The sequence below is a fragment of the Palaemon carinicauda genome, chromosome 11, assembly GCF_036898095.1.
Source record: "Palaemon carinicauda isolate YSFRI2023 chromosome 11, ASM3689809v2, whole genome shotgun sequence".
NCBI lineage: Eukaryota > Metazoa > Arthropoda > Malacostraca > Decapoda > Palaemonidae > Palaemon > Palaemon carinicauda.
In genome coordinates, this window is record NC_090735.1 from 102595827 (window position 1) to 102658326 (window position 62500).

The following is a 62500-nucleotide window of genomic DNA, read 5'->3' on the forward strand; positions in this document are numbered from 1 at the left end:
AGCAAGTATCAGTGTGAATGTTGAATTTTTATTTATTTATATCTTTTGACCATCTTTAGAAGTGATTATCTATCTTATCAGTAAGTACATTTTGTTTATCTTTGCTTGGAATGGTTAGAGTGAAAGAATCCATTTATTATTTATATTTAATTCTAATTCGATACTTTAGCTAGCTAGGAGTGTCTGAAAGTAGTATTTTTTCTCTTATATTTGCAGGCCATAATTCCTCCTTTGGAGATAACATTTTTGAATGCGGACTAATTATTGCTGTCCAAGCTTGTAATAGAAGATTTTGATTAGACTGCTCTTAAGGACTTTATAACTGTTTATGACGCGGCCTGCATAATTATGTTCTGTTTGCTGTTGATGATGAATGATGGTTTTGATATCCACGACCCCGATCAATTAAGGCAGTTCATGCAGATTGCCAGTGTACTGTTGTGCTGTTGTGCCTTGAAAGACAATTCGGCTTGTGTGGACGACCGTATTCATGTCAACACACACATACAGTTTATATATATATATATATATATATATATATATATATATATATATATATAGTGTATATATATATATTTATATATATATATATATATATATATATATATATATATATGTATATATATATATATATATATATATATATATATATATATATATATACATATATTGGTTGTATTGTTGGTTTATTTTAAGTTTTGTTAATGTTTTTCTTCTGGTATATGTGAATGTCATTTTTTCTGTATTTTGTATGTTAAGTTTAGAGTTTTTTGTGTTGTCTGTTGCAGTTTTAATATAAAGAGTTATATTTTAAGGAGAGTTGTGGGGTCTTTTGACTGACCTGACAGTACTACATAGGATCCTTCTCTCTGGTTACGATTCATCTTCCCTTTGCCTGCATACACACTGAATAGTCTGTCCTGTTCTTTACATATTCTCCTCTGTCCTCATACACCTGACAACATTGTGATTACCAAACAATTTTTCTACACTGAACTGTAATTTTTCAGAAGCCACTTTCCTCTAGGAGAAAGATCAATCAAACCATTGCTTTCTAGTCTTGAGAAGTGCCATAGCCTCTATACCATGGTCTTCCACTTTCTTGGGTTAGAGTTCTCTTTCTTGAGGGTACACTCGGGCACACTATTCTATCTTATTTCTCCTCTTGCTTTTTAAAGTTTTTATAGTTTAAATAGGAGATATTTATTTCAATGTTGTTACACTTTTTAAGATAGTTTATTTTTCCTTGTTTCCTTTCCTTGCTGGGATATTTTCCCTGTTGGAGCACCTAGGCGTATCTGCTTTTCGATCTAGGGTTGTAGCCTAGCAAGTAATAATAATGATAATCTTGAACTTAATTTGAATGCGATTCGTTTTTATATCAAGTGTTTTAGTTTGTAAGAAATATAGTTATCAAGTTTTATTATTCCTTCTGTCCAAAGGCCTTGTTTGTGATAAAGGGGAAAGTTTGTGTTGTAGAGATATTTGTCAGAAAAAGTTATTCAAGAGTGAGATGTTTTGTTCCATCCCACCACATTATTTTGGCGCCTAAACAGGGACTGCCGAGTTGGGACTGGAAGCTGGACTGTTGGAAGAAGGACTAAAATAGGATTACAATTAGTTTTAAGATGAATAAAAAAATGGAGGAACAATTAAAGCTTTTAAAGGAGGAATTGCAGTCGAGTATGTAACGCGGGGAAAAGCAGACAATTGAGAATGAGAAGTTATTGTTAGAGGATTAGAGGTTCTGTTTTGAGAATGGGGAGATACGAAAGGAACTGAAAGCGCTAAAGGGAACTGTAGCAAGAGTGATATGTAAGGATGCGAGAAAATGAGGAAGGAATGAAAGCTATGATGGGTCAGGTGACAGATATGGTGAAAACGTTCAAGGGTGAGGTGCAGTCGCGTGAGTGGCCTTGGCTTCGATAAAAGAGTTGAGCGTGGAAGAAAAGACTAAGGTAAGTGATAATGAAGAAGGAAGTATTAGTGATAAAGAGGGTAAAGGGACTAGGCATAATAAGGATGAACAGAAAGGTGAAAGGAAAGCAATGTGAAGAGAAAAAAGAAAAAAAAGGTCAGGACGAGAGTGAGGATGACCATGAATGGATGAAAGTTGTAAGTAAGAAAAAAGTTAAGAATAGTATGATTAGGTATAGGAATTTAAGTGTAGAATTAGATTCATTGTATTCGAATCAGCAAGAAGGAAGCGAGAAGTTATTAAGCAGTGAAGATACTATTGAGAATGAACTTGAAGTGTTTGAGATAGTGATTATGAGAGCGGTACCTTGGTGTGAAAGATTTAATCAAAGAACATAGCCGTAAGAATGTGTTATGACTTTTTAGGGAGTATGAAAAGTTTTGTCAGGCCAAAGCACGTCATACATGCTCAGTTTTAACTGGCAAGCCGCGGAACTGACAGTCCTGATGGACATCGAGTGTGCCCACATACTATTCAGTTCAGCCATCCGTCTACCCTTAGTTAACACCAAGCAGCTTCATCGCAATACCTCTTCCTTCCTAACTTTTACCTACCCGGGGTGCTGAGCTGACGTGCAAGAAAAAAACACCAAAGTAAATGGTGTAAACAATGGTTCTGTGGGAAAAGAACTCGATCAAATAAATTCTAGCATAAAATGAGGTAGTGCTAGCATAAGGAGTACGTGTAAAAGTTAATATATATATATATATATATATATATATATATATATATACATATATATATATATATATATATATATATATATATATATATATATATATATATATAGCCTATATATATATATATATATATATATATATATATATATATATATACATATATATATATATGTATATATATATATATATATATATATATATATATATGTATATATATATATATGTATATATATAAGTTAGTATACTAGTGTATATATATACATATATATATATATATATATGCATAAAAATCACAGAAAAACGTGATCCTCAGATGCAGAAGAAGCACAGGGAAAATGAAAATACGAAATATAAGATTAAGTCCTGACTAGTTTCGTGATACTTCTTCAGAGGACTGATAGAAGTATTACAAAACTAGTCAGGACTTAATCTTATATTTCGTATTTTCATTTTCCCTATGGTTCTCCTGCATATATATATATATATATATATATATATATATATATATATATATATATATATATATATATATATATATATATATATACTGTATATATATATATATATATATATATATATATATATATATATATATGTATATATATATATATATATATATATATATATATATATATATATATATATACATATACATATATATATATATATATATATATATATATATATATATATATATATATATATATATATATATATATATATACAGTATATATATATACATATATATATGTAATATATTTATATATATATATATATATATATATATATATATATATTATATATATATGTATATATATATTTATATATATATATATATATATATATATATATATATATATGTACATATATATATATATATATGTATATATATATATATATATATATATAATTTATATATATATATATATATATATAGATGTATATATATATATTTATATATATACAGTATATATATATATATATATATATATATATATATATATATATACATATATATATATATATATATATATATGTATATATATATATGTATATAATTTGGTTGTGGTGTGGGTTTGTTTTAAGTTTTGTTAGTATTTTTCTTCTGGTATATGTGAATGTGGGTTTTTTTCATGTTAAGTTTAGGGTTTTTTGTGTTGTTAGAAGTAGTTTTAATCTAAGGAGTTATAGTTTAATCAGAGTTATGAGGTCTTTTGACTGGCCAGACACTGTGCCTACACACACACTGAATAGCCTGGCATATTCTTTAGATATTCTCCTCTGTCCTCATACACTTGACAACACTGAGATTACCAAACAATTTTTTTTCACCCAAATATATTTGGTGCCTCCAAACGATAATGAGTGTGTTTCATAACCGTGGGTGGGTATCGCAGATCCGTTGGCAGCTACCAGGCGGATGTCAGCAGACTTAGAGAGACTATGTCATGTTCTGGAGTGTGGCCTTGGTAGAAGAGAACGGCAAACACCCGTGTCTACCAAAAATTGCACGCCCGTACCTGCGGCATGTAAAAAGAAAAGATTAGTGACAGGGGAAGCCACCACCACAACTGATGGCCTACTTACACGTTTTTTTCGCCACTGACAATCATTCGCACATTTCCTTGCAGCAGCTCTGAATTTGGAGTGGTAGTAGCATGACTGGGGCCGATGGGCGTCAGGAAGAGGCTGGAGAGGTCATTGGTTGGGGCGTAAGCGAGGGGTGGTATATATGAGTAATTGGCGGCTTTGTCGCCGTTCCGGCACGTCACAGGGTGAGCATCTGTGTCCTACTGCCTTCATGTCAGCTTTGGTCGATGTTGAGGGTCCCCTACCCCCATCACAAGGACATCGTTACCTGTTTATCCTTGACCGCTCCACTTGTTGGCCTGAAGCCATTCCCATGAAAACTGTAATATCCTTCTCTTGTACATCTGCCCTACTCTCAGGATGGATAACGAGATTTGTTATCCCTAAACATATTACTCTCAATTGGGGTACCACTTTCACCTCTCAATTGTGGACATCATTAACAAATCTCCTGGGTATCATCCTTCATCAGACAACCGCACACAACCCTGCTGACAACGGTATGGTTGAAAATTTTCACCGTACCCTCAAAGCAGCTTCGATGTCCCACTGCAAGGACTCCAACTGGTTTACCCATCTTCCCTGATCCTCGGTTGACTAAAAACCACTCCTAAAGACACCCTGGATGTCTCGGCAGCCGCTAAATGGTATATGGCTACCCGTTGGTCTTCAACATCATCCAACAATCTCCAGCACCAACGTCACGTAGTGGGAAAATTTACTCCATGCCGCCAGACCTACAAGCCCACAGCTAAGTAACAAATATCAACAGATCTGCAATCAGCATCACACATTTTCCTGCGCGACAACACAAGCAAGCCACAGTTAACGCCCCCTTACACGGGTAGTAGGTTGGTCAGGGCACCAGCCACCCGTTGAGATACTACCGCTAAACAGTTATGCGGTCCTTTGACTAGCCTGGCAGTACTACACTGGATCCTTCTCTCTGGTTACAGTTCCTCTTCCCTTTGCCTACACATGCACCAAATAGTCAAGATTATTCTTTACATATTCTCCTCTGTCCTCATACACCTGACAACACTGTGATTACCAAAAAATTATTCTTCACTCAAGGGGTTAACTACTGCACAGTAATTATTCAGTGGACCCTTTCCCCTTGGTAAGGGTAGAAGAGACTGTAGCTATGGTAAGCAGCTCTTCTAGGAGAAGGACACTCCAAATCAAACAATTGTTCTCCATTCTTGGGTGGTGTCATAGCCTCTGTACCATAGTCTTCTACTGTCTTGGATTAGAGTTCTCTTGCTAGAGGATATACACTCGGCCATGATATTCTACCTTGTTTCTCCTCTTATTTTTTTTTTGGGGGGGGGAAGTTTTTATAGTTTATATAGAAGATATTTATTCTAATGTTTTTACTATTCTTAAAATATTTTATTTTTCCTTGTTTCCTTTCCTCACTGGGTTATTTTCCCTGTTGCAGCCCCTGGGCTTATAGCATCAGGCTTTTCCAGCTAGGGTTGTAGCTTAGCAAGTAATAATAATAAATAGTAATAATAATGATAATAATAATTATAATAATAATAATCTGTCGTATGCCGAAAGCATTCCTCCTCAACATGCGTGGCAAAGAGGACTGGGTCACCATTGTTGCCTAAAACCTGCATATCTCCAGCCCCAATACCCGCCTACAGTACACCTTTCAAGAGCAGGGCACCCTATTTCACAAGTATGTCTTTTCTAGGGGGAACCATGTATCGCACGTGTATCACACACGCTCGTACACTGACGGTATTTCTGTTTTTCATGTATTATCGTTAGCGCTCACCCCACACTGATAACCTGTTATTTCATGTATGTGCTTGTATCGATCTGTTTGAGTTTTTGTGACCTTCTTTCAATGAAATTGTTATAAAAGATCACTGTCTGATGAAATAAAGTTAGTTGCATCTATGCCTTCTCTCAGTTATCAGATTAATGCTCGCTCGCTCAAAACGTACATTTCTATGTAAATAGATGATTATTTTGATATCCTTATCTTCATTTTCATATCTGTTAGAATAATCATTACTTTTATTTTCCAAAGTGCTGGCTATCACCTGTAAATAATGATAATTACAGGACAAAATCGCTTATCCTCTCAGGACACGGCTATTGCATCAGCGGCGGAGGGCTTTTGATTATATGTGGAGAGTAAAATGGTTGGTGTTGTACTGGCGGCAGGACGGCAGGCACCCCCATACACGTCCAAACTGGCTGTCAGTCCAAGAGAACGGATGGCTAGATTTTCGACATTTGCTTCAGTTCATCCGATCGCCTTTCCGGACTGCCTTCATTTCAAAATACCTCCATGCACGTTCAAACTGGCCTGAACAATCCGGTTAAATCCGGTTTCCTCAGTAAGATGGTAGAACTGAATAGCGTGTTGGCACTCTCTATGTCCGGCAGGACTGTCAGTTAAAACTTTGTGTGTATTGCGGGCTTTGGGTATAAGCGTAAAAAGTATTTTTATGAGGAATGCATGGATGGGGGTGAAGTGATATCATGGTCGGCTTATCAGATGCAAACGTTAGCTAGGCGGAAGTATGGGGACGAAGGCATCAATGAGAGTAAAGAACTTATGAAGTGTTTAGGTATGGTACCAGAGAATGTGTCTGGGCTTATTAATTTGAAAAAGAAGACGAGAGAGATTGACATGGGATGATATTTTAGAGATAGCTGAGAATGACGAGTTGTATAGATGTATGAAAGAAAGTAAATCTGTGTGTGTAAGAACTTGAAACGAGGAAAGTGTGTTGGAATTTATTAGTTTAAGAAATGCTGTTATGAAAGGGGCAATAACAGTAACTATTAGTGTAGTAGATAGGAGTGTAGGGTGAGTAATGTAGGAATACCTATAAAGACAAATGAAGGGTTTAGGCATGGGAATCATATTTTGAGATATAGGAGTGTTAGTGCACAGCGATTTTAGGTAGTTGTATCCGTGAGGAGAATTTTTATAGGTCTGGGAAAGTACATCATAAAAAGACCGAATGTAGTTGGACATTAGGAGCATGGTTTGGGTCTGGTGAGATAGGGCATCGTATTAGTGAGTGTAAAAAAGAAAAAGTTGTTAAGTGTTATCAGTGTAGTATGACTGGGATATAGAAAGTGAATGTAGGAGTAATCGTACAAATTTGATTTGCAGCAAGTGTGGTAAGGATGGGCATCATGCGAGGATATACAACGAGCAGCATGCTAAGTGTACTGAGTATGCTGTTGATGGGTATATAGTTAGGGTTTGTAGGAAGAAGGGATTAACCCAGCTAGGATGTTCGGAAAACTAGATAGTAAGATAGTTCAGCTGGGTGAATTCTCCTTTGTGTGTGGAGGGAATAGGATGAATATTTGTGAAAATAGGATGAATAAATGGTTAAAAGTGAATAACTACGAACCTAGTATATGTGAAAAGTTATGACTGGAAGATAAGCAATTGATGCTAGTTGAGTATAAGAAAAAGAAGTGTATGAACAATTTTGGTGGGAATTTGGAACAGGGAAAAATTACCTGTTTAGGTGGGAATAGGCATGACAAGGGTGTGAATGTACAAGTGAGTATAGAAGATAAATGTATTAATACATACGAAACGTGGCTGAGTATGAATGATACTTATAGTGTGTGGTTTTTTGTTAGATGATGTAAAAGAAAGTATGACAAACACCAGACTGAGAGATATGAGAAGTGCCCTGTCTATGTCCTTTTCTATTTCTTATATCATGTTAGAGGATCCTTTACTTTAGTTTGCTCTCGTATCCATGTTGTTATTTTCTTTTCTTTTAGCGTTATTCACATCATCATTCTTTCCATAGCTTTTTGAGTTGTAGGCTAACTAACTTATGTTCTAAGGTTTTAGTAAGGCTCCAAGTTTCTGAGGAATAAGTTGATATATATATACATACACATTATATATATATATATATATATATATATATATATATATATATATATATATATATATATATATATATATATATATATACATACATATATATGTATATATATATATATATATATATATATATATATATATATATATATATATATATATATATATATATATATATATATATATATAAATATATATATGTAAGGACAGTGAGACAAGCGTCACCAAGATCAACTGATACTTTATTCAAATGTGCGTGGGAGTATATTTCAAGGTGCGGACGGAAAGGTAGGAGGGTGCTGGCGCCTAATCAGATTGAATTGCCCACCAAAATATATGTGTTTTCTTACACTTACAAATATACGAATTATGAGTTAACAGAAACATGTAATGAAATAATACATATGTCAAAATGTAGCCTTGATTGAGCGGAATACATATACATGGGAAACCACGGTGTGGCGAAAGGAGAATTCAAATAAATAAACAGTTTGTTGATTTTCTGGACGACGAATGAAGCGGTGTCCTTACAAGTACTCCCCCCCCCCCAAGACATCGGGCGGCGTAGAGGGCTGATGATCAATCTTCGTATCTTTTCGGGCGTCGGAGGGTTCCTCTTGTTTTTGAACGGAGGGGCGCGCCGGCGGTCGGCGTAAGGATCTCTTCCTCTTGTCGTCGTTTGATGATTTTTCTTTCATTGGGCGCCTTGTTTTGAGGTGGCACTCTGGATCTGCCAGGTCCGGCGGACGCGGTGTCGCTTCCTTCGAGAAACGCTGGTTTCACGCAGTCTATTGAGACCCAGTCCTCTTGGCCATGGACGTCGAGAAGGGAGGCTTTCGTTGTCTTCTTAATCACCCGGTAGGGGACTCGATAAGGTCTAGTTAGTGGTTGTCGATGAGCGTCGACACGGACGAAAACATACCCGCAGTCATCCAGGTTTTTTGGCTTGAAGTGCTTGGTTCTGTCCTGGTAAGTTTTGAGACATGGCCTGAACTTCCTGGCGATGTCCCCTAGGTGATCCAGCTGCGTGCCGTCAGTTGATGAGGGAAAGAATTCGCCAGGAACTGCGAGCGCCTCCCCGTAAACCTTTTCGGCGGGCGAAGGTTCGCCGTCTGCGCGAGGGGCGGTGCGAAGGCCGAGGAGTATCCAAGGAAGTCATGATTTCCAGTCCCCGTCGGTGAAGCTCGCCATCCAGGACGCCTTGAGGGCGCGGTGAGTTCTTTCGACCATGCCGTTTGCCGCGGGGTTGTATGCCGTGGTCCTGTGGAGCGTCGTCCCCATCAGGTTCGCCAAAGCGAGCCATATTTCTGAGATAAAAGCGGGGCCTCTGTCTGTCGTGATGTCGTCAGGAACGCCAAACCTGCTCACCCAGCTTGACAGGAGGGCTTCGGCGCATGCTTGAGTCGTAGCTTCGGTCATCGGCCCATGCTTGAGTCGTAGCTTTGGTCATCGGCGATGCCTCCAACCACCTCGTGGAGCGATCGATGATCGAAAGCAGGTAGCGAGCAGATCAAGAAGGGGGCAATGGTCCCACGACGTCAATGTGTATGTGACCGAAACGTCTTTTTGGCTGGGGGAAATTGCCTACCCCCGATTCGGTGTGACGGCTGACTTTGCTTGACTGGCAGTTGATGCATGACTTCGCCCATTCCCGGGCGTCCTTTTTTATCCCTGGCTGGCCAGACGAACTTTTCAGACAGATGGCGAGCGGTGGTGCGTCCTGAGGGGTGTGAAAGTCCATGGATGATATCGAATATTTTCCTTCTGCAGGAGGCTGGTATCCAGGGACGTGGGCGGCCGGTGCTGGTGTCGCAAAGAATAGTTACTCCTGCTGGTCCGAGGGGAATCGCACTTATCTTGAGCGCGGATGGCCCCGTCAGGTGATCCTGTGCTTCTCGGTCGGTGTGTTGTTCGGTTGTGAGATAGGCGTAGTCGATTCCCTGGTGGATAGCGTCAATTTCAATCCTTGAAAGGGCACCCGCGACTGGGTTTTTCTTTCCTGGGACGTAACGTATGGTGCACCCGAATTCGGCGATTGTTGCGAGATGACGTTGTTGTCGGGAGGACCATGCGTCTGTCGATTTCGTGAAAGCGTGTACGAGGGGTTGATGGTCCGTCACGATTGTGAAGGGAGTGCCTTCCAAGATGTGCCTGAAGTGGCGGACGGCGAGGTAGACGGCGAGGAGTTCCCTATCGAAGGTGCTGTATCTTGTTTCGGCGGGTTTCAATTTCTTGCTGAAGAATGCCAGCGGTCGAGGAGAACCATCGACGAGTTGCTCCAGCACAGCCCCACAGGCGACGTTGCTGGCGTCGGTCGTTAGTCGCAGAGGCGCGTTGTCGTCGAAATGAGCCAGGGTGGTGGCATTCGCGAGGGCATCCTTCGTCCGGGCAAATGCCTGTTGCTGGGGCAAACCCCACTCGAGTTTTTTCGCTTTTCCTTTCAGGAGGTTGTCGAGGGGTGACAGGGTTTGTGCGATGTTGGGGATGAAGCGCCTGTAGTAATTGACCATCCCCAGGAACTCCTGAAGTTGGCGGATGGTCGTAGGTATCGGGAACTTTCTGATGGCGTCGACCTTGGTTGTCATGGGTTTTACCCCGCACGAGGATACGTGGTGACCAAAGAAATCCACTCCTTCCGCGCAGAACGTGCACTTGTCGAAACGTACGACCAGGCCGTTCTCCTGTAGGCGTTTGAGGACGGTGCGGACGTGCCTCCGGTGTTCCTCCTTAGTTTTCGAGAATATCAGCATGTCGTCGACGTAGCAGACGCAGAAAGGTAGGTCACCCATAATGCTATCCATTAGTCGTTGGAAGGTCGCCCCGCCGTTACGTAGACCCAAGGTTGAGTATGCGAAGGTGTAGGATCCAAACGGCGTTACAATGGCAGTTTTCGGGATGTCTTCCAGAAATACGGGGACCTCGAAGTAAGACTTGAGGAGGTCCATCTTGGTAAAATACTTCGCGCCGTGCAACGCGTTCGTTAGGTCCTGCATGTTGGGCAGCGGGTAGTGATCAGGCGTTGTGATGAGGTTGAGGCGCCTGTAGTCGCCGCAAGGTCTCCAGGACCCATCCGGCTTTTTTACCATGTGTAGGGGCGATGCCCAGGGGCTCGATGCTTTCTTACAGATACCCATGCGTTCCATGTCCTCGAAGGCGCGTTTGGCATCCTTCAGTTTCTGGGGCGGGAGGCGGCGGAATTTGGCGTGAGTAGGAGGTCCTGTCGTTGTGATGTGGTGGTAGATCCCATGGATGGACAGGGAACCTGGCGAGTGTCGGAGCTCGGGCTTGAAAACCTCGGGAAATTATTGTAGGAGGTCGGCGTAGGGGTGCATCGTTGCGGCGGATACGGACATTGTTGCAAGGCCGTATTCTAGGGCGCGGGACTGGCAGGTTCCCGTGTCGATGAGACGTTTGTTAGCGACATCGACGAGGAGTCCGTGGTGGGCGAGGAAATCCGCAGCGAGGAGGGGGCGATTGACGTCAGCGATGGCGAAGGGCCAAGAATACAAACGGCCCATGATAGATATCTTGAGGGTCCTAATCCCATAGCACCGTATGGGAGATCCGTTGGCGGCGATGAGTGAGGGAGCGTTTTTGTCGGGGCCACGGTCTAGGTCGGACTTGGAAGGTGGGAACGTTGACTGCATTGCGTCGGTGTCTACCATGAGTCTAGGGTTGGAAATGGTATCGAGGATATAGAAACCATTCTTGTTTTGGTTACCTGCGGCTGCGATGGTAGCAGGTGGATGCTTCTGGCGTCATCTTCTAGGGAAACTGCATGGTGCTCTACATTTCTTGGCATCGCTGCCGAACTGTTGATGGTAGAAGCACCATGCTGGGTTAGTCCTAGGGTTCGGTCGTGTTGGTTGCGGCGGTTTCAGAACGTTGATCTCGTCGTCCTCATGGGCCGTTGCCGAGGAGTCTATGGAAGAGCAGCTGCTGAAGGAGGAGAACGAAGGCGGTGTTGACGATGATGCTCAGAGGCGAGATGCTTTTGCTTTGGAGGCCTCGTGGAGCTTCTGAGCCCTCGACAGGAGTTCGTTCATTGGGAGCGTGTCGGCGTCTGTCAATTGGGCCCTTACGTCCTGTGGTAGGCGTCGAAGAAAGATCTCGCGAGATAAGCTAATCTCACGTCGTCGGCCGTTGCTGTCTGTTTCGGGGAGCATAAGCAGGCCGGATAACTCGTCCCACGCCTCGACAGGAGAGGTGTCACCCATGGGCTTGCCGGCGAGGTCCAGGACTTTCTGTGCCCTTGCTGAGACGGAGAGGGAGTAGATACCGATGAGTTTCGTTCTCAGGTTGTCGTATGAAACTTGGCCAGCCTGGGCGTCGAGCCATGGGGAAATATTGTCGAATACCTCTTCAGGTATGGAGGTGAGAACGATGTCAGCCTTGGCGCAGGAGTCGCTGAGTCTAGCGACGCGGAAGAGTACGTCTGCTCTCAGGAACCAGGAAGCAGTGTTGTGTTGAGAAAAGGCCGGCAGTTTGACTTTGGGCATGGAGGCGAGGCCGTTGGGTGCGATGGGCATGTTGCTTCCTGCATCGTGGCCAGATGATGAGTCGGCAAAGAGGTGAGAAGTTGATATGTCGGTTAAGCTCATCCTACTGCCTTACATGCACCGAAGTGTGGGAGAACCAAAGGCCGGCTCACGCCTAAGGTAACGGAGTATAGAGAAGGTAGCACGGCCGTAATAAGTCCGTTAATGGCAAAGCCAAAACCACTGATGCTACTTTCAACTCCGGGGTCACCAGTTGTAAGGACAGTGAGACAAGCATCACCGAGATCAACTGATATTTTATTCAAATGTGCGTGGGAGTATATTACAAGGTGCGGACGGAAAGGTAGGATGGCGCTGGCACCAAATCAGATTGAATTGCCCGCCAAAATATATGTGTTTTCTTACACTTACAAATATACGAAATTATGAGTTAACAGAAGCATGTAATGAAATAATACATATGTCAAAATGTAGATCTGATAGAGCGGAATACATATACATGGGAAACCACGGTGTGGCGAAAGGAGAATTCAAATAAATAAACAGTTTGTTAATTTTCTGGACGACGAAGGGAGCGGTGTCCTTACAATATATATATATATATATATATATATATATATATATATATACATATATATATATATATATATACATATATATATATATATATATATATATATATATATATATATATATATATATATATATATATATATATATATATATATATATATATATAGGAATTTCGCGTGCGTGGATACAATTAATGTCATAACTAAAATAGTTGGGTTTTTAAACATCAATATAATGAGCTTAGTGTAATTCAACAAGCATTCTTCATGACAAAAAAAAATTAGACACTGAAATGCATATTCAGGTTTTTTTTTTTTTTTTTCCTTTTGCACTACTTCTATAATAGTTATCCTTTTAACGCTGAGAGAGGACGTAATATATTTCGTTTTCTGTCAAAACGACGAGGTAACCTAAAATATTATAATTTCACATCAATGTAAGCTGCTATTATTATTATTATTATTATTATTATTATTATTATTATTATTATTATTATTATTATTATTATCAGCTAAGTTATAACCCTAATTTTAAAACCAGGATGCTATAAGCCCAAGAGCTCCTACAGGGATAAATATCCTAATGAAGAAAGGAAATAAATAGGTTAATGGGAAGTAATGAATAATGAATACAGAATACCTTGAGATCAGCAAAATTTCAGTAATAATTAATAATCCTCATGTTTGCTGGTAATTTTCTCAACATCTTCACTTCCGATTACGATGACTTCACTAACCTGTCACGAAATGACGCAACCATTGCAGCGGGCGCTATTCCGCATAACTCTGCAGCTTCTTCCATATCTAACTTGCCCAGCGATGTAAGCAGCGGTGCCATTGAACTCTGATACTGGAACAATATATCAGTGGCAGTATTTCTTTGATCTGCCACATACTTCAATGAGAATTTACATTTAAAGTTCTTCTTTTTTCCTTTCAAATTAAAAAGCCTGGGATTATCAATGTCTTTTAGCACTCGATAGACAAACAATCGAGACAATCTTTTTCAGACATTGGACCTGTGTTGCCACTCCCACCTCCCTCTTTTGGAAGGAGCCTGCTGCCACACGGGGCTAGCACCCATCCTCTACTATAACAGAAAGGTACATGATGACCTATGCACGAACAATACTGCTGTAATACCAGAAAGCCCATCCCTTCTTTACTCCAGTAAGTCATAACAATGGTTGGTCTTATAATAACAATGCAGACCCTCATATATTAAACTACACAGCTCATATTTAGCATATTCAAATTTAGAAATCAAAACATCATCCGAATACACTTGCTTGCTGGCCCTCTTTTTTTAATAATTACCAAAATGATGGCATGACAGGGGCCATTGTAATGAAGGAAGTCAATTGATTGATCAGCACTAACTATGATCAAATATTGGATATGGTGGTCTGATGAAGCATAAGGAACCAGTTTATTCTCTGAAGACAGATATTTATTCTGCCCAATGTTGTAGCGCACAAAACTCACAGCCTTCTGACGAAACTGAAATTTATTTGGGTTTGGAGAACACCCAATCCTCTTTCATGCAACCATTAAATCAAAAATATGCCTATAAGTTTCTTTTATGCTAGACTTATGCATCAATAATGTTAAATTTCCCCAGGGTATCCGCAATTACGTCATTAAATCTTTTTGTGTATGCGTCCGGGGCAGACCAGTGCCTCGTGTGTGCGACAATATTCAAGCACCTCACTCCTAAAGGTTATGGATATCATGAGCTTTCGACTTTCTTTATCCAACACTAATTGAGGAATCCCCAGAGTGCATTAACCGTTGTCTTAATAGTATGTGCCGGAAAACATGAAACTATACTGAACAATGCAAACGTAAGATGTGCTACCCTATCACAGAATGCATTAATTTCTAAAAAATCTACAGCCTACCACGACCTTGCGTGCAGTCTCCAGACCAGTAGGCAAGGGTTGCAAGATGCCTGCTAGAAAATAATCAGATATCTGCTTCTAACCTCTTCCTCCCAATGCTTAGGGATAGCAATTGGTGTATGGTAAGCAGGTGGCACCGCACCTGGCAACAGGTGTGGGAGTATTTGGTGCGGTTAGCAACTCATTATAGGAAAAGAACTTCTATTCACATTAAATGTTGTAACTAGGAAATGTTCCAGCAGCCATTTTTTCAACAGGGGACCGTTATAATTTGTATAAGTGTGTGGCGGCTCACTGGATGTCTCATTCCTTCACCTATTGCCAAAGTTTAACTTCCATGGATATTAAGCACTGTATGATTAGGAAAATTGAGTTCCACCAACCCTAATGATTTTCATGTATCACCCATACCTCGTGTCCAACCTTTGAATTTGATCTATTCTCTCAATCCTTTTGATTTCTTGTTTTTTCTATTTGTCTGCTTGATACTCAACTTTTTTTTTTTTCCTTTCTACCATTTTTGTCCTTGCTATTTCGAATACTTTCATCTCGTCACAATTTTCTTTGGCTATATTGACTATTTTCAAACTTCGTGGACTTTCCATTTATAGTTGTCTTTTTTTCCTTTCTTCTTTTATACAACCCAAGTCACCTCACGTACGATTGCACAGTGATGGGATTATACACTCTTCTTTGATAGACATCCTACATCTCAACGTTCATTCATAAAGTGAGGCAATGGCTACAGAGCCAAAACTTATAAATATTGTGAACAAATCAATATCTTTTAGAAAAACCCATAGGCTGAAAAGGACATGGTTTTAGAGTGGTCAGTTGCTTTGTATTCAGCATTACCATTGTACACACATATGATTATTAACGTGCATATAAACATACATACATAATATACATACATACATACATACTGTACATATGAATATGTATATCTTAGCCAACTATGTTTGCCAACGGTTGTACGAGAACAAGCAGAAGAGCAACTTGATGGAGTAACGATAACTTTGGTTGTGGAGGAAATGCCCACTAAATCTCGATGAAATCACTAGCAGCAGGGTGACGAATTGTGTTTAAGGCGATAGACAAGAAGTTTTTTGGCTTCTACTCACGACACCTGGCGGTTGATCTTACTCGAATCAGTATGGACCAGCAGGGGTCAGTTGCCTTAGTTAGATAGGCAGTGTGCATCACAAGGAACTGGCTATCCTTTGATAAATTTAGCCAATGAATCCTCTATGGATTTATTCAATCTATGGAAAGTGAAAATGACAGAACGGCCCACAGTCCCGGGCGTAGCAGAGTGCTAAGAATCTCCCGGTTTATAATTACTAAAGAAAAATTAAAAATTGGTAATTACAGTGTTAGAACCATGAATGAGATTGGAAAGTTACAACAAGTGGAGAATGAATTTATTAAATATAGTTTGGATATCTTACCCCTAAGTAAAACACGTTGAAAGGGGATTGGTAAGGAAACCTTAAATCAAAGCAATATATATATTTATTCGGGAAGAACAGATGGAGTTGGAATAGAAGGCGTAGGAATGATAATGACACCGAGAGCAGAAAAGGCATCAATAAATGGAGAGCTGTAAATAGTAGATTGTTACTTGCAAAGTTTAAATCAAAGCATTGCAGTAAGAATATTATGGTTTGCGATGCACCAACAAATGATTCCCCTGAAGAAATGAAAGAAGAATACTATGAAGAACTGCAGAGTGTAATAGATGATAACCCAGAGACAGATATGAAAATTGTAATTGGTGACTTAAATAGTGAAGTTGGAATGAATAATCAAGGTATAAAGAATATGATGGGTGCATTTGCGAAGTTGCAAATGAATATGGAGCACATTTTATAAGTTTTTGTTCAACAAACAATCTTATTATTGGAGGTACTGTTTTCCAGCACAAGGACAACCTCAAATACACATGGACTTCACAATATAACAATTGCATAAACGAAATAGATCCCATAGCCATTAATAAAGAGAGAAGGAGGAGTCTGAGAAATGTAAGAAGCTATAGAGGTGCAGATAATGGTAGTGATCACCAGCTCCTCATTGCCACAGTGAAATTAATACTGAAAACACCCAACAGAAAGGAAGATAGAATACCTAGGTTTGATACAACTAAGCCTCTAGAAGATGAGCACAGAGAACCATTTGCTATCAAATGTAGGAATCAATTTGAGGTCTCAGAGACTTAAGAGACAAAGAGCAGACAAATAACGAAGAATGGTGTAAAATTAAGAACGTATATCACTCAGTTGGTAGTAAGGTTTTGGGACACACCGTTACAAGGAGAAAACCATGGATATCAAATGATACTTGGGGTAATATAAAAAGGAGAAAAAGACAAAAATTTATTTTTGAAAGTTACCGAGAATGTAATGATAACCACAAGGTAGAGCATGATAAGTATTCCAGTATAGACAACGAGGTCAAAAAAAAAGCCAAGAATGACTGGAGAAAATATTTAGGCAGAAAAGCAGATGAGGGTAACAAAGCTATGAATTCAGGGAGTGGCTATGGTGTAAGAGTTGCTCATAGTAATATTAATGAAATCTCTATTGGGGCAAAAAATAAAAGAAGCCTATACCCATCAAAAAGAGAGATGGGTCTGTTGAATGGAACCCTTTAATGAGGTCATGAATAGAAAATATGAAGGAAATAACTTGATTGAGATACCTGAAGCTGAGGAAGACCTCGATGCGCCCTGGAATGAACTCTGTGTTTTTGAAGTCGAAGCTATTATTAAAAGGAAAAAACTCAGGAGATGGAATGCTCCTGGTCGAAAATGAAGTGACTCCCAGACTACTTAAAAGATTACTTTGTAGAATGAGGCATGACGAGGCAAAACCTGATGAATGGGAGTTGGTAGGGTTTGTGAAAATGCCCAAAAAAATGACTGATTGCAATAATTACAGAGGCATAACACCTACGATCAGTATGCTCATCCTAAAGAGACTGGAGAGAAAGATTGATGAAAAGCTAAGAGATGAACAAGCAGGATTTTGAAAAGGTAAAAGTTGTACTGCCCCAATTTTTATTTAAATAAATGCTGTACAGCAAAGTGTAGAATACAGAAATCCACTTTTGATGGTATCTGTGGACTATGAAAAAACTTTTGATAGTGTGCACCAGTCAATTTTTTGGAGATTTATGGGTTATTATAGAGTTCCTTTTAAACACGTAAATTTGATTAAGTCTGTACATGAGCATAGCAAGTGCAAATTTAATATTAATGGAGTCCTATCAAATGAATTTCCAGTGAACAGTGGGGTATTTAAAGGGGATGTGTTGTCATCTATGTTGTTTATCCTCATCATGGATATTGTAATGTGTTGAACAGTGGGGAATGGCAGAAAAGGGTTGGATTGGATTGGTAACAGGAAATTAGCAAAGCTGGAGTATGCAGATCACGCTGTCCTTATCAGCAAAAGGCCACAGGACTTGCAAAATCTGCCTACCAGAATGCATAAATATCACGAGGTGGGGCTCAAGATGAATAGAAGAAAGACAGAGATGATGAGATCGGGATATGCAATGGAAGATGAAAAATCATTGGGAGGAGGAAGGATTAATAATGTGGAATCATTTAAATATTTAGGAATTATGATCACTAGTATAGGGTCTTTAGAATTTGAGTTTAATGAAAGATTGAGAAAAGCAAATCAGACAATGGGTAGGTTAAGTAAAATTTGGAAATCAAATCGCCTGAAATTATATATAGATATCAGGCTATATATCAATTTAGTGAGATCGGTGTTATTGTATGGACATGAGTCGTGGTATGACAATGAAACAATATCCAACAGATCTTGTAGATTTGAGAATAAACCCTCCGAAGAATATTGGGAGTTAAATGGAGGACAAGATTAGAAATGAAACTATAAGAGAGATTACTCGAGTGCCGTATGTGGATGAGATTATGGTGAGGTGTAGATAGAGATTGGTTGTGCATGCTCTTCGCACTCCTCAAGAGATTAGTTCACTGAACTTTCAACTGGGCTCCACAAGGCACTAGGAGAGTACGAAGACACATGCTTACATAGCTGTGGACTATGAAGCGTGAAGTAAGAGTTGAACAATGGCATAGGAGATGATGATGATATATATATATATATATATATACACACATATATATATATATATATATATATACACATATATATATATATATATATATATTCTTACAAAGCTGGTCTTCATGAGAGGAAAATATTTGATTTATGAATTTTATTTGTGTATTGAAGAGATGTATAGCCAGATTGTAAAGTGAGTTCCACTCAAGTAGAATTAAGTAATGTATGTAAATTACATAAGACTTTCGTCATTCATTTATTCGTATTTTCATTCAGTTCAGTATATGTAAATTTACTTTAGCTTTTATGAATTAACTTTTTATTTCACGTAGTTTTGTTTCGAAGTCTTACGTAGTCTTTTTAAGGTATGCTGTATGACATACCTCACGTAGCACGAGGGATTGCATCATGTTTCCACGTGGTTGGAAGGCCCAGAAAAGTTCTTGACTAAATTTACTTCTTTTTACTTAATGTTATGAAAGGTGGTGATTGAAGTTAGCTAAGAGGTTGCCCTCGCAACGTGACCTTGGTACCTGTCTTCAACTTGACAAGTTGGCAACTCTAGCGCTGTAAAGCCCTGGCCCCAAGTTTCCAGATGATGAACTGGAAGGTTTTGGAATGAATTAGGATGCATATATAAGAGGACTAGCAAGGCATGACAGACAGAGAATGCCAGCCTCATTACGAAAGCCATCATTCCACCAACCCTCTCTCAAGCGCCTCTCCAGCAAATGTCTCTTCTCATACGTGAACAGTGTTTTTACTCAAAAGTGTATAGTGTTCGTGAAACATTGATATATTTTTGGATCTGTTCAGAAGAAAATTGATATGAGTATTATATGTAAATTACATTGTAGATTATTTTGTAACTGGCTCTGAGTAATTGAAGTGAAATGCATTAAAATTTTTGCTTGACTGTTCTGTAACCTTGTGTGAACCAAAGGACGCAAGTGTAATAGTTATGTATATGTAAATTTCATTATGGTTTATTCCTTAGTGTGTTGAAGTGTTAACTCTTTTCATTAATTGTCAAAATTAAATATTTTTATAGAATTAATTTCTAGTGAAACAAGTGTTTGTACTATTTTCTGAAGGAATTTGTCATAAGTCTCAGGTCTAGTTCTGATTTAAATTCTGATTGATTTACTTTTGGTGTTAATACTTTTGAATTGTTGTTAGTTTTTTATAGAATATTTTTGTAAAAGTGTGTATTATTTCGGTCACCAATATTTGTTTCAGCACTTTGCTTGTCTCACCTGACTAAGACCCGAAGTAAGAGGTTGTTTTTAGAATAGGTCACGTTAAAGTAAAATAATCACCCAGATTTGTTTGTAAAGTGTTCATATATATTACCGTCTGGGAGTTGTGTAATATTCTCAGAACTCGGTGTATTTCTAGTATGTATCAGACTTATGTAAAATATAACAGGTTAGTTTTGAAGCTAAAAATCTACATAATTTGCTAGTCGTAATATATACTTTTTGTTACCCAGACCTAGGGATCGAGCGAGACTGTTTTAAATATTGGTGATAACAGGGCCGTGCTTTTGATTAAAGGTTGATCAGTTTAGTGCTGATGGGATTCTGTGCATTGTTAGGTTATATTTTCGGAGAGGTATATTTTTTTGTAAAGTAGAAGATGGCAGAGTTGAATGTACAGGAGTTTTTGGAAAACCCAATTGTTCAGGAATTGTCAGAATCTATGTAACTAAAGCTCAGTGGCTCTCTATTTGAATGGCATGTGGTGGCCATACAACGAGTGGAATGATTAAAGCCCAAATCAAGTGTCTAGCCTTAGAAGCATTTATAAACTCAGGAAAGATGCCGGAAGAAGATATTGTAGCAGCTTGCAAACTTTTGTAGAAGGCCGAACCAGAATTTGTAGAGAAGCAAGTATCAGTTGACCTAACAACTGAAGGAAGGAGAGCAGGAAGGAATGTAGAGGCTGTGATTCAACGAATTGCAGCAGAAGAGAATTTTATTAGGTTGAAGATGATGGCAGAACAGGAAGAAAGAGAGAGAGAAGAGGCAAGAGAAATTGCAAGACGAGAAGAAAAAGAGAGAGAAAGGAAGAAAAGAGTGAGAAGAGGCAAGAGAAATTGCAAGACATACGAGGGAAATGGAAGCAAGACAGGAAGGAAAAGAGAGAGAAGACATGAGAGGGAATTGGAACTATTGAATGCTCATGCAATTCAGACAGAGATGACCCCTGCTATGCACGATCCCATGTTTAATGTAACGAATGCACTGAGGTTAATTGCAAAATTCGCAGATCACAACGAGTTCTTCGGTCATTTGGAAACAGTTGTGTCGTCAATGGAATGGCCAGAAGATAAATGGTATGTGTTAGTGCAAAGTGTTCTTATTAGAAAAAGACGCAGTGCGTATCTTGCCTTTTCTCAGGACCAGAGGAATGAGTATCAAGAAGTTGAGAGGAGCGTACTGTGAGTGTATCAGATGACCCCTGAATATTACAATGAAAGTCTCAAAAGTTTGCAGAAGGACAAGAAAATAACTTTGCTGGATTGCGCTTATCAGGTACCATGATGTTTTAAGAGATGGATAGAGGCTGCCAAAGTGAGAGATGACTGATTTAGGTGAATTGATAGTGCTGGAACAATATTTACGAGGAATACCTGAATATATTTGAACATGCTTGGGAGAGAGAGAGAGGTGAAGAAAGTTGATAGAGCCACTTCGCTGAGTGAAAATTATAATATTATCAGTCGTAAATCCTCCTCGGGTATGAAGTTTCAACCGTCGTTCCAACCAAGTGTCAAGTATTCGCCGAACCATGGAAACCAGTTCAGTAATAACTATGGGAACAAGTTCCATAGTTACAACGGAAGTACTACCGGTACTATTCCAAAGCAGAATGTGCAGAATGGGACAGTACCACAACAGCAATTGTCGAATCGTCCTCCTTCAGATGCTGTGAAGGACGTGTAGAAGATTAATATCGCCTGTTATGAGTACGACAAGAAAGGCCATATCAGTAAGGAATGTTGGCCAAACAAACCGAAAGCAATTGCCCAAGTGGTTAAGGATAATTCAACTTCACAAAATGCAAAGACGAAGAATCAAACGTGGCAGGTTTACGAGGAAAATAACCCAGCTAACATTTACACGATGAACAGCCTGGATGCCTTTAAATCATAAATTTTTTAAGGTATGTCAGCCGCTCTGGATGGGAGCGAGCAGATCCCAGTCAAGATATTGCGCAACACAGCATGTAATCACAGTGTGGTAACATGAGGCTAACACTCATTGGTGGAACAGTCTCTCACAAGAAATTTGGTCATTTTGAAGGGAATAGGAGGTGAGAAAGTTACTCCTATTTGCTGTTTGAAACTGTCATGCGAGTTGGTGACAGGTCATTTTGATTTAGCAGTAAAGAATTCATTGGCTGTCAAATGAGTAGAAGTCCTGCTGGGAAATAAGATTGGTGGAGCGCCGTTTGTGCCTTGTCCCATTGTAACGGAGAAACCATTGAAGTATAGCCTTAGGACTGAGCTCAAGAAGGATTACCCATATCTGTTTTTTTTTTTTTTTTTGTGTTTATTATCAACTTGAATTGATGAATACTGCACTTAAACATACCTGGAAGAATAATAATTCATAAGTTGAGAACTTTTCTATCCCAGCATCTTTGCTGACTTGTCTTCTGTGTGGATGGAATATAGTCAGAGACTTCTTATTATAATACGTTTAATTTCGCTAAGGATTACATCTCTGATCTTCTCTAACAGACTTGTGACTCTCGAGTGAGACTATATATACAAAACTCATACAAAACAATACAAAAATAACAAATGAGCATTACTCTTTAAAAGACTGGATCCTATTGCAATACAAAAGTAAGAAGAATCACATCCTAACTTTAGGACAATTAACTAATGATTAAATCTTTCATAACAAACGCTGCTACACTTGTAAACTATGCTAAAACATTTTTATTAATGCAATACTATGCAACATTACTCCTAATACCCGTAGCGCATACAGTATTACAGTACAAAATACAGATCAGTCTCCTCCCCCTTAACTTGACATTGTACAAAACTTTACAAATCTAATCTCTCAGGGGGCTTCCCTCTATTCATCCTATTGGGAAGTACTCTAACTTCATACTGTACTGGTACATGAATAGATTCTGAATTTACATCTGAGTTTTTGAGCATATTGGTTAATATTTGACTTAACTACATCTGAAAATTTTTCATCTCTAACATTCACATGATCAACACCATTTTTATTTAACGGCTGTAATTGATCAACATGACGTTTTACAATATTTCCACCACCTTGAATATCATAACGTAAATTTACTATCTCTTTTACAATTTCTCCTGGTACCAACTTTTCTGGAGTATTGTATGATCTTACCATGACATTAGAATAAGGGGAAAAATTTCTTATTTTGGGGAGACCTTCTGATTGCTTATAACCTTTTTCTTCTATGTCACTTTGCAAACTTGGATACAACACATCCAACTTACACCTAATCCTCCTCCCAATCAACAAATTTGATGGTGTCACACCTGCAAAATCTATGTGCACTCTTTGCCATGGATACCTGGGTAATTCCCATGGGTACAAATTGAGGATTGTTCTGTTGCGTAACACTATTCATACAATTTCTTACAAATAATTCAACATATCCATCTACACCTGGCCACCCGACAAAAGTCCTTGCAATAGACTTTGATATAACAATAATACCTTGGTGATCAGCATGTATTTCAGATAAAACCTTATTCTTTAGTGAACTAGAATAATTACTCTTCACCCTTTCATTATACAACCTTGTGCTATGCTCAAGTCACTCCATATATCTTTATAGGGTTTACAATTTGCCTCATTTCCACATAAGTCCCTACCTGTCATTAAACTCTCTAAGACCTTACTAAGTAATGGGTCTTTCTTAGTATTGTGTGCAATATCCTTGGCTGTAATGGGTACATCATATACTGAAACTAGTAATATACTGTCATCATACTCTTCTAGTGCTTTGTCTACTGGAAACCTAGATCAAGCATCTGCATTACTCATCTTCAATATAGGACGATATTCTATATCAGAATGATATGAGGCTGACGTATTTGCCCAACGTTGTAGTCTTGCAGCTACCAATGTAGGTAAATTGTTTAAGGACCCAATATTGCTAATAGAGGTTTATGATCTGTAACAAGTGTGAACTTTTTCCTTCCATAAATATACATATGAAATTTCTTAACTCCATACCCTAATGCTAAACCTTCTTTCTGGAAGCGAAAGCAGTTGGTATTTCTGTTCCATCTGGTATTATATGAGATAATACTGCACCTAAACCTATGTTCGATGCATCACAAACAAATGTAACTGGTAAATCCATTTGATAATGTACTGAAAATGTAGGTGATATTATTTCCTGCTTGATTCTTTCAAAAGATTCTGTCCAATTCCCCTCTACACTCTTATTCAATAAGTTGTATAATGGATGTGCGATTGTAGATAAATTCTGAATTAAATTTCAATAAAATGTTACTAAACCTAGAAATGATTATAATTCCTTAACATTTTATGGTATTTTCATTGATTTCACGTCATTAATTTTCTCCTTAGTCTTGTGAATACCTTTGGTATTGATTACAAAACCTAAGTATTTCACTGAATCAACTTCTAAAATACGTTTGTTCTTATTTACTCAAATATTATGTTCCTTCAACTTCTTCAGAACTGTTCTCTTTTATCTTTACCATAAACTAAGATATCATCTATGAAAATAAATACTCCTTGTATTCCTGAAAAAGTCTTATTCATAGTTTGTTGCCATATAGCTGGACTACTTGCTACTCCTTAAGGCAATCTCTTTGGCCTATAAAAACCTAAGGATGTATATACTGTACATGGTTCTTGTGAATTTTCATCCATGGGAAGCTGTTGAAATGCTTGTCTAAAATCTAACTTACAAAATATAGTACATCCTGACAATTGCAAACATGTCTTGTGGATTTGGTAATGGATGTTGAGCTATCTGAAGCTGTGGATTTAATGTTAGATTGTGATCACAACGGATTTTGAGCAAAGCGAAAAATCTATTTTTGGGTGATATGGCCATGTTGTCCAGATGGAAGGTTCCTTTAGGCACCTTTCTAAGGGATATTTAGCTACAGTGATACTCCCAGAGAATTAACCACAGGTTTCCAGAATTCTAACTCCTGGAGCGAGTATCCTTAATATAACTTTTAAGGATATCGCATAATATCAGGGGACGTATTTCTTGATATGACATATGGCAATCTTCACCCCCGAATAAAGTTTACGCTTTGAGGGGGAAGAGTGGCGAATTTGAAGGGGAGCCGTTATCAAGGTTACCCGGTGGATCCCCTCCCAGTACTACTACGGCGTACTATTCCTTGTTGCAATTAAGCATGGATAGCCGCAGATAGAGTAGTTTCGGGTGGGGACTTTTGTTACATAGTTGTATACTCCTTTTCAAAAGGAGGGAGGGTCCATCAGGACGACATGGCCATATCACCCAAAAATAGATTTTTCGCTTTGCTCAAAATCCGTTTTTTGGGCTCAGCCATGTCGTCCTGATGGAAGTTTACCAGAGAATTATTTGAAAGTACTAAATATGTGGGTTTGTATAAGTGCCTTTACTTTGATTGAGTTCCTTATATGGTCTCCCAGACCTAATATATAGGACATTACCGTTGTTTGTCATATCCACTAAATTTGGAACTAACTTAGGGCTTCCTGCCACTTGCAGGGAAATTGTCGATATCGACTATAAGGCGTCAAAGTTTGTATTTCGTAGGAACAAAGTGGAACTTTTTAGAGATTACCAGGTTGTTCTTACAGAGGTTATACTGTCAAGTATGTTAATTTTAGGAAAAATAAAAGGCTCTATATTATCTATTCGATTTCATGCAGGGCGAATAAGATGCAGATACATTTTTATGTATTTTGTTTGTATAGACAAATATAAAAATACAACAACAAATGTATCATAAATAGAATCCTTGTGACATTTCAACATCTTCGGGTATATATATATATATATATATATATATATATATATATATATATATATATATATATATATATATATATATATATATATATATTAACCTGTAAGGGAAGAAATACATATATTATGAATTAGTCATAGGTGCCACTCATTATTGTGGAATTATTTGATTGATTTCAATTAGATGTTGGATATGTTTCAACACTGTACGAATGTTCACATGGCACTGGTGTTATTGGTTAGATTCTACACCTATATAGAACAGTCCAAGAACCAACATAGTGATTTTCATTAAAAGGTATTACACTCAAGATGCTAATACCTGTTCACCCAGTCCACTGTTAAGTCCCAAACAGTCCACTGTTCATCGCAGCACTAGACGACAGGTTTTATAACACTACCTGCCGCCACCACAAAGTGTTTTATTTCATGAACTTGCTTCGCGAAATGTTTATCGAAGACTCTAGAAGATTTCCACCCAGTATATGAGCGGAGTCTATCAAAGTCCATGTGTTGAAAGAAGTTCAACGAGGAAGCAACTTTTCTAGGATCGTGACCTGCGGGTGTACTGTCAGGATCCACTCTGCGAATAAAGTAGGTGAGTTTAGCCCTCAGCTGTTTTAGGGATAAGTTTGATCCTGAGGTTTCGCCTAGGAAGAGCTGTCCCTCCTTAAAGTATGAAGTTCTTCGAAGATAGACCTTAAGACACTCTACTGGACATAGAGAGACATCTTCCTTCAGAGGGCAGATTCTCCAAGGACACCACCTTTTGGTGGGCAGCTAGATTTTGGCGAGAAAGGTAGGATCGGGAAAAAAATTCAGTTCTCCCTCTTCTGTGAGCTGAATATGACCCTCATTTCTAGATAGGGCCACTATTTCACTAACTCTAGCCCCTGAGGCTATAGCAAACAAGAATATCACTTTCTGTGTTAGATCCTTTAGGGTACAATCTTCGTTGTTCAAGTTCGAAGCATAGTGCAAGACTTTGTCCAAGGACCATGATATGGGCTTTGGAGGGGTTGCTGGTTTGAGTCTAGCGCATGCTTTTGGAATCTTATTGAAGATTTCGTTTGACAGGTACACCTGGAAGGCGTAAAGAAGAGGTCGTGTCAAAAGTGACTTACAAGTAGTTATTGTGCTGGAAACCAGGCCTTGTTCATGAAGGTGGATGAAGAAGGAAAGGCAAAAGTCTTTCAAGATTTTTGTCGGCCTGTTTGCTTTGACAAAGGAGACCCACTTTTATCAAGACGATTCATATTGTCTTCTGGTTGACTTTGACTTGTATTCTTCTATAAAGTTGATGTTGTCTTTTGAGATCCCAAACCTTTTCTTGACTGCTAAGGCGAGAAAATCATGAGATGTAGGTTTTGGGTTCTCAATAATGAATCGTAGACAGTCGACTTCTGAACCAGTTGGGATAGAACTGGATTCGATAGAGGAAACAGCTTCAGCTTCAGTTCTATCACTAGGCGGAACCAATTGCTCCTGGGCCATTTGGGGCCCACTATTGCTGCTGTTCCCCTCGAGGATCTCAGCTTGTTGAGGACCTTCAGCAGGAGATTTGTTGGTGGGAACAGATAGATATAATTCCATCTGTTCCAATCGAGGGACATGGCGTCCGCCGCTTCTGCCCGAGGGTCCTCGTATGGGGCCACATATCGAGGTAGTTTCTTGTTGTTGCTTGTTGCGAAGAGGTCGATCTGCAGTTCTGGGACTTTTTCCAAGATTAAGGAGAATGAGTCTGCGTCCAAGGACCATTCTGTCTCTATCGGTTTTTGCCTGGATAGAGCGTCTGCCGTCACATTGCGGAACCCTTGCAGGTGAACTGCTGATAAGTGCCATATTTTCTTCCTTGCTAAGTGAAAGATGGCTAACATCACGTGATTGATGTAGGGCGATCTCGAGCCTTGTCGGTTCAGACACTTCACTATTACTTCGCTGTCCAAGACCAGCCTGATGTGGGCTGATCTCTGAGGGGATAGTTTCTTCAACGTTAGGAAGACTGTCATGACTTCCAGAATGTTGATGTGAAAGGTCTTGAACTGGTGTGACCAGTTCCCTTGTACTTTTCTTTGATGGGAATGGCCTCCCCATCCTTCCGGTGAGGCCTCTGTGTGGATGACCACTGAAGGTTGAGGTGGTTGTAAGGGAATTGTCCTTGTTAGGCTCTTGACCTTTGACCACGGCCTTAGAAGCGATCGCAGTAAGGTCGGTGTCGATCTCTGTTGATCTCTTTGAGCGTTTGATGCATATCTTCTCCAGACTCCTGACGCATCCTTCAGTTGTGCTTTCAGCACTGGGTCTGTCACTGCTGTGAACTGGAGAAAGCCCAGTACTCTTTCCTGTTGGCGACTTGAAATCTTGTTGGATTTCAGTAGTCTCTTGACAGAACCCGCAATCTCTCTCTTCTTCTTCGGTGGGATGGAGAGGCGGTGTGACTGCAAGTTCCAATGGATTCCTAACCATTGAAACTCTTGAGCTGGAGAGAGGCGAAACTTCTTGTAGTTGATCTTGAAGCCCAGATGATCCAGAAACTGGATCACCTTCGTGGCTGCCTGCAGACAAGCTGTCTTGGATGCTGCCCACACCAGCCAGTCGTCCAGGTATGCTGCTACCTGAATGCCTTCTAAGCGTAGCTGTTGGACGACTGTGTCCGCAAGTTTTGTGAATATCCTTGGGGCTATGTTTAGTCCAAAGGGCATGGCTGTGAAGACCTATTTTGTCTTCTGTAATTTGAATCCTAGGTAAGAGGAGAGGGGCAGCTGACTGGTAGGTGCCAATAAGCAGCTGCTAGGTCTATTGAGACCGTGCACGGCCCTTTTGATAACAGGGTCCTTATGTGTTGTAGGGCTAGCATCCAGAACTTGTTGTTCTCGATGAACTTGTTGAGTGTAGACAAGTCTAGAATGACTCTGGAATTTGATAGACTTTGTTTTCCTTATTACCTTTTTGTTTAAGAGTTCTAAGGTATATTCTTACAATAAGGGGGTGGAGTGTTGGAAGAATTGAGGAAAAGGGGGTGGAGTTTTGTTCCATTTCCACCCGACTCCATTTTTGATTAGGCTGTGGGCCCAAGGATCGAAGGTTCAACGATCCCGAAAGTGGAAGTGTCTTCCTCCTACCTGGAGCATCTCATTGTTGAGATGATCCGGAGGATTTGTTACCCTGACCACGTCCTCCTCTACCACTTGAGGGGTTTCTTGAGGAGCCTCTTCTAGATCCTCTACCTTTAGCACGAAAGGTAGTGGTGTGTCTCTCAAAGCCTGGATTAAAGGCTGGCGACTGAGCTACCAACTGCTGGGGCACCATTTGGAAGGTGGTTTGCAGTTGGGCAACCATTTGGGGCACTGTGGTCATGGTAACCGTAGGATGCTGTGCAGGTCTATGAGGCATGCGTGGCTTCTTTGTCTTCCTGTTCTTGGGTTGGGGACCAGCGTCAGAGGATGATTTCCTCTTGGAAGACATGCCCCACTTCTGGAGAAGGTTCCTATTCTCTGGGGTGGCTTTAGCAACTACCTCTTGGACTACTTCTTTTGGGGAGAGGTCCTTGTCCCAGATACATGAAATAATCAACTTCCTGGGCTCGTGTTTGACCGTTGCATTGACAAACACATGCTCTCTACAGCCCCTCCTGGCCTTTACAAAAGCGTACATGTCCTTCACAAGGGTAGCCATGTGCATCTTGGCTAGGACCGTGTACATATCTGGGGCGCTCGAGAGGCCTGCACACATCTCCATACAGTTCTGGAGAGACAAAGAGGCGGCTAGTCTCTCTTTTGTCTCCTGTTCCCTTCTCAAAAGATGTTCCGACAACTTTGGAAGGTTCTCGTTGAACTGTTGTCCTGCTATCTCTGGATCCAGTTTCGAGATTGAGAAGATTAGATGAACCTCGTTCCATTCCTTCTCGCAGGTAGGCAGGGCTAGAGACAATGGTTTGCATTCCTCTAGTGTAGGGCATGGTTTGCCCGCGTCAACTGCTTTTAGCACGCAGTTGAGAGCTTTGGCCGAAAAGGGAAAAGCTCTGGAGGAAGGAGCAAGGAAGGTAGGTTGCCTCTTGCTCAAAGCTGAAACCTTCAAGTTGGTATAGCCGGCTTTCTTTAGGGTACTCGTCAAGAGAGCCTGCGCCTTTTCATGCTCAAAGATCATGACCTCCTTAGGTTCCATCTCATCTCGAGATTCTGGTTCATCCCGCAATCTCACGAAACATTCTGGGTAAGCCAAAACGTTAGGCCAGAATTGGAGATCTTCAAGGGGTTTGGCCCCCATCTTCTCAGAGATGTAAAGTTTCCCATTCATCATGGGCATATACTCCACATACCTCCAGGGGTTGGTTTCGGAGCATTGGGGTAAGTCGGGGACTCTGACACACTTTTGAGAGCCTCCGAAAGCGCCCGAGCGTTGCGCTCCTCTGTCTTCCCTCCTCATCTCTTGTTGTTCCTTGCACATCGATTCCATCATCAGTTGCAGCTGTGCCATGAGCGCTTCACCCTTGGTTAACAGTGGGTCCGATTGAGAAGTTGGGGCCGAAGAGGTTGACGGCACAGGTTGATATGCCGTCACAGAAAACTGAGGGTCTTCCGCTATTTTCGATATGGATCCTTCTTCCTCCTCGGGTGGCTGGACCACCTCTTCTTCAGGATTTTCTTGTAGAAGATCCTTTTCGGTGTCTGAGGACACCTCTGACATCCGTTCTTGATGGATGTCCATGCCTTCGAGAGCCTTGTTGATGTCCGTCTCTATCGTCAGTTGAATGAAGGGAGGCTTGACCTGTGCCTGAGGCACCACCGTGTCGGATTGGGCCTTAGGGAGCAGAAGGCTTCTCATAGCTTCGTTTGGCAGGTAAGATCCCGGAGAGTTCTTCTGGACCCCTCTTACCCACTTTCGAAGCGTTTTCCTCGCAAAATCCCTCGACTCTGTCGTCTGGGGATCACCGAAACCCTCGGTCATCAAGGCCGAGCAGATGATGCAACCCTTCGGATCCCAATAGTTCAGGGTTTCAGTTGCGATGGAGTAGGGGGCATGAGACCTGCACATCTTATGGCCACAAAAGTCCCTGCTTTTGTGGTTGCAGAACATGACTGCACACTTCACCTTAGCCTCCTCCTGTAAGGAAAGAAAAAGTGAAATGAGTATGGGGTAATTTATCTCACTGATAAATATTTTCACATGCATTAAATAGTATACATTACTATTCTTAATATAACTTAGGATAGTAAGCTAGAAAGGAAATAGGAAAGACTTATATCTGTGTTCCCTGTCCAGGCAATTGCTATGACCTTCCCCAATATTGATATTTTCAATTTCCTTATCAGGGAAAATACAGGGTGGAATAGCTCTCGTACTTAGAGCTGGAGTCAGTGTATACTAACACTAACTCCACCACATGTAAAATATTAATACTGCAGGGTAATTATTGGTGTTCCGATGATCTAGGATACATCACAATGTTGAAGGAATGCTTCACCTCAACATTTGCTGAGCGGTCTCAACAATGGACTGTGAAAGGATACACAGAGTATGTTGGAAATTCATACTACTGTGTTATCATATACTGTAGTTTTCTAACTGCTGTATTGTTGTACTGCAGGAATACTGGCTACTGTATTGTCTTATACTAAAGTTTTGCTGGTATACTACCGGGTTAGGCTAGTACCTGGCGACTCTAGCTGACAGAGAGAGAGAAAGAATGGAGAGAAGGACTACCATATTATTATAATTTAGTACAATAATTAGGGTTGTAGGGATTACTGTCTCTACTGCCTTCTTTCCAAAATGAGGATTCAAATGGAAGAGGAGAGAATGAATTGATTCTAGCTTCCATCCAGCCACAATTTCCGTTGCCGGCTGTACTGCCGGTTACAGGGTTTGTGGATGGCAGTCCAAGGGAGGACTGAAGAATACTCAAAGTTCTAATGGGTTTCCCACCAGCAGCCGTCAGGGCCGGCTCAACCTTTCCTGGAGCATTGCTTCCATTAGGGAGATTGTCGAAGCAGCAACCTAATCGCCTTTGTAGGAGCCCGGCCGGTAACGCAGTCATCCCGACAAGCAGGGTGATTGTAGAATGCCGGCCACAGGGATCGAGGACAGAAGTGGAAGGGAAAGGGTCTTATATTTTTTCCATAGAACGTAGGCGGCAGGTGTGCCTCCTACTTTCGGCTGTAAATCATGGAAACATAGTTTCCTATACCGGCGCCGTCTTGGGTGGCAGAGGAATAATCATTCCCTAGCCTGAGACATTGCCGGATATAAGCCATGTCTTCTGGTACACAAGGGAGAAAGGTGGCGGCAATAGTACTACCCACTTTCATTTGTGAACTGGGGAAGCCGAGCTTCCTATGTTGGCAACGGTGTAACCAGCAGGGGAATGACTATTCCTCCATTGGTAGCGTTGTCGGCAATAAGACAGAATATCCTGAGTTACTGTCATATTTCAAAGCCGGGATACTCACCGGCAAAGAGGATCGACAGAAAACACTATCTCAGTCAAGCCGGAGTACACTACTCAATGGCAATGACGAAAGATAGGGTTGTCGCCTGGGCTGGCAGCACTCAGGGGGAAGGAAGGGTTTATCCTCATTTCTCTAAAAGAGAGGGGTATCGAATTATGATAGTAATTCAAGGAGATATCTATATCTCCGACCGAATTAATAAAACGATATGAGAGGTTAAACGGGGATAACGTTACTAAAGTATATCTTCTGGGTAGATAAGATATAATCAGAGACTTCTTATCAAAATACGTTTAATTTCTCTCAAGCTTATGTCTCTGATCTTCTCTAACAACTTGTGTCTCTCCAGTGAGAATATGCTACTACACTTATTCTCTATGTCTAAACATGTTCTATCAATGCAATACTATGCAACATTACTTTTAATACCCGTAGCCTATACAGTATTACAGTACAAAATACGCAACACCTTCGTTGATATCACGGCTTTAATTTTCTCCTTAGTCTTGTGAATACCTTTGCCATTGATTATAAAACCTAAGTAGCCCACTGAATCAACTTCTAAAATAAATTTGCTCTTATTAACTCTATTTTTATGATCCTGAAACATGAAACAGCTAAATTCTTAAGTTTTGTCACAAATGCATCAAGACTCTCGTGGTAATTCTAATATGCCTGTGCTGTAAACTGATACCTTTCAAAAAATCTATTGACCTGAGGGACATAATATGTGGTAAGAGTCTTAATCACAGCTTCACTAGTGTCATCGGTAGGTTATAGTGTCTTGAACCCTTCCTGAACCTCTCTACTGGCTGTGTGCAACAATAATGCCTTCTTCTGCGCATCTTTCATTCTACCTGAAGCTTCAATGTATAACTTAAATTCCTCACACAACTGTTGCCATCGTGTTGCAACAGAATTGGGTTCTACAACAATGCTGAACTTCTCTGGATGTTATATGTCCAGTGGCAGTTTGACTTTCTTACCTGAATTAGATTAGGCAAATGAAAACTACAAATTAACTGGTTACTCACTAACAAAGTTAATTTTAACCTAATTCCAATGTTAATTGCACCTTTTGTGTGTTCTATACTTTTTGTTTTGTGTGAATTATCATTGGCTTATGGTAAATATTTACCACTTAATGCCTACTTGTAACAAAATTTAATACTATCTAACTTGGGCCTACCAAGTAAAATTTTATTTTATGTTGTTTGCTTCTTTATCGACATCGAACTTGAATGTTGTGGTGTTCCTCTGGATGGCTGCAGTCCTGCTGCATGGGGTTATATCTTCTGGTTGGCTCTTCTTCTGCTGCTGCTTCTCTAGGTGGGTTTCATTTTCAGTCGCCAGTTTTGTAATTGTTATCAACTTTAATTAGTGCTTGATTACTGTCCTCAAACATACCTGGAATAATAATAGTTCATTAGTTGAAAATGTTTCTATCCCAGCATCTTCGCCGACTTGTCTTCTGTGTGGATGGGATATAGTCAGAGACTTCTTATTAAAATATGTTTAAATTTGCTCAGGCTTACATCTCTGATCTTCTCTAACAGACTTGTGAATCTCGAATGAGAATATGTAAACAAAACTTTTACAAAACAATAAGAAAAAATAACAAATGCGCATCACTCTTTAAAAGATTGGATCCTACTGCAATACTTAAGTTTAGTCACAAATGCATCAAGACTCTTGTGGTCTTTCTGATCTGCCTGTGTTGTAAACTGATACCTTTCAAAAAATATTATTGACCTGAGGGACAAAATATGTGGTAAGAGTCTTAATCACAGCTTCACTAGTGTCATCGGTAGGTTATAGTGTCTTGAACCCTTCCTGAACCTCTCTACTGGCTGTGTGCAACAATAATGCCTTCTTCTGCGCATCTTTCATTCTACCTGAAGCTTCAATGTATAACTTAAATTCCTCACACAACTGTTGCCATCGTGTTGCAACAGAATTGGGTTCTACAACAATGCTGAACTTCTCTGGCTGTTCTATGTCCAGTGGCAGTTTGACTTCTCACCTGAATTAGGTTGGGCAAATGAAATCTACAAATTAACTCGTTACTCACTAACAAAGTTAATTCTAACCTAATTCCAATGTTAATTGCACCTTTTGTGTGTTCTTCATTTTGTTTTGTGTGAACTATGATTGGCTTATGGTAAATATTTACCACTTAATGCCTACTTGTAACAAAATTTAATACTATCTAACTTGGGCCTACCAAGTAAAATTTTATTTTATGTTGTTTGCTTCTTTATCGACATCGAACTTGAATGTTGTGGTGTTCCTCTGGATGGCTGCAGTCCTGCTGCATGGGGTTATATCTTCTGGTTGGCTCTTCTTCTGCTGCCGCTTCTCTGGATGGGTTTCGTATTCTGTTGCCAGTTTTGTAATTGTTATCAACTTGAATTAGTGCTTGATTACTGCCCTCAAACATACCTGGAATAATAATAGTTCATTAGTTGAGAATGTATCTATCCCAGCATCTTCGCCGACTTGTCTTCTGTGTGGATGGGATATTGTCAGAGACTTCTTACTAAAATATGTTTAATTTCACTCAGGCTTACATCTTTGATCTTCTCTACCAGACTTGTGACTCTCGAGTGAGAATATGTAAACAAAACTCTTACAAAACAATGAAAAAAAAAAATTACAAATGAGCATCACTCTTTAAAAGATTGGATCCTACTGCAATACAAATGTGAGAAGAATCATATCCTAACTTTAGGACAATTAACTAAAAATTAAATCCTTCTTAACATACGCTACTACCCTCATTAACTATGCTAAAACATGTTTTTTAATGCAATACTGTGCAACGTTATTCTTAATACTTGTAGCGCATATAGTATTACAATACAAAATACATAACAGTTTCCTAGTTGTGTGACGACTAGGAGTATGACGAAGAAGGTGGCTGCAGAAGATGACAGAGAAACCGAAGGAGAGATAAACTTATAGGATTTATTTACAGAAGAAGAGGATTCCCATGATGGTATGCAAAAGGAAAACTCCCAAGAGAGCCTGATAAAAGAGGAATGACAGATGAATGAACAGTAAGACAAGGAAGAAATGGATTTGGAAGAAATAGTACCATATGTTGGATGAGATGGGGGTGTAGCAGTCTCACACCTGTTATTATCTTAAGGATGGATTGCTTATGAGAAAACATAGACCTGCTGATATCCCTGGGAATGCTGAATGGGGCATATATCGTCAGATATTGATTCCCACACCGTTGAGAAGACAGGTGATCGCCGTTGCGCATGAGATGGGACACATGGGAATAAGGAAGACGACGGAGAAGATTGAGACACTTTTTCTGGCCTAGCAAGTATAAGGATGTGAGCCAATTTTGCCGTGCATGTCACGTTTGTCAGATGGCTGGAAATCCTAACAAGTACATCAAGAAAGCTCCCTTACACCCGACTGAAGTGCAAGGAGAACCCTTCAGCAAGGTAATAATCAACATTATGGGACCGTTACTGAGAACGAAGAAAGGCCACGAATATATATTAACTTTAATGTGTCCAGTGGCGAAATACCCAGAAGCCATGCCCATCAGGAACATTAGTGCCAAAGTAATCTCCGAGAAGTTACTACACTTTTAAACCAAGTTTTGTATTCGAAGTGACTGAGAAACAGATTGCACGTCAAAATTGTTTCAGGACGTGATGAAACTATTGGATGTGAGACAACAACTATCTACTGCCTATCACTCAGATCTCCAAGGTGCATTAGAGAGATTTTATCAAACTCTAAAGAGTATTTTAACAAAGTACTGCAACGAAACAGGAAATGAATGGGACATCGGACATTATTTGAGGTACACAGTGCTTATCAAGAAAGCATGGGATGTAGACCTAGTGAAATGGTGTTTGGACGAGAAGTAAGAGGACCGATTAAAATTTTGGCAGAAAAATGGAAAGATCGAGAGAAAACAGATAGAGAATATGTCAGGAATTTATGCAAAAGGATTGGCGAGATAAGAAATTTTCCCCTCAAAAACCTAAAAAAGAGTCAAGGAAAAAATTTTCCCCTCAAAAACCTAAAATTGAGTCAAGGAAAAAACGATGAAAAGGAAAAGGTTTGGTATGAAAAGTAAGGACAGACAGTTTGTAGTAGGACAACAGGTGTTGATTTTCTAACCGATAAGGAGATTCCCACTCAGTAACAAGTTCCAAGGACCATTCTGGATTTTGGAAAATATCAGTGACTGGACCTACGTTATCGAGATCCCAGGAAGAAGGAAAAGTCAAAGAAAGGTGCGTATTAATTTATTGAAACCCTACTTAAATGAAAACGAGGCCGAAGCTTCACAGAAGACGATGATGGATATGAGGTATGGGCTGTAAACAAAGTGAATAATTTGACCAACATCAGAAACTTAGAAGAAAAATTAACTCATTTGAACAAGGAGCAACAAGAGGAATTAAGCTGATTGATTAAAAGTTTCCCTGAAATTGTCTCAGACGTTCCAAAACGAACCAACTTGACGAGGCATGACATACACCCCAAGACAACAGAAAGACCATTCAAACAACACGCTCATCAACTGCCGCCGTATCACCAAGAAGTCATGAGAAAAGAAGTGGACTATTTGTTTCAAAATGGTCTAGTCAAACAAAGTTCTAGCCCTTACAGTTCTCCATACTTGCTTGTGAAAAAACCAGCCTGGTCTTTTAGGATGTGTACGGACTATTGAAAGTTAAATTCGATCAGTGTGGCCGATGATTACCCAATGCCACTCATATACCAACTACTCGACAACATTGAACAAGCGAGGTTCATCACTAAGATCAACTTGTTCAAAGGCTATTATCAAATTTATTTGAACAAACATGCAAAATTATCAGCTTTTATAACCCTGTTTAGGTTATATCAATACACAGTCATGCCATTTGGTCTAATAAATGCACCCTGTCATATATTGATTTATTATTATTATCTTTCTATTGAATATAACAGAGCTTTATTCCTTATTTTGTTTGCTTTTTGTTTTGCATTATAAATGATTGAATCCTCTCCCATAGATTCCAATACTTTTACAGCCCTGCGTCAACTATACTTTTATAACGTTTCAAGCTTTTCCTTGTTTTTTATTCTGCCGACCCGAGGTTTTCCAATGGCCATTTGCTTTTGTGAATTATTTTCTACTTAATAATGTCAGTATTGACGATGACTTTGGTTTTACGCTAACCCCAACATCTTGAACTTATAATAAAGTGGCGACAAATGAAGTCTGGATGCAGGACGTCGATTTTGTGAGCAGATTTCAGGACTCAGGGTTTCACCGAACAAATGTATGCCTTGTACGGGAGGCCGGACTAAAGTTCCTAGGCTAGCACCCTTGCATTTCGGTAATGCCTTTAGGCTATCTGGATGTCAACCTGTTCCCCAGGAGTGATGTCATTGTTTTGTGGAAGTATTGTGCCATTGGATTTGGTAAGCTGTATTTTTCCCATGTTTTTATGCTGGCTAGTAAACTTGCTATGCTGCCTAACCTTTTTGCCTAAACTACCTAGCTTCGTTTTAGCCCTTGGTTGGTTACGTGGATTCAACGATTTCTAGTGTTCTACAATGGCTTCGGAATCCCAAAGTAAGATTGATCCTTTTGATCCTGAAAGGATCAAACTAGACATTTGAGGTGTCTATGCTACAAGCACATTTTTTGTCACTATGTCATCACTGAGGAAGTTAAGAAGAAACATAGTCTACTTATTTCTTTAGGTATAGAAACTTTCACTGTTTTAGCTTCTCTCTGTACACCTAAATTACCTCATGTTGTGTCTTTAAAATTTGGTGATATTGTTTCTCTTTAGAACACCCATTTTATTGTGAAACCGTCCTATCACAGATTTTTGATTAAGTTTCAGCAAAGGAAGAAAAATCGTGATAAGTCATTGCATGATCTTTATGCTGATCTGAAATCCTTAGCTTAAGATTGTTATTTTGGAACTGCCTTTGACGGTCGAGTCAGAGATCAGTTGTTTATGGCCATTGATAATGAAGGTTATTTTCCGAATTTGGCTGCTGAAAATTTGAATTTACAAACTATGACTTCGGCGGAAACCTTTGAAAGAGTTTTGAATTTTGAGAAACCTTTCTGTTCTGAGAAAGTTGGTTTAACTGATAGTGTTAATGCTTTGAATTTAAATTATAGTGCAATCACACATAAAGCTAATTTTAGTTGTAGACATTGTGGTTATGCTCATCATAGTGAGAATTACAGATTTTCCCATTAATCTTGGTCTTTTTGTAATAGAAAAGGGCATGAAACGTGTTTGTCCTCGCTTTATAGAGTCAAATCAGGGCCAAAGGCCAAGTGTGGAAAAGAACAGTGATGGTAAAAGTCCGTTTTACAAATCTAAGAAAAAGAAAGTTTTTAAAGAGAAAGTAAATGATTTAGCTGAATGCAATAATTCATATTTTGATGATGATAATTGTGATCAATTGCTTAATCTATGGGATGAGTCTGATGATTCAGAATCAGATCACATGCTTAATTTGGAGAGTGATTGTGATAATCCTGAACCAATCAGAACAAAGATTACCTTGAAGTTGAATGATACTGATATTCCATATGAAGTAGTAGTGGTGCTGTGGCTTCAACTCTGAATTGCGAATATGTTCAAATTTTAGGGTTGTCTATTCAGCCTAGTAGTAAAGGGCTGAAAGCATATGGAAATAATTCTATTCATATATTTGCCAAGGTGTTTGATAATGTAAAATTTAATGATCACAACATCTACCATGGTTTTTATTTGGTTGAAGACCCTAATGTCAATTTGTGTGGTAAAGATTTAAAGCAAAAAAATTGGGTATTTCTTTATTAGGAATTGAAGATGAGGTAGAACTTAAGTCTGTTTTTTTATGCTAAATTCCAGTTAGAGCAGTTCAACACTAATACTTACTTACCTGTTACCATTGTAGTTGGTAAAATCCACTTGAAAGGTGGCGCACTTCCTAAATTCCATAAATCTAGGCCTATTGCTAGTAAATATGTAAAGCTTGTAGAAAATGCATTAGATAAGCTTGTGGAGGAGGATGTGATATAACCTGATAAATTTAGTGATTGGGCAGCTCCTACCGGGCCTGTTTTGAAGTGATAAGCAGTCTAAGCAAATTTGTGATGATTTCAAATATCTTTTTGCTTGTGAGAAATATCCTTTACCTAGACTTGAGGAAATATTTGCTCTAATGGGTACGAGTACAATATTTTTTTAAAAAATGATCTTAATAATGCATACCTACAGTTACCTGTAGATGCTGATAATCAAAAGTTGCTTGTAATAAACATTCTCAAGGGATTATTTAAGTATAAGAGACTTCCCTTTGGTGTTTCTTCATCACCCGCTATCTTTCAGAGGTTCTAGATGACATTTTTATTGGGGGAGAGACACTAAAAGAACATGATGAGAGACTAGTTTTGAGCGAGCTTCAGAAGCATGATGTTGCCATTAATAAAAGTTAAACTGTTTTGAATACCAGTAATTTAGAATACTTAGGATATGTCATTTCAGGAGATGGAATTAGGCCATCACCAAAGAAAATAGCTGCAATTCTGGAAGCCCCTTCTCCAAAGTCTGTTTCTGAAATGAAATCATTTTTGGGAATGGTTACTCGCTATTCGAGATTTGTTCCTAATTTTTCTAGTGTACTTTCTCCTCTATATGACCTTTTGAAGAAAAATGCAAAATTTAAATGGTCTGACAGTGAGGCTAATGCATTCAGTACGGTCAAAGCTGAGCAATCCAGGTCCAATTTTCTTGCTAATTTTGGCGGGGATAGTCCAGTAGTAGTAGAAGTGGATGCATCTCCAGTGGGTGTGGGATATTTTCTAATGCAGATATTCAATGGTATTGAAAAACCAGTCTATTTGGCAAGTAAGAAATTTTCAGCTGGTGAGTTGAAATACTCGCAATTGGACAAGGAAGCTCGAGCTTTGGTTTATGCTGTCTCTAAGTTTACATATTTTTTGTTGGTACCTATGAATGCTAATGCTAGGGTACAACGTTGGGCCTTGTTTCTTTCTCATTTTGATTACGATTTATGTTTTAAAGCTGGCAATGACAATGTTGTCGCAGATGCTGTGAGTCGGTTACCCCTTTCTGATTTGGAATTGGATTCAACTACCCCTACTGAATATGTAGATATGGTTCAAGCTTTGGATAATAAAAATTTATCTTTTGAATCAATTAAATCTTTGTCTCAATGTGATCCGGTGCTTAAGAAAGTAATCACTTGTGTAAAAGATGGCTGCATTAATGATCCTTTAATTTCTGATTTTTCCAAAGTGAAAGACAATTTAAGCCTTTATGATGATGTACTTTTGTATAGAAACCGTGTGATTATTCCATATGCTATGCGAAATGTTGTGTTGGATCAATTACATGTTGGTCATAATAATATTAGGGCAATGAAAGCTGAAGCACACAATTAGTTATGGTGACCAAAAATAGACCAAGACATCCGTGAAATGACATAATCATGTAATGTATGCTTTAGAAATTATCAAACTCCTAAATCTTCTGTATTGTTGTGACCAGAAACTGGTAAACCATGGGATATAGTACATATAGACTATGCTGGTCCGATAGAGGGAAACTGTTTTTTTTTTTTTTTTTTTTTCTTTCTTTTTTATAAGCATTGATTCTTATACAAAATTTTTGGATATTCATGTGATTAAATCAACTACATCAAATATAACTATTGAGAAATTGAGACTTGATTTTGCAATTTTGGATTACCCAGTGTACTTGTTTCTGATAATGCTAAATATTTTGTTTCTGATGAGATGGAGATGTTCTTGCAGAAGAATAACATTAAGCATGCTACGCCTGCTCTGAACAATCCATCATCAAATGGGCTTGCAGAGAAAGCAGTTAAGACTTTTAAAGAGGGTTTTTTTAAATTCACAGAGGGGAATATCACCACACATTTGTGTAGATATTTTTACATTTATAGAAGGAAAGTGCATTCTTCCACTGAGAAATCCCCCTCTGATATGATGTTCAACCGCAATTTGATGAAGCAGTATTTGTAAAAAAAATTTGGTGCTGGGAACACTTGCTTGCCAGGTAAAATTATTGAAGTGCTTGGTGTTAGAAATTATAAAGTGTTGTTGAAGAATTTTGGTAACATGGTATGGAAACGCCATGCTGATCAATTAATACCTAGATTCACTCCTAATTCTGATGACTGTATTGTTCCTATTCGTAACACAGTAAATAGTAAATTCTCGGCAACTATTTTGTCTCCTATTTCAATTGTCAGAAGTTCTGATACTGGTTTAAGCAATGAGAATAGTAACAACTTTAGTGACTCTGAAATTTCTGTTGAGCCTGCTATTGCAGATAAGTCAATTCCTAGTAACGTGTCATTGCCTGAACCAGTACCACTACGTAGATCGGGTAGAGTGGTTAAACCAGCTGAAAGACTGAATCTTTAATTACAGAGGATATCTTAATCTAAGGAAAAAGGAAATGTCATATATTGATTTATTATTATTATTTTACTATTGAATATAACAGAGCTTTATTCCTTATTTTGTTTGCTTATTGTTTTGCATTTTAAATGATTGAATCCTGTCCCATAGATTCCAATACTGTTGTACCCTTGTGTCATCTATACTTTTATAATGTTTTAGCTTTTCCTTGTTTTGTATTATGCAAACCCGAGGATTGCCAATGGCCATTTGCTTTTGTGAGTTCTTTTCTACTTAATGAAGTCACTATTGACAATGACTTTAGTTTTACGCTAACCCCAACACCTCAAACTTATAATACACCCTCTACCTTTCAACGAGTGATGGATAACCTTCTCGATCAATTGAAGGAGTAGGCATATATCTCGACGATATAGTAATATATTCATCGACCTGGGAAGAATATCTCCAAACCCTGGAGAAGGTATTTCAAAAGCTGCGAGGAGCACATCTGGAAAGGGAACCATTCGGTACTACGGAGCTGGAAGAGGTCAAATCGCCCTGGTAGCACCCAACATCAAAGGAATAAAGAAAGCCTTACCCCCCAAAACAAGGAAGCAATTACAAAGATTCTTAGGGATGGCAGGACTCTACAGACGTTTTTGCCCGAACTTTTCAGCTGTAGTCACTCCCTTGGTGGATTTGATTAGCCCAAGAAAAAATTTGTATAGGCCAGCTTGTGGCAGGAATCCTTAGGATGAATAAAGGCTATATTAACTTCGAAACCGATACTGCAAGCACCGGATTTCAACAAGAAATTCCTTATCCAAGTGGATGAGTCAGACAATGAGATTGGAGCTTTCCTATTGCAAAAGGGCAAGGAATTCTTCACCCTGTCTGTTTTATGTCGTCGAACATCAACAAGCCTAATCGACAGTTGAAAAGCACTAATCACAGCGATAAAGAAGCTTGAGGTTCATGCAAATAAACAACAGAAGGAAGAAATTTGGTTTACTCAGATCACAATCCAATACCTCTTGTTGATAAAATAAAGAGTAATAATCGAATGATAACTAGATGGTTGTTGTGTTTGCAACCATATATCAGGTAAGGAGAACATGGTAGCTGATTATTTATCTCTGACTGAATCAGTGGACTCAGGCCCGGAATAAATGATCTTTTTGGGGGGAACTGTGTTACGAAGCTGGTCTTCATGAGAGTTGAATATTTGATTCACGTACTTTATTTGTGTATTTAAGAGATGTATAGCCAGCTCGTAAGGTGATTTTCACTCACGTAGGATTAAGTAATGTATGTAAATTACATAATACTTCCATCATTCATTTAGTTGTATTTTCATTCAGTTCGGTATATGTAAATTTATGTTATTTTATAAAAATTAACTTTCTATTTCATGTACTTTTGTTACGAAGACTTACGTAACCTTGTTAAGTTATACTGTATAACCCAAGGAGGTATCACGAGAGATTGCATCATGTTTCCATTTGGTTGAAAGTTCCAGTAAAGTTCTTGAATAAACACTTTTTTTTTTTTTTAATGTTAGGAGAGGTGGTGGGAGGAGTTAGCTGAGAGATTGCCATCGCCACGTGACCTTGGTACCCGTCTTCAACTTGACAAGTTGGCAACTCTGGCGCTGTAAAGCCCTGCCCCCCAAAGCTTCCAGATGATAAACTGGAAGGTGTGGAATGAATTAGGATGCATATATAAGGGGCCTAGCAAGGCATGACAGACAGAGAATTCCAGCCTGATTACGAAAGCCATCGTTCCATCAACCCTCTGTCAAGCGCCTCTCCAACAAAAGTCTCGGCTCATACGTGAATAGTTTTTCACTCAAAAGTGTAGTGTTTGTGAAATATTGATATATATTTGTATCTGTTTAGAAGAAAATTGAAGTGAGTATTGAATGTAATATATATTGAAGATTATTTTGTAACTGGCCCTAGGTAATTATAGTGAAGCGCATTAAAATTTTGCTTAACCATTCTGTAACCTTGTGTGAACTAAAAGGCGTAAGTGTAATAGTTACGCATGTGTAAATTTCATTATGGTTTATTCTTTGTGGTGTTAAAGTGTTCAATTTTTCATTAATTCTCAAAATCAAATATTTTTATAATATTAATTTCCAGTGAAACCAGTGTTTGTATTATTTTCTGAAGTGATTATTCATAAGTCTCAGGTCTAGTTCTGATTTAAATTTTGAATGATTTATTTTTGGTGTTAATACTTTTGAATTGTTGTTAGTTTTTTTATAGAATATATTTATTTTGTAAAAGTGTCTATTATCTTGATCACCAATATTTATTTCAGTACTGTGCTTGCATCCCCTGGCTAAGAACCGTAGTAAGAGGTTGGTTTTAGAAAAGTTCACTTAAAGTAAAATAATCACCCAGTTTTGTTTTCAGTGTAACATAAAGAGTTACGTAATATTCTCTGAGCTCGGTGTATTTCTAGTATGTATCACACTTATGTAAAATAAAACACCTGAGTTCTGGAGCTCGGGAATTTATGCAATGTAAGTGTCTGTGTGTGTGTATATATATATATATATATATATATATATATATATATATATATATATATATATATATATATATATATACATATATATATATGTATATATATATATATATATATATATATATATATATATATATATATGTATACAGTATGTATATATATATATATATATATATATATATATATATATATATATATATATATATATATATATACATATATATATATATATATATATATATATATATATATATATATATATATATGTATACAGTATATATATATATATATATATATATATATATATATATATATACTATATATATATATATATATGTTTATATATATATATATATATATATATATATATGTATATATATACTATATATATATGTTTATATATACATATATGATATATATATATATATATATATATATATATATATATATATATATACATATATATATATATATATATATATATATATATATTATATATAATTCATACATACATATATATATACACACACACATACACATATATATATATATATATATATATATATATATATATATATATATATATATATATATATGGATAGATAGATATATATATATATATATATATATATATACATATATATATATATATATATATACATATATATATATATATATATATATATATATATATATATATATATATATATATTTATATATATATATATATATATACATATATATATATATATATATATATATATATATATATATATATATATACATATATATATATATATATATATATATATATATATACATACATATATATATATATACATATATATTCATGTATATACTTTTATCTACATATATACATTTGATCGATGTATAGTCGTTTTTTGGGGCTCAAGCCATGTCGTCCTGTCGGAAGTTTCCTATAGTAGCTTCCAAAGGGATATATGTACTACAGTGATATTCCCAGAGAATTTACCTTTAGGTCTCCAGAATTCTAACTCCTGGCGCGAATATTCTTAAAATTTCTCTCAAGGATATCGCATAATATCAGGGACGTATATCTTCATACGACACATAGCGATCTTTAACCCGAATAGCGTTTTCGCTTCGAGGGGAAGAGTGGCAATTTTGGAAGGGGAGCCATTATCAAGGTTACCCTACTTCCCATACTACTATTGAGTATCAAGATGGCGCCATATCCAAGATGGCGGACATTCCTAATTCTGTAGAGAATTCGCACGGTGGTGTTCCCTGTTGATCTAACTTTTTCAATCTGCAAGGATTATTATGCAATCTCCAGCTTCTTTCGCCTCTGGAAAGTTGAGTATTGATTCTTTACAATGTGTATATTTTAGCTCCTGTTTCACAGTGCAAGTAGAGTAATTTATTGTGATTAGGAGCTAGGCCTGTTACCGGAGGCGCTATGGGCCCTGTCGTTCGTTAGGCATGTGTTATTTAGTTAGTAGAACGACATTCCCGGTTGAAATAGCATTAATTAATTAATTATGAAAGCTATTTAGGCAATTTATACTTGTAACGATATTCATAATATGCATAATTTTCCTTTTTCTATGTCGACCGTATAAGTTAGAGTTTCGGTGATTTAGGTAACCAAGATCTCGTCTCGCCTAGGTAACCTAACCTAGGTGATGTAGTATACTTTCAGATATTTCCCCGGTTACCTTCGTGTATCGTTTTATCAATTCAGGCAGATATAGATATCTCCTAGAATTATTATATAAACAGATACTCGTCTTCAGTGGAGATTTAACGGTAATCCCTCCTTCCCTCTGAGTGTAGCCTTAGGCTACAACCCTAGTGGGTCGTTCCTCGAGTTTTCATTCAGGCATGACTAGCCTAGGGTTTTCTGTCCCTTCCCTTAGCCGCAGATAGCAGGTTTTGGGATTCAGTCAGAACCTCAGAGTATATAGTCTTGTGCCGGCAGCCGGCCGGCAGGGTGAATAGTCATTCCCCTGCCAGCTAGGCTGCCGGCATAGGAGGCTAGTCCTCCCTAGGCTGCACTTGAAGTGGGTGTATGATGCCGCCATCTTCTCCCTGTGGTCTAAAAAACTATTCTTGTGCTCGCAGACCCTAGGCTGAAGAAGAGACATTCTTCTGCCGCCTAGGATGGCGCCGGCACTGGAACTCTGTTTCTCCTTTGTTGAGAGGAGGCGGCACTGCCGCCGTCCCCTTAACTGTATTGACAGACCCTAGGCTGGAGAATAGAGATTCTCCTGCCGCATAGGATGGCGCCGATACTGAAACAGAGTTTCTTAAGGGTGTGGTAGGACCGGCAACCTTGCCGGCTCCTTCCACACCTCATACTGGACACTTTTCCCTCCCCCCTCTGTCCTTTAGTGATGGCCTAGCCATCGTACCTCTTTGGGCCGTCGTCCTGCAATCTCACCGATTGCTGGTGGGTTGCGGGGCCGGACGGACTCCTTCTTAACAGCTGTTGTCTGACTGTCTGCGGCTATGCCGGCTCCCGGCGGCCATGACGGTTGCTGGCGGCCATGCTAGCTGCAGGTGGCCATTCCGGCTCCCAGCGGCTAGGACAACTGCCGGCAGACATGACGGCTGCTGGTGGCTATGCCGGCTGCCGGTGGCCACGACGACTGCTGGCGGCTATGTTGGCTGCCGGCGGTCATGTTGGCTGCCGGCAGCCATGTTTCTAAACCTGCCGGCGGCTATGACGGCTGCCGGCGGCTATGACGGCTGCCGGAGGCTATGACGGCTGCCGGCGGCTATGACGGCTGCCGGCGGCTATACAGGCTGCTGGCAGCCATGTCATTTGCCAGCGGCGGGCAGCTGCCGGCAGCCATGATGGCTGATGGTGGTAAGTCTCTTCTGTCACCAAGGTTCTTCAGTCCTTCCTTGGACTGCCGGCCACAAGTGCTGTTGCCGGGGTACTAGCCTGGTCGGCGGTATGCCGGCCGGACCGGCACAGACAGGTGCGGACTCAGCTGGCAATAGGCTGACTGTACCACTACTGCCGTGTGCTAGCCTGCTGGCGATGGTACTGGTGGTTGGATGGAAGCCTGAATGATACATTTTCCCCTTCCGTTTGAACCTTCTTTCTGGGGAAAGGCAGTAAATTAGATATTTACATCCTTATTTAGTGTATACATACACAGTAATAAGGCAGTCCTTCACTCCATGCTCTCCCTCTCTCTTTTAGCTAGCATGCTGGCCGGGCTGTGCCGGTAGGGACCAGCTATGCCAGCTATATGCCGGTTGAATTACAGTATATATTTATACAGTAGTCAGTATATTTGCAGTATAGTATATACTGCAGATAAAAAACTATTGTATATATTATACTGGTAATTATCTTCCAATATATCTTGGGTATCCTTGCCCAGGTGTTTGCTGAGACCAATCCTATATTGAAAGAATAGAATTTCTTCAATATTCTGATTAGAAATCAGTTTACGTTTTACCTTACAATATTAAATAAATTAAAGGGCCGGTGGTAGTATACTTTCTATCCTTAAAGGTTAGAACCCTTATCTTTGAGCTTCCCTGATCAGGAAACTCTATGGTTTTAATATTGGAAGGGAAGGCCACAGCTATTGGGCTGGGTAGGATACACAAATATATGTCTTTTATATTTCCTAGTCCAGTCGGCGTCATGCCGGCTGGACCGTGCCGCCAGATGCTAGCCATATTGGCAGCACACTGGCTGAACTACAATATACAATTATACAGTATTTTGCAATATAGTATATACTGCAAACAGAAAACTATAGTATGATTATACAGTAGTTATTTTCTAACATATCTTGGGTACCCTTGTTCAGGCTTCTGCTGAGACCAATCCTATATTGAAAGAATAGAATTCCTTCAATACTCTGATAAGAAATCAGTTATCCTTACCACACAGTGTTAAATATTAAAAGGGGCAGTGACAATGTACACTTTTTCTACCCCTAGGGGTTATAACCCTTTTGTTCGAGTTGCCTTGATAAAAGAAACTCCTTATAGTTAATACTGAGGGGAGGTAACAGCAATTGCTTGCAAGGGATACACAAGTATGTGTCTCCCACTATCCCTTTCTAGCTTACTATCCTAAGCTATTTTAGTTAAAAGATAACTTTTATATATTGCTTATCAGTGAGATAATCAATTGTATACTCATTCGGCTTTCCTTTACAGTAGGAACCCAAGATGACATGTGTTGCAGTCTTTTGCAATATTAAGAGAAAGTACTTTTACAGTCATAATACATGCAGGTTTCATGCCCCCTGCTATATTATTTCCGAATCCCTGCAATATTGGGACCCCCAAGTTTGCAATATATGTCGGACCTTAGTGTCCGAGGATTTTGATAAGACCAAGTCAATGGAGTCTAGGGATGCAGCTCGTAAGAAACTACGCAATTGGGTAAGAGGGTTCCGGAAGATCTCGCCGAGACCATACCTACCTAATGATAGGATGAGTAGCTTACTATTCCCGAAAGCAAGTAGGGAAATAATGGTGCCCCAGGCATGATTCGCATCTCCCTACGTCCAGACAGCCTTTGGGACGGAGGGCAGGAAGCCCCCCCCCACCCCCAACCCCGGAAAGAAGTGGACAATGTCGTGTCGGAATTGCCTCCGTCTGTGCCGGCTTTGGAGCCGTTAACCTCGACATCTTCACCTTCTACCCCTCTATTAGACAAAATGGACCAATTACTGGCCCATTTTAAGGGTATAATGGAAAACTTTCCCAAACAAGGCGAAACGGAGGAAGCGAAATGCAAGTCAGAGCTGAGTGAAGCTCCACTTGTCGCTCCCCAAGGGTCACACAAGCGACCCAGAGGCCAAGACCTTCCAACATGCTCCAAAATCAATCCCTGGAGGTATGCGGAGCTTATGCCGATTTTAGACGACAAACTCTACATCTCGGAGAAGATGGGTGCTGTTCCTTTAGACGAAATCCAGTTTTGGCCAAACTTTAAAGCTTTCCCTAATTGCTTCATTCGACTGAAGCGTGAACCAACGTCAGGAAAAGAAACGGAACTGAAGGAGGTCATGATTCTCGACCAGGATAAGGCACAGGCTATCTTGTCAAGTAGCCTGAGAAAGGCGGGTTACTCGGTGTCGAAAGTGTTCGCACTAAGTAATAGACACCCTACCTTTCTTGCTCCTGCTTCAGTAACATTCCCCTTTACATGGAAGCCATTTAAATCTGTTGCCAAGGCAGTGGAGGCAGACAAACCATGTCCAGCACTCGAGGAGTGCAAGCCTCTGTCACTAGCCTTACCCATGCAGGAGAAGGATTGGAAGGAAGTTCACTTAATCTTTTCAGTAGGGAAACTAGACGCGGATGTCGCTGGACGTCAGTTTAGCGAGAATCTCCCTAAACTTTCTGAGTTTCTTTTGCGCAAGGAACAAGAGACAAAGGAGAGACTTGCAGCCTTCCTATCCCTACAGAGCTGCATAGAGTTGTGTTCAGCCCATCAAAGTACCCCAGACATGCTCATGGTCTTGGCCAAAATGCATATGGCCACCTTAGTAAAAGACCTATATGCCTTTATGAAGGCTAGGAGAGCCTGTAGGGAGTTTGTGTTCACTGCCGCAACCGTGAAACATGAAACCAGGAAGCCGATATCTTCCAACATCTGGGGTAGAGACCTCTTTCCAAACGAGGTAGTCAATGAGGTGATTAAGAAAGCCACCATGGAGAATACGGGACTTCTCCAGAAGTGGGGCATCTCTTCAAAGAGAAAGTCTTCCATGGATGTGGGTCCCCAACCTAAAAGGAAGATGAAAAAGTCTAGAATTTTTCCTCGGGCTGTTTTGATGACCGCGGTGCCACAGGCAGGCGGTCGAAGAGGTAAACCTTCTGATCAGTCGAAGCAAAGAGACGCTTCTGGTATGAGGGATGCTCCTTCAGGATCGCTGGACCTTCGGTCCTTGGGTCTAAGGCCTAATAAAGATGGGACTAGGATGGAAAATAGACATACCTCCACCATCATTTCCTCAACTCTTCCTACACCCCAACCTCGTCTGGGAAGAATATACCTTAGAGCTCTAGAGCATACAGGTGGTAAGGAAAGTATAGTCCATCGAATTTCAGGGAAGGCTATTTGGTGTTCACAAGAAGGACTCAAGAAAACTCAGAGTCATTCTGGACTTGTTGCCACTCAACAAGTTCAAGTAAAACAGCAAGTTCAGAATGTTAATCCTTCTGAACATAAGGACTCTATTTCAAAAAGGGGTGTTCACAGTCTTGTTAGACCTGAAAGATGCCTATTGGCAGCTTCCAGTCAGTCGCCCCCTCTCCTCCCACCTAAGATTCAAGTTACAGAGGATAACGTATGTCCTAAGAAAGATCCTTGTCAGTCTAAACACAGTCCTAAGTATCTTCACGGAATTGACGGACACAGTCACGTAATAACCAAGCCGAGAAATGGTTCAGGTAACAAAGTACCTGGACGAAAGGCTGGTGCGGGCAGCACCCAAAGTGGCTGGTCTACGAGCATCCAAGGAAGTGTTCCGGTTCCTGGATCATCGGGGCAAAATCAGCTTCAAGAAGTCTCGATTCTCTCCAGCTCAAAGGTTTCAATGGTTAATAAACCATCGAAACCTGAGTTCACATCGGCTCCCCTTTCCCTAGGGATGTAGAAGGAGATTGCAGGGTCGATCAAGAGACTATGGTAATCAGTCAGAATTCCTAGACGCTAACAGGAAAGAGTTCTGAACTCTCTCCAGTTCGCAATAGTGACAGACCCAGTGCTAAGAGCACAGCTGAAAGTTGCGTTAAGAGTCTGGAGAAGATACGCATCAAACGCTCGAAGAGATCTAAAATGACCGATATCGGTCTTTCCTTGATCGTTTCCCAAACAATGGTCAAAGGCCAAAAGCCCTTGCAACTACCTCGACTATTGAAGATCATCCGCATGGATGCCTAGCTGGAAGAATGGGGTGCTCACTCCCATCAGAGGAAAATCCAAGGGACTTGGTCATTTCTATCCAAGGCCATGGTAGTCCTGTCGTAGATGAGGAAACTCTCTCCACGCAGATCAGACCTCCTCAGGCTGATCTGGGACACTGAAGCGATAATGAGACGTCGGAATCGACAAGGCTTGAGAGCGTCTCATATAGTTTAGGTGATATTAACCATCCCTTGCCTAAAAGGATGGCACCTATCAGCAGTTCATGTACAATCGATCCGCAATGTGACAGCGGATGCTCTACTCAAGCTCAAGCCGATAGAGTTAGAATGGTCCACAGATGCAGACCTATTCTTTCCCAGATGGGAACAAGTCCCCGAGCTTTAGATCGACCTCTTCATGACGAGTGTCATCAAGAAACTACCTCAATATGTAGCCCCATACAAGGACTCTCTAGAGGAGATAACAGTCACCATGTCTCTAGTATGAAAGGGATGGACTCAGGAACTCCATCCAATCTCCTGCTGAAGGTCCTCAATATGCTGAGATCCTTCCAGGGAGGGGTAGCTCTGGTGGCTCCCAAATAGCCCAAGAGCAACTGCTTCCCTCTAGTGAAGGGACTGAGGCTGAGGCTGGCCCTAGTACTGAACCCAGCACTATCACAGAGGGTTCGGAAGTTAATTGCCTTCGATTTATCACAGAGAGCCCAAACCCTACATTTCATGATTTTCTTGCCCTAGCGGTTAGGAAAAGATTTGGGATCTCAGAAGGCAATATAGAATTCTTAGAAGAATACAAGTCTAAGTCAACTAGAAGACAATATAAGTCAACTTGGAAAAAGTGGGTTGCTTTTGTAAAAGCTAAAGGACCGAAAGAAATTTCAATGAACTTCTGTCTGTCCTTCTTTGTCCACCTTCATAATCAAGGCCTGGCAGCTAACACAGTAACTACGTGCAAGTCAGCCTTGACTAGACCTCTTCTAAATGCCTTTCCGAAGGCATGCGCAAGGCTTAGGCCTGCAGCACCTCCAAAGCCCATCTCATGGTCTTTGGACAAGGTCCTACATTATGCCTCATCTATGAAGAATGAAGATTGTTCCCTCAAGGATCTAACCCAGAGGGTTATTTTTCTGTTCGGTATAGCCTCCGGGGCTAGAGTTAGTGAAATAGTAACCCTATCTAAAAATGAGGGCCACATTCAGTTCACAGAAGCGGGAGAACTGAATCTCTTTCCTGATCCAACCTTTCTCACTAAGAACGAGCTACCCACTAAGAGGTGGGGTCCCTAGAGAATCTTCCCTCTGAGGGAAGATGTCTCTCTATGTCCTGTAGTGTGTCTTAAGGTCTATCTTCGTAGAACTTCAGACTTCAGGGAAGGGCAGCTCTTTAAAAGAGAAACCTCTGGATCAAACTTATCCTTAAAACAACTGAGGGCGAAGCTCACCTACTTTATTCGCAGAGCAGATCCTGACAGTACACCCGCAGGTCATGATCCGAGGAAAATTGCTTCATCGCTGAACTTTTTTCAGTATATGGACTTTGAGCGTCTTTGCTCATATACTGGATGGAAATCATCCAGAGTGTTCTACAAACACTATGCTAAGCAGGTCCATGAACTGAAGCATTATGTGGTGGCGGCACGTAGTGTATTAAAACCTGTCATCTAATTACTGCAATGAACAGTTCATTGACTGGGACTATCAATTAAAGGGAAAAGGTGTCAACACTTCTGGCGTGATACCCTTTAAGTGAGTGTTACCATGGTGACACTAAGTCTTGTGCCGTGTGTACCTAGTACACAGTGTTAATAGGATACAACATTTACAGAAATTATAAAGGAAAAATTTATTAAAAAAATTTTCAGTCTTAGAGTGGCACTCATCATTTCTTCCCTTTCAAAGGGGGAAATCAATTTCTGTATACGTTGCACGTATAATTCCTTTATCATGTTACATTCGTTTCACTTGTTATTTCATTTAATCATTTATTAGAAATAAATGTCTATTAGAATGTAATTGCGTTCTAATTCGCCCGGCAATTTGCATATTTAAGATGCCAGAGTTCTTTGACTTACTCATGTAACTAAACCTCATATCATTGTATTCTTACAAACAATGGATAAAATGGACACTGATATTGTTCCGACAATATAAACAAACCGTGAGACCGTTCGTATACCCAGTGAATACTTATGTTTGTTCATACAATATATGCTAACCTTGAGGCCCCTTTACTACCGTCTAGTATGACTCTTCCACGTAGGGGGCAGGAAGCATTAACATTGTTTATGATTAGTGATAATGACGGATAACGGTAACGTCATTTGTCTCAAATGGTCCAGATGACCATAGAAAAAATTGTCCCAAGGTTAAGGCACTGATAAAAATCCACAGATACAGTAATGCTCTGGTATGCTTCCATCAGGACGACATGGCTTGAGCCCAAAAAAAAGATTTTGAGCGAAGCGAAAAATGTATTTTTAGGTGAGATAGCCATGTCGTCCTGATGGACTACTATATCTGTAGCACCATACTCAACGCTACAAGGAATGTCCGCCATCTTGGATATGCCGCCATCTTGATACTCAATAGTATTATGGGAACTAGGGTACCCTTGATAACGGCTCCCCTTCCAAAATTGCCACTCTCCCCCCCCCCCCACCCCCCAAAGCGAAAACGCTATTCGGGGTGAAGATCGCTATTTGTCATATCAAGATATACATCCCTGATATTATGCGATATCCTTGAGAGAAATTTTAAGGATATTCGCGCCAGGAGTTAGAATTCTGGAGACCTAAAGGTAGATTCTCTGGGAATATCACTGTAGTACATATAACCCTTTGGAAGCTACTATAGGAAACTTCCATCAGGACGACATGACTATCTCACCCAAAAATAAAATCCGTTAATTACTAGCAAAACTGTAATTCACTATATGAAACGGAAGAGTGTTTGGCTAGTTTGGTATTTTTCTCTGTATGTTCAATAGGAGTTGTGGTATAGTAACATAGGTATCGGTCGATTAAAATATAAAGTCTATCTCTCACTCCAAGTGAATTGCTTGCATTTGGAGGACAGATGGTGAGTTATTGGGCATGCGTTACTAACACTTGATTTGGCTAGATTTTCTGGGTTTTTTTTTTCTTTCTTTCTTTTTGCATGTCGTAATCATTTTTTTTAATAAATTACGAGCTTCCCAATATTAATGCACAAATTCCTGAATGTTGCTCTACAACGGCCCTTTTCCTCTATGATCCCTTCAATTAAAGTTTAATCACCATCACATAAAGACGTCTCCAAGAGGAAACAAAGGGAAGTACAATCTATTTCAAAATTTAGTGTAATTTCATCTATGTCAGCCATTAATTATGGTGAGAATGTTCTCTGTTCAGTGTTTGAAAAATAACACCGAAATAATGAACCACGGGGATTGCAAGCACAGCTCAACATGTACCGCTTGCCATAACATAAGAGCAGTGAGATTATGTTTATTTGCGAGCGATGCGAGACACCGCAGAGCAAAAACCATTAGGAAGACGTTTAGTGAATTAGATAATAATGATACTTAAATCTTCAGTCACTAACATGAAGCCTATATTTTTCAAACTGGTTATCTTGTGTTTATTTCGCATTTCTGACCATTATTATTGCCAAAAATCACTAGTTTTTTAGCATTTCCCCCACTCCCCAAAAATACCTGGTTTCCCACTGGGTTCCCCATAACTGTCTTTATGTAAGGGTGTCCAAAATCTCATAAACTGGTGGTTTTCCCCAATAATCATGGTAAAAAATGCATAAAACACAAGATAACGAGTAGAAAAAAATTATGGTTCGTGTATTCGACTACAAATTGAAGAATCATATATTAACCCTATATATATATATATATATATATATATATATATATATATATATATATATATATATATATATTGTTGTGTTGATATTAATCCATATTGACTCATTAGGGGTAATTTGAATGAATTACTACCAATTGTGTCACATGGTGGCCCTGGAAATTGGGTAAAACTCGCTGGTAAGAGACTGATGTCTCGCCAGGTAAATCCTCGGACAGCTGGTAGTGGTCAGGTTCCAATTTCTTTTATGGGCTCTCGTGACATGGTTGGTTTCGACCTGGCCTTTCATTAGAAGGGGCTAGCGTTCGATCCCAGGTATGAGGTAGAAATTTATTTCTATTTGAAACACGATGTTGTGTTGATATTAATCCATATTGACTCATTAGGGGTAATTTGAATGAATTACTACCAATTGTGTCACGTGATGGCCCGGGAAATTGGGTAAAACTCGCTGGTAAGAGACTGATGTCTCGCCAGGTAAATCCTCGGACAGCTGGTAGCGGTCAGGTTCCAATTTCTTTTATGGGCTCTCGTGACATGGTTGGTTTCGACCTGGCCTTTCATTAGAAGGGGCTAGCGTTCGATCCCAGGTATGAGGTAGAAATATATATATATATATATATATATATATATATATATATATATATATACATATATATATATATATATATATATATATATATATATATATATATATATATATATATATATATAATAAGATGGTCCCGTGTCTGGGAACCAAACATATGATATTATATATATAATGGCTGGCAAGCTAAACAACCTCTCTAGTTCCAAACTCACATGTTTGTTTTTACATTAAATCTGTTACACTTGGAAATATTAATACCCGAACTCTGAGACATTTATATAACCCCTAGACAGCAATCCATAAAACGCAGAATATCCAAAGGTCTCTTAAGTACACTCAAACCAAACCGGGTGAATTATTCCTAAGACTTATTCAAACGACTTCTTACTGAAATTCTTTAACAGGATACGAGCAAATACTAATTTAAACACTGGTCATGACATATAAAAAGAATTGGGTATTTTCTCTCAAACATGACGTCATATCTCATAAAAATACAAAGTAACCTTACATAAGCCCTTGTTCATATCTTGTATGGCTTACATAACACTCTCAAACAAACTACATAAAACTTTGTAACAAATACGTGAAATAAAAAATTAATTCTTAAAAATAATGTAAATCTACATATACTAACTTGAATGAAGAATACAATGAAATTAACGACGAAAGTCTTATGTAATTTACATAATAAACTTGAATGTACACGAGAGGAACTCATCTTATGAGCTGGCTATTCATCTCCTCAATGCACAAATGAAATATATAAATAAATCATGAATAAACTATTGTATTTACTCTACACTAGACCAGCTTCATAAGATAGCTCCCCCCATTGATTCAGCCCGAGATAAATAATCTGCAACTACGTTATCTTTACCTGATATATGCTTTACATTAATACAATACGGTTGCAAACATAATGATCACCTAGTTAACCTTTCTTTGATTATCATTTTTCATCTTATTAACAAAAGTTAAACTATTATGATCCGAATACACTCTAATCTCTTCATTTTGTGGTTGATTCACATAGACCTCGAACTTGTTTATCGCTGTGACTAACGCTAGTAGTTCCTTTTCAACTGTTGAGTAGGCTCACTGATGTTTCTTCACCTTCAACGACATAAAGCAAACAGGGTGAAGAATAACTTCCTTGTCTTATTTCAATAAGACAACTCACAATCCCATTATCCGACGCATCAACTTGGATAAAGAATTTCTCATTGATATCCGATGCTTGAAGTATCAGTTTCGAAGTTAATATGGTCTTCCTTAGAATTTCCCTTTTTCCTGGTATCTTGATAATGTAGGTCCGGTCACTGCTCTCCTCCAAAATCCGTAATGGTTCTTGGAAGTCGTTGACGAGAGGGAATCTCATTATTCTTTGAGTAGACGCACATCTGCCGTCCTACCTCAAACTGTCTGTTCGTACTCTTCATGTCAAACCTTTTCTTCGTTCGTCTTTGACTCATCTTCTCACCTTCTAAGGAAAATTTCCTTAACTCGCCAATCCTTCTCCTCAACTTCCTTGACATTTTCTCCTTCCGTTTCCTCTCGATCTTTCCATTTTCCTGCCAACATTTTCTTCAGTCGTCGTAATTCTCGTCCAAATACCATTTCATTCGGGCTACATTCCATGCTTTCATGATAAGCAATACGTACCTCAAACAACATCACCGGTAGTCTGATGTCCCATTAATTTTCCGTTTCGTTGCAGAACTTCATTAACATACTTTTCAAAGTTTGATGAAACTTCTCAAATGCACCTTGGATCTCCGGATCATAAGCAGTTGATAGTTGTTGTTTCCGAACATTTTCATTACGTCCTGAAATAATTTTGACGTGAAATTTGTTCCTCGGTCTCCGGAATACCAAAACCTAATAGAAAGGTCTAGTAACTTCTCGGCGATTATTTTGGCACTGATGTTCCTGACGGGTATGGCTTCTGGGTATCTCGTCACTGTATACATCAAGGTTAACATATATTTGTGACCTTTTTTCGTCCTTGGTAAAAGTCCGACATTGTTGATCATTACCTTGTTGATGGGTTCTCCTCGCACTTCTATCAGGTGTAAGGGAGCTTTCTTAATGTACTCGTTCGGCTTTCCAGCCATCTGACATATGTGACATTCACGGTAAAACTGGCTCACTTCCTTTTGCATGCCAGGCCAGAAAAAGTGTTTCATAATCTTCTCCGTACTCTTCCTAATCCACACATGTACCGTCTCGCGCGCTACAGCGGTCATCTGGATTCTCGGCGGTGCAGGAATTACTATCTAGCGATATATCCCCCTTCGGCATTCCCAGGGATATTGGCGGGCCTATGCTTCCTCATAAGCAACCCATCCTTAAGATAATAACAGGTCAGAGACTTCTGTGCCTCCGTCTCGTCCACCACACGGTCTAGTAATGATAAGGGGTTTGTGTGACAAAATTTTAAATTTGTTTGTATCTAAAGAAAATACAAATTACTTGAATTTTAATTGTTATACTTTCTTTTGATAGTACAATAATTTTTGTTAATATTGTAGCTCTTATCTCAAAATTCCTGTATCTCATGACCCCCTTTTTTTCTTACCTTTCAGAGTGACAACACCCTGCACACAGCTGGGTTCTTGTTTTAAAAACTAACTTGTCAAGTTGTTATCCAGGTCTGTGAAGCTCAAGAGACATGACAAATAAACTTTTAACCCTGGATAGGTACGGTGGGTCGTTTGCGACCCCGAGCGTCAAAAAAAAACAGGTTTTTCTCACGTGACTCACCCCTGTGACTGAATTTGTGGGTGATCGACCTGCAGGAGGTGTCTCCCCTACACGCTCTAGTAGTGTCCAGATGTGCATTGCTGTAGCTGTACTCCTTCCCCGATTTCTGAGACGCGTCGGGGTCGTTCGCGTCCGAGTTTACCCTTCTGAGGTAGTTTGCATAATTATCAAAGTTATTACGTATTATGAAATTGTCGTAGAATGGTGCAACTTGTATAGGTTATCAGTTGTGGAAAGTCTTGGTGGATTGTTTGGCTACCATGTGCATGTTTTTTTTTTTAGTTAAAATGTCGTTCATCACCACGAGGACCATTTTACCGCGAGTGCCCCTTTTTCATTTTTTTTCATTTTTTTGCCAAGTCATTTTTCCGTAAGATATTGCCAAATAGTGTCGTAAAACTTTTGCTTGTTTAGTGTTGGAAAGTGTGTCTAGATGATCTGGCTACCCATGCATGACTTTGTTTTTGTCAGATACGACGTAGTTATTGGTATATTGGGTATTTAACTGCGGTTACCAATTTCTGTTTTTTTTTCAATATTTGTAAAAATTACTACGTAGTAAGGAATTGCCGTATATTATTCATTTTTTTTTTCATGTTTATGTGTTAGAAAGTGTGCCTTGATGGTTGGGCTAACACGTGCATGTCTTTTTTTTTATCTGAGATGTCGTATATTAGAATGTCGGGCATTTTACCGCGAGTGTCCCTTTTTAATTTTTTTTTTTTTTTTGCCAAGTAATTTTTCCGTAAGATATTGCGAAATAGTGTCGTAAAACTTTTGCTTTTTTAATGTTGGAAAGTGTGTCTAGATTATCTGGCTACCCATGCGTGATTTTATTTTTGTCAGATACGACGTAGTTATTGGTATATTGGGTATTTAACTGCGGTTGCCAATTTCTGTTTTTTTTTCAATATTTGTAAAAATTTACTACGTAGTAAGGAATTGCCGTATATTATTGATTTTTTTTTCATGTTTATGTGTTAGAAAGTGTGCCTTGATGGTTGGGCTAACACGTGCATGTCTTTTTTTTTTATCTGAGATGCCGTATATTAGAATGTTGGGCATTTTTCCGCGAGTGCCCCTTTTTATTTGTTTTGCATTTTTTTGCTTAGTCATGTTACCGTAAGGAATTGGCAAGTAGTGTCGCAAAACTTATATTTTTATAGTGTTGGAAAGTGTTTCTAGATGATCTGGCTACCCATGCCTATTTTTTTTTTAGCCAGATATGGCGTATATATAAGTATGTGTTCGATTTTCCTGTGATTGCCATTTTTTCGTTTTTTCCCATTTCTTTCAAAATTACTACGTACTAAGGAACTATCACAGAGTAATATTTCATTTATATGTTTATTTGTCGGAAAATATGCCTTGATGGTTTGCCTAGCACGTGGCTGAAATTTTTTTTTTCTGAAATGCCGTATATTAGAATGGCCATTTTTCCACGAGTGCCCCTTTTTATTTGTTTTGCATTTTTTTGCTTAGTCATGTTACCGTAAGGAATTGGCAAGTAGTGTCGCAAAACTTATATTTTTATAGTGTTGGAAAGTGTTTCTAGATGATCTGGCTACCCATGCCTATCTTTTTTTTAGCCAGATATGGCGTATATATAGGTATCTGTTCGATTTTCCGGTGATTGCCATTTTTTCGTTTTTTCCCAATTCTTTCAAAATTACTACGTACTAAGGAACTATCACAGAGTAATGATTCCTCTAGATGTTTATTTGTCGGAAAATTTTGTTTACTTTTTTTTTGATTGAATATCATCAAATTTTTTTAGCTGAAATATTGTTTTACATTTTTTTTTTCGATTTTATTTCCCTTCAAAAAAAATTTTTTGGGTCAGAATTTTAATTTTATAGTCGTAAAATAATCGACAATTATCCAGCAACCCACCATACAATTTTTATGCATATCCAATAATAATTAGATTAGTAAATAACACCTTGAAATTGACATACCCTTCCTACATTTCAAGTGGCAGATTAGGGAGTCTGAGTCAGTGTGGTTGGCGGCCATTTTGTGGACATATCCGAAGCGTAAGCTGCCCTATCTATATATATTCTTGTTCCCTATAGAATTTGTGATATTTTGGTATATTTTTACCTGCATAAATATCATATTATATATTAAATATATGTATTTTTTTACGAAATTTCCAAGTACTCAAAAAATTACCTTTAGATATGGCCCCTGATATAAATGTAATTTACAAAATAATGAAGATTTTTTTACATATTTCTATTTTAGGATAACACATGTTTATTCCCTAAAAAAATTAGCCACTTCCTATTTCATTTGGGTACCCAAAAAAATTCATGAAATTTGGACAATTTTTTTTGGCCAAAAAAAGTTACCCTTTTTTTCTCATTTCAGATCTTCACCTCCATGGGTCTGACTTCATCCAAAATACATCAAGATGTGTCCTAAACATTCAAGAATCAATTCCTAAAAGGATTTGTGTATATATGTATAAACTTTTTTTTTATGAATTTTTATGTCAGGTCTTTTTTTTTCTACTTAATTTTTTAAAATATTTATAATAAATAGTTTTTCTGCAGATGAGTAGTATTTATCTTTACAGTTGTTTTAAGCATTCATTGAAGTTTTTTTTGGCAAAAGAAAAAAGGAGGTTACTGCAAAAACTGATTTTTTAAGAATTTTTTTTGGCGTCGGGGTCGTTCGCGTCCGAGTATACCCTTAAAGGGGTGTCCGAGGACCGTACCTATCCAGGGTTAAGTTAAGGATATCTTGACCTCATGATTAATTGGCAGCTGATGTTGTCGATTTACTCGCTAGAACCGTTTAAAACTTGAAAAAAAAAAAAAACAAGAAGTTTTGTTTATGTCTGCAACATTATCTAACGATGAAATCGTTAACATCGATAAAAAAGCCAGCCAACGTTTGAGTCAAGTAAAGGTATGATAGATTACTGGTAGCTATTACAAGAAGGATCATTACAGATGTACCTTATTATTTTGAAGACTCAAAAGCAAGTTTGCTTGGATGGGTTGTCTAACTTGATTTCGAAGTATGGAGGACTTGTTTGGAATGAGTGGTGATAGGGATTTGGACTCTCCTCTGCTTTTGAAGGTGATATGGAGACTATGACTTAAGGCTGGAATTCTCTATCTGATCTACGCAACCCTAGGGTCACCGTTGTATATGAAACTTAGCTACTTCCAGAAGATTCCAGGACCGAGATTAGGTAGCTTGGTGCTGGGCTAAGGGCGTCAGAGTTACCAAGCTGTCTAAGCTAGCTCGGCCCATCCTTTGTCCTCGAAATAAAAAAAAGATAAAAGGGCCCTCGAGAATCTTCCAAAACACATGGCATATAAAAATAATTGCATATTTTCTCTCAGACATGATGCAATACCTCACAAAAATATAAAAGAACATTACATAAGCCCATGTTCATATCTCATATGGGTTACATAACACTCTCAAACAGCTTAGGTAAGACTTCGTAGCAAAATACGTGAAATAAACATTTATTTCTTAAAAATAACCTAAATTTACATTCACTAACTTGAGTGGAGAAGACAATGAAATTGACGACGAAAGTGTTATGTAATTTACATAATAAACTTAAATCTACACGAGAGGAACTAATTCATCTCTTCAATGCACAAATGAAATATATAAATAAATCATGAATAAACTATTGTATTTACTCTACAGTAGACCAGCTTCGTAAGAATATATATATATATATATATATATATATATATATATATATATATATATATATATAAGCATGT

General features: G+C 38.9%; 1 protein-coding gene across 2 annotated transcripts; it reads right to left on the reverse strand.

Annotated features, from left to right (window-relative positions):
- Positions 1 to 26367: 26367 nt before the first annotated feature.
- Positions 26368 to 35272, reverse strand: LOC137650103 (uncharacterized). Of its 2 annotated transcripts, none has more exons than XM_068383217.1 (2): positions 34891 to 35272; positions 26368 to 34073 (listed from the first exon to the last, which is right to left on the reverse strand). In XM_068383217.1, exon 2 carries the CDS (start codon positions 31387 to 31389, stop codon positions 29350 to 29352), a length of 2040 nt encoding a protein of 679 aa, XP_068239318.1. In that variant the 5' UTR covers positions 31390 to 34073; positions 34891 to 35272; the 3' UTR covers positions 26368 to 29349. Both variants share the same exon structure in this region, with proteins under 2 accessions (XP_068239318.1, XP_068239319.1).
- Between the last annotated feature and the right edge of the window lie 27228 nt (positions 35273 to 62500).

What these genes read in the sequence shown, in the direction of transcription:
- LOC137650103 (XM_068383217.1), bottom strand. Translation starts at nt 31,389, where the DNA reads ATGCATGTGAAAATATTTATCAGTGAGATAAATTACCCCATACTCATT.